Here is a 72,089-nt window from a genome sequence, read left to right on the forward strand (position 1 = left end):
CAATTAATAATGTGGGTTCCTTTTTTGTGAACACATTTTTCTACCGTTTTTACCCCTTATAAATACAACCAACTTTGTTGAATCTTAAAAGAAAGTACAATTTAAACTTAGCTCAATTTCAGAAAACCAACTATAATTTGACATTACCTAGTTGATGTGAGATTTGCATCACTTACATACTATAATTTGGTCATATCTCTAATTAATATGGGATCTCCAACTGAATCTATGATATGTAAGAAACTACCAACAATAATTACAAGTGCTCCTATCACTACAAGAAAAAATGCTTTTAAACATCAAATTTTGGTTTCTAAAATAATAAAATTAGTCACTAACTTAATTAGAGACTAATTTAGAAACTAATAGTCTTAAGTAGCTAAAATCATGGTCGCTAATTTTAGATACCAATTTAGATTCCAATTTAGAAACCAATTTAGTTACCATTAAATAAAAACCAATTTAGTGACCAAATATATAAAAACTAATTAGTGACCAATTATTTAAAAATCAAATTAACGACCAATTTCATTGAAACCAATTTAGTAATCAAAATATATAGAAACTTATTTAGTGACCAAATATATAAATATAAAAAATGTCACTATATTGGTCTCTAAATAATATAATTTATTATAAAATATTATTTTATTTATCTACATTTTTTTTTATTTGTTTTTACCTACTCACTCTTTCATATTTTATATTTATTTGTAAATTTAAGTTCACTAGTTTTAAAATAAATTTATATAGTTCGCCAACTCAAAACAATTATGTTCAAAATCCAAATATAGTTATAAGTGAGCATTTTTTTCAAATTTTACAAAAAAAAAACTTTTTAATGAATTATGAATGTGAACTAAGATTGTGGTAGAAACTAAAAGATAATCACATAAACTCAAGTTGAAATTATTATATTGTTGTAGTTGTTTGAAATCTACTTTCAACTTCTGTTAATATCCATGAGTTATATGTACAAGAAAGTTTAGTCTATTCCTCTCTATCCATCAAACTGTCTACAAGCTTGTGAGCTGGAACAAATCAAAGACGGTCGTGGAAGCCAGAACTGAAAGATTGTTACAAATCAGTAAGAAACAAACACATAACAATGGATAAAGGAATGAAAGAATGAAAATTAAAACACAAGATGAATGCAAAATTGCAAATCATTGATTGATTATTAACTTACCTTCTCAAACAATACTACCTCAACCTCATAATACAAAGTGGAGTTAGAAGGAACTGTAGCAAATTCCTGTTGAGACTCTGATGAGCAAAAACCATACTCAAGCACAATAGTTAACAATGCCACCTCACCCTTCTTCATAGTCAAAACAACTCTGTCAAGCCCATCAATTACTTGTTCAGCTCAATCCATAAAACACTCATATTAGCTAGCTTAACAAATAATTTAGTGGGAATCGGGAGAAACATTGAGACATTTTTCAAGTTACCCTCATCAGTTTTGAATTCAAACAACTCCCCTTCATCATCATGACCCTTCTTCAAAAAAACAAAGTACCATCTTGCAACCTACTAATTACTTTCACTATAAGAATGCAAAAACAAGAAGGAAACATCAGAACCATGTTTTAAATCCATAAACAATGGCAAGGTTATCATCTACATTAAGAATTACAAGCATTTACATTTCACAATTTCCCCCTCATTTGGACGCTCATACCCTTCCCCTTCCTTGGGGATCTTCTTAATGACCTTCTTGTCATAAGTTACATCTGACAGTCTTCCAAGAAACTAACTCAAGGGTAATCTCCAATGATGCATTTGGTTTTAGGCTAAATATAAATAACGAAATATTAGACATTGTTCCAAAATGGTTTTAAATTGCCAAACTGGATCAATATCAATATTTCATACAACAATCTACAAGGCATGATTCCAGATTTGTCACTACATAATAATTTATATTACCTTAATCTTAGATCAAATCAATTTCAAGGTCATATTCCATCATTTTTACGAGGTTCAATGTATCTTGATCTGTCTAACAATAAATTCACATATTATTTTGTTGCTACACTATTCAGGCCTCTTAAGTTTATACTTGTAGTTCATACCTTAAGTTCCTCAATGGTTTTCTCGTAGTTGGAATTTTCATTCAGGGAGTTTTGCAACTTTTGGCTCATCAAGGAGTATGCATCAACCATCTTTTCATGTTCCTATGCAATCACACCATTATATCCATTTCAGTGAAAAACTACAGCATCAATGATAAACAGATATAAACAATGACATGCTGGCATACATAGCTCTTCACCCACAGTGAAATCAGGCACAAATGATTCCTGCTAAATAGCCATTATGAAACATGAAAATTCACCAGCCAGTTAAAACTTAAAATGAATAATCAAATCCTTGTGTACTAAACCCTAAAATTCAAAATGAATAATCAAATCCTTGTGTATTTTCCCAAGCAGTGTACAATGAAATCTTTATGAAACAAACAAGACCACCACCACCGTCAAAATGTAAATAAGAGGAAGCACAAAATTAGAAACCACTGAATTTTATTAGTACATTCATAATTTCATATTAGACATCTAATCAGAGAAAGAATACAGTAAAATTGAGATGCAGGTCTACATTTTTCTGTTTTCTAGTTTTACTATTAATGAGGATTAACAAGGAGAGCAATGTAGGATTGGGATTTTACACATTTAATCCAACCGAAAAACATTCTCTTTCATCTATAATTGTTTTTGCTTTCTCCTCTAACTCATATAGAACCTGAAAAGGCTAATAAAATAGCTTTGCATCATATTTAACATAATAGACACAGAAAACACGGATGAGTATTGAAAATGTTGTAGTTAGTGATATGCAATAGTATAAACAAATGCCTTGAAAAAACTTCTTATTAAAATGAATATAATTTATCATTTATAAAACATAACCTTTGAACTTGGACATACAAGAACATAGTTGTGTTGTAAAGTAGAGTTATAGTAAATCAATTTTCCAATTCAAATCATATTGCATCTAGAAGCATAACTTAACCAAAATACACCTCAAAGCAGATAAATGCCGAGAAAAAAATTATACTCATGGTATCTCAAATATTCATCAAAAGAAATAATAGTTAGTTGACACCATCTCAGTCTTCCAATTCAAATCAATTATAGTAAATCAATTTTCCAATTCAAATCATATTGCATCTAGAAGCATAACTTAACCAAAATACACCTCAAAGCAGATAAATGCCGAGAAAAAAATTATACTCTAGGTATCTCAAACATTCATCAAAAGAAATAATAGTTAGTTGACACCATCTCAGTCTTCCAAAAACTTAAGTATCATTACTTAAAAGAGTCACCACTTCAATCATACTCGTTAGAGTACTACCTCTGATTCCTTCCTTCCCAATTTTTCATGCCTCAATGCATCAACCACCTCTTGGTATTTTGAATACATTTTGGCCAACTTTAGGAAATAGATGTATATGGTAAGAAGGTGTATAATTGTGTAATTCAAATGAAAATGGGACCAGCATTAAAGGTAAAATATTAATAACTTACACTCCACCCATCTCAAACAAGTGAAGCAGCTAATGCAGTTCCAAAAACTCCAACAGCAATTTTTGGGACTAGTAAACTATTTTCCTCCACCATGTTATCGGGTTCAATTGATTCAATCCACCTTTAAGAACAAAACAACTAACTAAAAAATAATTATGGGAGCAAATAATGGGCTTTATGTTATCTATTCTTATAATTGTCATGTGCAGGTATGTTTTCATAACTAATGCATGAAAAGGATTGGAATAAAATTCAATTATATATGCTGATTTTGCACAAAAGTGACAATAATAATCATCTATCTACTACTGCTTCCAATATTAATAAATTTAGAAATAAAACTGATTACACATTACAATTATTAGTGCCACCGTTTAGTGAACTTGAGCTTGTATTAGTAAAGTAGCTAAGACCATATAATAACTACTAGTATAAAAGGAGATTATTTTAAGATTTCATGACAAAATTGAACTATCATATTTTTAGTTTACATTTCAGGCCACCTTTCTTTCATTTTCTTCCTCCTTACATTGATTAGACCTTTCAAATCAATGGTTTATTTAAACATCAGTCAGAACAAATTTTCGGGAAAAAATCCTACGTCAATGGGATCACTCCTTGAACTTCAAGTATTATTGAGAAACAATAAATTAACAGGTTCTAATTTGGTCCATTTTTATTGCAAAATTATTTGTTGAGTAATATGTGGAACCATGGTAATTGTAGGTGCAAATTTTTGGGGCAGAAACTCTCCACCAAGAGTATTTTCTAAGCAAGTATGTCTCGTAGATTCCTATAGATTGTAAATAAGGAATACAACATGAAAACGGTTTTAAGATGGGAAAGATACACCGTGAGTAAAGTTGTGCGGAGCTTTGATGAGCAAACACAAAAATTAAAGGCAAAGAACGAGAATGGAGAACGAATCGAAACTTACGATGATAAGCTTGAAGAGGTTGGTCTCCTTCGGATCAGAGAAGCGCCATTGGCCGCGTAGAGTGTGTTACCGTCACGAAGTGCGTTGCCGTCGCAGAGTGAGTAGCCGTCGCGGAGTAAGAAGCCATGGCGGAGTGCATTGCCATCGCGGCGTTGTCGTGGCGCCGTGGCGGAGTGCGTTCCGTTTGCAGTGTCTTGCCTCCGAGAATGAGAGATAGAAAAGGTTAAAGAGATAAAAGGTTTAAGATACTTAGAAATTCAAACCTCCAGAGTATATTCAGATTTAAAAAATTAAATAAGTTTTTATAAATATGAATATTTATTTAAATTAATTCATACATTTTTTAATTTAAATAATATTTTGAATTATTAATTTAATTTTATGTTTAAATAAAATACAAAGATTAAAATACTATTTTAAATATAATTTTTAAATTAATATTAATTATTTTAATATTATACTATTAATAAATTTAAAATATTAATTTAAAATATTTTATGAATTAAAAATTAATTACTCCAAAATTAATATCTAAATTTAAATAATAGTGACTAAAAATTTAAGTATCTAATAATATGATGATTATTAGTTTCTAATTTTTATTTTTAGAAACCAAAAATTAGTCTCTAAAATAGATTAGAAGTGATTAAGAAAATGGTTTTCAATTACATCTCAAGAGACTTAAAAAAATGGTCTCTAAAAAAACTTTCATTTTTATTTTTATTATTAGTTACCAAAAATATAGTATCTAATTATATTATAATTTTTATTAATAATAGATATTATTTTAAAACCAATAATTTTTAGTTTATAAAATAGTATCTAAATTAGTTACTATAGAAACTATTTTTTTATGATTTCTAAATTAGTTCCTATTCAAACATTTTCTAGTAGTGTATTGAGTAATTAAAATGTTATAAAAATTAATAAAAAAATATTTATTTTTATGACTAATTTTATGCACACGTTTTTTCTAACTTCAATATAAATTTAAATTATTTAATCATTTTAATAATTATTATAATAATTAATTCTTAATTATATTTTCACTTTTTATCATCGTAAAAAAAATTGGACACACAGGTTCATATGCCTGTGTCTTCCCACTAGACAGTATGAATGCCTTGAGCCTTCTTCCAAAAGGAACAAGTTTTAAAGGTTCTAATGGTTCCTAAGATGTTGGGGTCTATAGATTTCCATGGCAGGGCACATAGCTTCTTAAGTCAACTCTTTGGTGATCCTTCAACTTCTTCCTTCTCCATATGATCACGGTAACCTTGACCTAAGAACCGAAGTTCCACATAGCCAGTCCATTAATAGATGATTTTTTCCATTTATTTTCTCAATTATAACCTTAGAAATCCTATAAATAGCAAAAATATGACATGTGAAAGTCATGACAAGAAAGAAAGCACCTCGTCCCTTCCTTTTTCAAAGGAAAATACTAGACACAGTCTAGAGTAGTAGAATGAGGGAAGTGAGGTTAGATACAGGAAGAGAAGACGATAACATTTCTAGGCAAGCACGACAATGATCAGCCAAGTGGACAGTGAAAGACCAAACTATATTTTCGTAGTAAACCAAATATCCTTCAAATTTAGAGTACTAATACTTGAACCACCAAAACAAACCAGGAACACAGAGAGATAGGGAGAGAGGCAAGTCAACAAACTCACTGCACTTTTATCCAAAAAGAGTAAATTATTGAAACCAGGTTATCTTAAATGAATAGGAACAATGTAGAACAGCCTGGTATAATTGCAACCTGAGGTTGGACTGAGTTATAGAACAAGATGTTGAACTGAGTCAATTTCCTGCTGCACCCCCGCGTCACTACCAAAAAACCTAGAATTCAAACAAATATACACAGATAGAAAGTTAAAAACCAAACCTGTATACAGAAAAAGGTTCCAGGGATTGCAGCAACAATATGGGACTTTGTAAACTCAATCTCCAAAGCTATGTAAGAAAGGTGTAGGAAAAATATCATTCTGCATGATAGAAGCAACTAAAAGTCAACCAGATCAAGTGCAAACAGGATAAAAGCAACTAAAAGTAAAACTTAATGCTTTGACACAATTCAATCATTGTATCACGTGTTACACACTCATTAAGAAACCAATAAGTAGCTAATCAAACTTCACATATTTAGATAGGAAAGGAAGAAAAAGAGACAATGATCACAGTAATGTAAAAACTGCATCTTTAAAATAGAAGTTAGGCAATATGGGGCATCATTGTAGATTTATCTCCTCCCAATCAAAGAATAGCATGCTTTAATAGAATGAAAAGTTCATGCAACTCCAATCTGATTATACTAGTCCTAAAGAATTGAAAACATAGAAAATAACCAACTAGCCTAATATCAAAATAGTCAGAAAATGATTTTGGACTAAATTATAATAACAAGACCATCACTCTGATTTCTTATCCCATTTAGAGAACAGATTCAAATTCATTTATGGACATAGAATATTTAATTTCCACAATTAATAACACAAAGGCAAGAATTCAATCCAAAGACATACTATGACAAGAGAGTACCAGAACATGGAAATTTTACCAATTAAAAGTAAAAGCATAGTTTTTGTCTATGAAGCACAAATGCAACGATATTGATGCACTAAAAGATATTGATAAACATTAACTGGTATAAAAAAAACTCACTTAAATCACTATACACATTGTCTTAAAACAAAGAACAAGAGAGGGAAAAAGATCTATATAGAGAGAAATACAATGAAGAAGGAGGCATAATAAAATAAATTTAAAATTTCAGAATATCAATATTATTGGCTATTAGCTAATTGTGAGGTGAAAATATCAATATCTCATGACCATTCAACCAGCAACAGGTTAGCAGTACGTCAGTATCTTACAAAGGGGAAGAAATATTTAACATCTGAACCAACAGTTAAGAGATAAATTATTCAAAGCAAATGTACAGGGAAATAAAGAAGGCAAGCAAATAACTTACAACGAAAGTAGGGAAAACGCCAGACTATGAGGTCCTCGTTCCAATGCTTCAGCAAAAAACGTTTGATAGATGGTAACAATGTTGCCCTGTACAAAGAGGAAAAATATACCTGTAATAAAAAGCAAACATGATTTAAATACACACACATATAATATGCATGTGTGTATACTGTTTACTTCATAAAGGAGGCCAATTGCCCAAAGAAAATAACATACGATAGAGCTACAATCCCAAGTAAAAAAAAGTAGCCTGTCAGCACAGCATTGACTAAGTCATTAGATAGAAATTTGAAGAGCAAGAAAAGTGATAATAACATTGCACTCCGAACAAAAAGGAATCAGATGGCATGTTCATTGTTCATTGTCTCCTGTATAATTATATGACACAATTCAGATAAGTCAGAACATGACAACACTTGATTTGAGACTTAAAAGGAGAAACACAGAGAAGACAATGTGGATAAAAACCGCTACTTACAGTAGGTGGAGTTGGTTTGACAGAACGATAACATCCCACATACACAGTGAGACAAGCAGTCAAGATAACATTTACATTTGAATCTACTTTCACAACAAGAGGTGCTAAGGTTAAAACTGCCACAAGAGATAACAAGACATTGGTTAACAATGAAAAAATTAAATAAACCAAAAAAATGGATTGCATTTTCCCATTAGCAGATACATTAAAATTAAACAATAAAGAACTCAAAAGGTATATTACACTTAATTCCCTCTAATTCACTCATGAAAACCCCAAACACTCGATAGCACAACCATCTAAACCCCATAGGCCCTTACCTTATTAAATCCTGCAGCACCATCATCACTTTCCACTCATTCATGCCCATAGCTTATAACATTTGCATGCACTAAAATACCCAAAGCCTAATTTCACCAACCTTGCATGTGACAAACGCATTCCATCCACATTAAGCATACATTACACCCCAAAATTTACATTCACACAAGTTTACTTCTACCTTAAAAAAAATCATAGGACCCATCACTGAAACAGTAAAACAAGAGAAAAATTACCAACAACATTAAGCAAGAAGACTAACCTGCTAAAGTCAAATTCGCAATCCCCTGTGATCAGAAACAGCGCCAAATTAACGAACAGAAACACTTCACTGACCAAGTAGAAATCAATTTCACAAAAAGCAAAATGATAATTTATGATTTTGGTAGGAAACGAATGGATTAGGGTTTTAAGTTTTCTAACATATCCCGTTTTTGTTTTATTATCTGAATGTTTTTCTTTTACTACAATTTAATCGATGATGATGATGATGAATATAGATAGAGGCAGGGCAAGCGGTTAGTCGATCACAGTAGCATCCTAGTAACTGACCCACGTAAGTTGAGGCGTTTGGACAAACCTGAAAGTTACCATTTGCCACGTCGGATTTAGAAAAAAATTTATAGCAAAATATTCTTTCAATTTCTATTTTCTTACAAAACTAGTTTGATGGTGTATATAAAAAGTAATTAAATATGTAATGGTCCCAAGTACCCAATATTGATTGAAAGACATGAATTTGAATATATTAGTTAAATATGTATTAACACTAACTAAATCTTACGGATAATATAAATCTTAACTGTGACACGCATTCTAATTTAGCTCCAAAATATAAAGCATCATCAGATACTATAAATAGGTAAAATGATACTATAAATAGGTACAATAATTAAAATAAATATATGTAATTATTACAACATTAATTGTATATCGAATATTCACTTGAGTGTCACACAAGCTTCTACATATGCATCTCCAAACACTAACAAGGTGTTTGTTTCAATGAGGAGCAGTGGAGAAAGTGTTTTCTGTGTGTTTGTTTCAATGATTTTGAGCATAGAAGTCATTTTTCATTCTTCACACAAATGAAGGAGTTTGGATTCTTACATTTTACTTAAATACCTTGCATGCAGTTTATTACAATACAAAATATACAAAATTAAATATTACATAAATTTTTATTTAAAAATTTCAAAAATATTAAATATACTATTAATAACAACATATAATTATAAATAATGAAAATAAAAAAAAATTATAATATCAACAAAAGATATATAGTTATATAATACAACAAAATGTATACAAAAATAAATATTATTTTCATAAATTTTAATATATTTAATAAATTTATTCAATTTAACACAAAAATATTTGTTATTATATTTTTTAATTTTTTATTAAAAATACAAGTAATTAGGATATTATATATTATAAAAAAATAATTAACTGAAACTACACACCAAAAAAAACTATCATAATTCATTATTCAAATATTTTTAATAAAAGAATAAATTTGTAAATTTACATTTTATACCTTTAAAATAATTTCTAAATTCTTTTTCAACTATCGTTTTTCACTCACAAATTTCAATAAATCATTCTCACAAATCAATTTTATCATTTCTTAATCCAAACAACCTCACATATCCACTCATTTTCTTCTCCTCAAATCTCCTACTCAATACAAATACAGCAGAGAAGGAGAGGAAGAAAAGAGAACGGAGATAAAAAAGAATAAATCAATTAACTATATTGTGTTTATTCCCTTTTATAAAACAAAATAAATAAAAATAAAAAGGATGATACTGATTATAAAATAAGTAATAAGAATAATATTTAAAAATGTAATGAATAAAATATTTAAAATGTGATATAATTATAAATAATTCAATCCTATAAATTGTATTTCATATGTAAATTTTTAATATCCTATTATAAATAGCATTAGTAATATATAGTTGTGATTATGAAGAGGTACGTGAATGTGAAGTATGTGAATGTAAGATATAATTTATCGTGTAAGATTTGATAAATGAATTTTGACCTGAAATAAAGTTATTAAGATATTAGAATCAAAGTTGATTTAAAAAAAGTAAAAAAAATTAGAATAATCTTTAGCAAGTATATCAATTTTAGAATTTGGTTCAGTTTAGTTATTTTTAGTGTCTTAAAATTTAAAATAATAACTAAATAATAAATTAAAATTTTAAAAAATAACAAGAGAGAAAAGAAGATATAAACAGTAGTTTTATATTGGTTAACTATTATACAAGAGCTACATCCACTTGTTTAAAAAAAAAACTTGGATGAAGAGGAGTTAATAGGAAATGAGATGAGAAAATAGAAAGGAAAAGTTTGAGAAGCTACAACCACTTTAGACACTGCAACAATGAACAAAATTCAACATACATAAGTGATAAGTGATAAGGGTCAAATTATAGTAAAAATCATGGATCAATAGGTATGTAATTTATGTAGAAAATATGTAAAAACAAGTGAAAAGCAAGTCAAAAGCTCTCAAACTCCAAACTCCAGTTGAATCTAGAGACAAGGAATAAAAGAGGGGATCTTCAAAAATCTTGCAAAAAAACAAGAAAACAAATATGGAGCAAAAAGAGTCAATTTGCCCACCACATGAAGAATGGCTCAACAGATAGTGAAGATAACAAGCTTCAAGAAATCACTCAAAATGTTGAGCGCTTCTACATATGTTAAGCGAATTGAGACCAAAGTAATTGAAATCAAGAGAATCCTTAATCATAAAGAAAGCTCAATTTCGCTCAGAAAGGGCTTGAGTCACCCGCACCAAGTTTGAGAACAAAAGGATTTCGCTTGACGTCTAAATCAAGCCAAATTTACTTCATGGTTAAGAAAGGTCAATGCGGGGCTTAGCTTGGAGTGAATCCTAGCAAATTTTTGACTTTGGAGATCCCAAGAAGTCCAAAGATTGTTTTAGCTTGAAGAAAGTCAATCCCCTGAGTGAATTGGCCTACGTTGAGCAGATGTTAAATCTTCACGAATCCCTTTGAATCCCATTCAAAAATCCTATAAATAGGGACCTTGGGGCAACATTCCAAATCGTCGAGAGGCAAAGCCAATAAGAATAAGAGAGGCATTGAGACGCATAAGAGAGAAATCATAAGAAAACCTTATGGCTGAAGCTTAGAGAAATCTCAAGAGGAAAGGATCTTGAAGCCTAAGTTGGCCTACAACATTTAAAGGATCCATGTTTGTTGTTTTTTAACTTCTCATACTTGAACTCTCACTGTAAGATCTTATTATGAATTGTTAAATATACCATGTTGGGATTGAATGACAATGTGATATTCCTTAAGTTATTGTTGTTTATGTTTGCTTTTGTTTCTCTTTAAAATCCAATTTCCTTGGATTTGGTAGTGTTCTTAATACTTAATGGTGAGGAACGACCATTGATTGTCCATAGAACCTGAATTAGGTTGAAAGGCAATTTCATGTATCTGAATCATACTCAACCAACCATAAAATTCAATGGTCGCAGAGCGAGGAGTTGAGACTATAGTGAATTGTTCCATCTTAATGCAAAAATAAGTCATAACATTGACTAATTGTCCTAGATAACCTTGCGCAAGGAATCAATATGGTTTAGTCATAAAGAACATGGAGTTTGAATAAACAAGGCATTCATAAATAACAATAATAAGGGAGATTCACAAAGCTCTTTCAATCCCAACACATGTGTTATATTGTTATACATATTGTAATTTTTTTGAATAGCTAACTTCTAATTGTAGATCTAGCTTTATATTAGACTAACATCTCTAACCCATTAACTACTTTTAGTTTTTTCTTTATTTTTCATTTTTGAAAAAGAAATCTCTTTGTGACTGGACTTGCATGCTAACAAGAGGCAAGTCCTCTTCAGAAGATCTTTTGATTGAGTAGGACATTGAAAAACTCTTAAGATCTAAAAGAATAAAGCTCAAACAAAACACAAGGAGGTTCAGAAAAAGGATCAAATCCAACCTCACCTAACTCTCAATCTCACACAACCAAAGAAAAAAAGATTACTGATAATAGAAAAAATGAAGGAGAACAAGTTGTTACTCATTCAAAACTTTAGGAGCCTATGCTGCTCAACAAGGACTAAGATATTTTTCAAGCATAATCATGCTTGCTAAAACCAGATCATTAGAATGAAGTCGACATTTTTTAGCTTAAACAGTAGCCATCAGTTCACATGAAAGGATCATAAGGACCCATATACTCATTTATTAATTGATAAGAACATGGGATTTGAAGAAAGGAATATGGAATCAGTTTACTTAAGATTATTCTCTTTTTCATTAGTTGCCAAAGCAAAAGAATGACTTCAATCCTACCCCAACCACAACTTGAACAGCTAGAATGACATTGAAGAAAAATATTTAAACAGTTTTTTCCACTCTCTCGCTTGATAAAATCTAAATTTGATATCTCCACGTTCAAGCAAGGACCGGGTGAGCCTTTATGTGAAGCTTGGGAGCACTTCAAAACACTTTTGAGAAGATGCCTTAACCACGGATTTAAAGACATAACCCAACTAATTATCTTTCACAACAGTTTGAGGTCTAACATAAATATGATCTTAGATGCAGCAGTTGGAGGAACCATGATGGTTATTGATGCAGCGCAAGCAACAAGAATTATAGATACTTTGGCTTCAAGGGATTATCAAGTACAACATGACATACATCCTGGACAAAAAAAGGGAGTGCAGTAACTAAATACAACTAATGCACTCCTCGCATAAAACAAGATCTTAACCCAGCATATTCGAGCATTAACAAAGAAAATGTCAAAACTATTTCAACAACTGCATACCATCAATCCTCCTCAACCTCCCAATCAGCCAAGGACATGTTAAAACTTTAGGGAAATCATTTCCCAAGTAAAATTCCTAGAACCCCACAACATCAGAAGAAGTTCAGTATCCGAACATTCAAGGAAGGTAAGACTAGGGAATAATCCAAATTAGAACTTTGGTTGGAAACAAAATAATGTTTCCTCCAGCAATAACCAATCCTACAAGTCACATCAACAACACATTATCCTTCACTCCAAGAAAGAACATCAAAACTAGAGGATACATTGGAAAAATTGATGCATACCTCCTTGATGAACCAAAAAACACACTAAGGCTTTTATAAAAAATTTGGAAACAAATATGGGGCAGTTGACCAAGCAACTAGTAGTACATCAGAACAAATTATTCACGACCAACACGTAGGTAAACCCTAAAGAATAGTACAATTTTCTGAAACCCAAAGATATGAAGATTGAGATACTTAACTTTATCCCAATAACTCTAGGAAGTCTTCAGGTACATAACACACCATTAAACTTAAGGGCCAATATAGATTGTATACCCCTTTCTCTTTAAAAAAGGGGGGGGGGGGGGGGGGGGGGGGGGGGGGAGGGGGGGAGTGACCTTAAAGTCAATTAGCATGACATTAAGAATGGCTAATGGAAGTGTACAACAACCAGTTGAAATCATTAAAGATATGATAGTAACAACTGACAAGTTTACATTCCCTACTAACTTTGTCGTCATGGAGATGGAAGAATGCAATGAGGTCCCTTTAATCTTAGGAAGGTCTTTTATGAAAATAGGAAGGATGGTCATTAATATGGATAAAGGAAGGGTCAAGCTGCAAATGCAAAATGAGGTCTTGTTAATGGCTCTTTGGAATAACCTTAATCAACCACAACCTCAAGGGACCTTCTTTAAGATAACAGATAGGGAGAAAGGAGAGTCTAGTCTCGCCTTTCCCATGACAATTAAGAAAAAATATGTCAAGCTAATGGCGTAAAAATAGCGCTTCTAGGGAGGAAACCCAATATTTTCTTATATGTTCTATTGTTTTGTGTGTTATTTTGTTTGTGTAAAAAAATTTCGGAAGACAAGAAGAAGACCAAAAAGGAAAAGCTTGAAAACAACAAAGAACAAAGTGTTAAGAAGCCATGACATCAGCAAGGGAAAATGAACTAAAATGGGCATATAAAAGCAATTATGCATTCAAATTCTTGGAACAAAGTGATTTTTTTTAGAATGCATGATTCACTCAGCCTACCCAAAATCGCTCAGCAAAATAAACCAAAAGTCTTTATTTCAATAAAAGTCAACACTTTGAGCATGAAAGAAAACGCTTGAAGCCGATTCTCTCGTCAAAAAGAGAGAATTATGTTGAAGAGTAAATCCATTCATCGAAACCCAATATGCTCAAGCTAAATCAACACTTGAAGAAAGGTTGCTCCCTGGACTTAATTCACTCAAGCCAATGGAAAAGAACTATGATTTTTGTTGTCTAAAGAAATAGATCCATAAATGGGCTTAATTTGGACCAATTTGGGCTTGAATAGGCCTTGATTTGGAGAGTCTAAGGCCCAGGTGGAAGTCAAGGTGCAACCCTCTCCATTAAGGAAGTCAAAAACCCTAATTAGAGAGGTAAGAAGAGAGTCTACATGTTCATTTATGAGGCCACGTGACCAAAAACCAAGTGGAGGAGCATTGAAGCTTATAAACACTTGAAAAATAAAAGAATTGAATAATGTGCGACTTGTTTTGCATGGAGTAATGAAAATACAAGTGCATATGCACTTTGCACAATTAGTCCCACATTCCCTAGTGCATGGAGTGTTTTGAGCCTCTCCTTTTATAAACAGAGGCATACCCCCTTCTTGTACTCACTTTGGAAATGAATAAGAATTGCATAAAAGCTTGTCTTCTTATTTTTGAAAGTCACTTAAAAATGGGAGTATTCTTTTCTTAGGTTCTCCACCAAGAAACCTTCCTTGGAAGTGGGTACCTCTTAAGTTTCTCTTTTAAAGCTTGAGAAAAAGTTTGAACTTCTTTTGATTCTTCTGTAGATGCTTAAAGTGTACTTCCATCAAATTTCTTCTAAGGCTTATGGTTATTGAATTACCAAACAAGTCCACGTGTAGCAATAATTTAAGGGGTCTACTTGTATAAAAAAAAATATGTTTAAAATAAATTTTAGTTTGTTTTCCCTTTTGACAAGCTTCACATACCTTGTCCTTTTCAAACTTAAGCTTTGGAAGACCATGTACTAAATTCTTATAAATAAGCTTATTAAAATGATGCATATGAATGTGAGGAAACCTTTTATGCCATAGCTAGGAATAATCATTTTTTTGTTAATAGAAATTCAATTTTAGATGTTGCAAGACTAATATCTAGCATGTAAATATTGTTTACTTGCTTACCAACCAACAATAACTTATCATTTTTTGATTCACATAAGATTGAACTTTGGTTCAAAAGCCACCTTGTCACACAATTGACTAATGCCCAACAAACTATGTTTTAAACCTTCAACATACAACACATTTTGAATGATGACAGTAGAATCATCTCCTATATCTCCATAACCAAGGATCTTTCCTTTATTGTTGTCATCGTAGGTGACATAACCTCCAAATTTCAACACCAAATTCATGAATTTTTCACCATCCTTAATCATGTGCCTTGAAAAGCCATTGTATAAGTACCATAACTATTTTTATTTATTTTTTACTTTCAAGAGCACTTACAAAACAAATTCATTATTACTTTGGGTTTAGTAGTGTTAATTTCCTTTTTGGCATATTTTGGTATCAATTTCACTTTGCCATAAGGAACATTATTGTCTGATTTTACAATTTCTTATAAAGTGACCTTTTCTCATGCATTATAAATAAGTGATAAAAGGTGAATCACTCAATTCTTCATATGAAAAGAAAATTTTGTACTACTTTTGTTTATTTTGAACAACATGTTTATATCCAAATTTAGTTCAATGATTTTTATATTCTTTTCACTAGTCTCTTGCTCATTTAGTTTGTTCATCTGCCACTCGTTCTCCCTCAATTTTCCAAATAGAGTTGCAATTGTCATATTAGATAGGTCTTTAAATTGTTGTCACCTTTTGCTACCACCTCTTGTCAAGTCATTTTAGAACTTAAATGTTCCACTCTTCCTTGTTAAACACTTTACCTAGACCAATTACGTGATTTACAATATGTGTAAATCATTTCTACATATTTATAACAGTTTCTCCTTGTGCATCTTGAAAAATTCATATTCTTGGATCAAAGCATGTTTCCTAGCTCTCTTTACATCAGTGGTTCCCTCATGTGTGACTTCACAAACATCCCACACTCTTTTGCAAAATTGAGTTAAGAAACTAAAAAAATCATCAAGATTTGATGTATAAGTGATTATATTTTTAGCCGTACAAACATATTAAGCTTTCTTGTCTTCAACTTCAGACCAATTACACCAAGGTTTTTCTACAAATTCATTATTAGCCACGTGGTTTACAATAAAATGTTTATTAATAATCGAAATCTAAATCCCTCTATCAATAGACTTAATAAATATTTTAATTCTAACCTTCCAAAACTAATAGTTAACACCTCCAAACATAAGTGATTTATTAATAGATGCACCTTTAGGAAAAAGGCAACTTGTTCTTAGTCATTCTTCAGAACTTTTAGACAACAAGATCAATTCTTGAGTATCTTACAAGAATCAACTCAAGATACCAATTGTTAGAATTAAAGGGCGAGTTCAAGAAAGAGTTAATTGAACTATGAAAAATCTTTAGAATGAATTTTTAAAGAGTTTATCAATTTCAGAATTTGAATGTTATTCTTTTAATGTGTTAAAATTGCAAGACAAGAACCGAAGAATAGATTAAAAATTCATAAATTAACAAGAGTGTGGAAAGAAGAAATGCAAAACAATTTATACTTGTTCACTTTTTTCATAAGCTACTTCCAGTTGCTTGAATACACTAGTCAAATTCACATTATAACAAAACGTTTACAATAAATCAATACAAAGACACATAAAGAATACCACTCTTGAATCCTACAAGAGAAAAACACCAAACCAGTATTTTAGATTCTAAACTAGTCTTTATAGCGACTATAGAGACCAATTTAGAATCTAAAGTAGTTGGTAGCTAAAACCTTAGTAGCTAATATTAGATACCAATTTAGAAATTAGTTTATAAATTTTTATTAATAATAGAAACTACTTTAGATACCAACAATTTTTTAGTTTACAATGTAGTATCTTAATTAGTCAATATAATGACTAACTATTTTGGTATCCAAAATCAATTTCTATTTAATGATTTTCTTGTAGTGTAACTGTTATTTTGTTTTTGTAATTCTTTTAGTAAGAAAAGGTGGAATGATGAACATAATTTTATTCACACTTAATAACTTTAATCATAGATTATTGGATTGTAATAATAAATAAATACATTATTTTAATTAAGATTCATATAATTGGCTTTATTTGTGCCTTAACTATTATTTTTGTTAATTTTTTATTTTTAGAGTAAACCGTCTGAAGGAAACGATTACCTTTGCGAATGAGCCAAATATCCAAAAGTCCAAGTTGCTTCTTTGAATCAAAATAGAAACAAATATTTGAGAGGATTTTATTCAAAGTATGAGAGGTTTTTCCCTCCTAAGTAGTGAAGATTTTCTCCACCTAAGTAGGAGCTAGATCTTCTCCAATATTTTCTCCACGATCTTCTCCACCAAAAGTGGTGCCTCCACCATGGAATTTGGATATGGTTGGTGGGTTGTGTCCTATTTAAGGAAAGTTAGGGAAATGCACAAAAGACACTAATATCTCTAAGTGCATAACCGCTTCCTCTGATTATTTTTCTGCATTTTTTCTTTGTATTTTTTTCTTCGCATGGAAGACTAAACCTTTTTGGTTGATTGCTTTGTAATTCCCCATTGAGTTATAGGGTTTTGATCAATAAAAGTTTCATTTTTCAATTCTCTATAGTAGTTGTTTTAATATTCTAATCTCCTGGAAAACTGATTTTTGTGAGGGGTCTTGAACACATAATTGAGAGTCTTCCTTATCTTATACTTTGATTTCTTAGTTAGTTCGCATTGTTCTAATTAATTTCTTATAGAGGAGATAAACATTTTCATGGAGTATATGCATGAAACAAAATGGGTATTGTGCATGAAGTGGGTACTGATTAAATCAGTAGACCCATGCTTTACTGGTGAGCTTCGGTTGAATCAGATTGACGCATGTTCAATTTGGTTTAACATTGTTTGAGGATTGAAAAAAGACTAATATTTAGAGAACCGGTAAAGAATTCAATGGTGGAAGAACTTGAGGATTAACTGCTTTTTAATTGATACTTTAATAATTTATTTTATGTTTATTGTTAAACAAATTAAAACCCCGTTTTTATATCTTTATTGTTATAGCTTTTTTGCTTGCAAATAGATTATGAACACTGATTTTCTTATTTTATTATTGGATTCGTTGAAAGACAATTAAGGGTCATATAATCACAATTATACTATCATTTCCTAACATTAGATGGTTTAACACTAGTTAAACTATTTACGCTAGAATTTAATTTAACAGAAAAAAAAACAAAAACTATTATGCACATATATATATATATATACCTATGTTTTCCTAGTTTTATTAAGGTTAATTAACCATTGGACCTTTTTTTTTTTGGAAATCATTTGGTGGGTAAAAGTCCATTTCATGTAATTTTATCCGAATTTTGCATATATGGGGTAATTTACTAAGAAAATTATGTAAATTTATAAATCTTGTAGGACGACTTCAAAAAATGAAGTTGCACTCTTATTTATTTTCAATTGAAGTTTCACTTTTATTTATTTTCATGTTGAAGTCTTCGAGATTCTTTTTTTTTAAATTTATTTAGAACTGATACTTAAAAACTCAATTTTATTTTTTATTTTAGGATGAAGTTGTACTTGTAAGAGTGACTAAATTTAGAAGTGATTTTTTAGTTAGATTTGAAATTTATTTTATTTTATTCTAGGATAAGCGTAAATGACATCATTCTTTTTATGTAAATTAAAAGTATAAAAAATTAAAATAAATTTTGGTTACATTAAAAGAAACTATTACAATGTGTTCATTAGAGTTATATTAGGGTGATTATCAAATCCATAAGAAAGAAATAGAACCAATTCCAAATCAGAAAAAAAAAATTAGTAGTAATTAGATTTGTTGATTATTATGTCAGATATCTGGCTCCATAATGAAATTTCATCTTATACATGAAAATCATTAATCTTAATTTGAAACTAAATGAAACTGAAATTAAAAATCTATATTTTAATTATAATGTGATAGAAGGTTCTCGGCAGTTTTAATTTTTTTTTTCATTGGTGCAGTGAACGCATGTTTCTAAGAATTAAGGCATGCTTCTAAAATCCCAAATAACAAAATGTTTGAGACCCTAACAAACTCTAAGACACTGGTGTATATAAATTGAAATTGAGAGCACGAGTAAACCATCACTCGAGGGAAAACCAAAAATGGCGCAACTTGGTTTCCCAGTCAAATTACAATCAATGTCATGCAAACTCTCTCACAATCACATTCACATTCACACTCGTAAATCCTCTTTCTTTTCTCACTCTCTCCCTCCCTTTCCCACTTTCACCACCAAACCCTCTCTCCATCTCCGACCTAACCACCACCCTTTATCCGCCTTTCGCCACCGTACTATCGCACCCTGCAACTGCAACAAATTAGGTACTTTCTCCGGTTAACTTGGATTCGGCGTTTTCTCAAACACCTTATCGTTTACTACGACTTCCAACTTCACGCCTCCTCAGTTGCTCTTCTCACCTCCTTCACTGCTTCTCTGTTAGATATCATCTCGCAATTGGAAGGGAAACCGAAGAAACGAGTCAACGGTATATTCTGGATCATTCTCCTCAACATTGGCGTTTTCGTCGCAGACCACTTTTTTCATGTAATTTTCTTGTTATCTTTATTTACTATTATCTCTTCTTTATTTCTCTTTTTTTTATCTGTATATTTTTTTAATTAAAGAAATACAATAAATTTCCATAGTTTTAGTGAATTAATTGTTATCTATTTTTTATCTTTCCATCCCACCGATCAGAAGACTTGCAAGAATCCAATTAACATGTTTTTTTTTTTTAACTTTACACATTGGAACAAGATTTTTTTCAAAAAATCATATACTTCAAGAAAACAAAATCTAAAACAAATGAGAAAGTAATTTGGCTTAAATAAAATACATGTTGACTCTTTCTTCTCCCTTAAATTTAAGAAGATGTACTATGGTGCTTTAAAGTGTTTTTATTATTCTATTATTATTTTGCACACTAATAGTGATAATTTAGCTGTTGTAGCAAAGGCGTCGTTTATAGATTAGCACATGTCAAATAAATTGACCAAGGTAGTGTGTTAAAGTGACGAAGTACTATCTTTGTCTGACAAATGCAGTTTTATAAACCAAAAAAAATAAAAAACTTAAAAGATCAAACTGGGCAATAAAATATATCGAGGAATCATATTTGTGTTTTGACTTTGCCAATATGAAATTACTTCACAATCTCTCTTTCTTTTTTCCGTTTTGGTCCCATTTCTTTGATCGCATTGAAAGAATGGGAGGAAGGAAAAATAAAAGTAATTGTGTTTCTGCACATTCTTGGGGTGTCAAATGGATGGAAATGAGAGGTAGAACAAGAAGAGAAAAGAGAGACAAGGAAGGTTAATAGATGATAGATGGAAGGTAGAATGGAAAAAGAAGACAGATTAAAAAAACTACGAATGTTAGAATCTATAAAAGGAAAATAGGAGATTTTTTAACAGGGTGTGAAACAAGTGACATTGCATAAACAGGGTTGTTTCAGTGTTTGTTGCATGATGTATGGTTTTATATCATTTCTGCAAGGTTAATGGGGCAAAGACTTTGTACTTGTACCACCCTCGGCCAGCTTGGTACCAGTTTGTCACAGCTACATTTTGTCATGCTAATTGGTGAGTGCCTTCCTCTCTCATTTCAGTTTTTCCCTGTTGTTATTTTTTTTTTTTTGGAAGAACATAATCTGGATCGAGTTTCTCAGATGCTTTTAATCAGAATTGGAGTTTTGCCTTAATATGTTTTGTAATAAAGGTTTCAATATAGGTTGATATAAGTTATCTAGGTGAAATTTTAATTATAAAATTAGACAACTACACTAAAAGCACTTAATGAACTGTATCTAAGTGTTTTTCCATTCTAAATTTGCGTTGTTCCAAATAAGGAAGCGTAAACACCTCAAAATAGTCTAATCATGTCTTATATGTCGGACACTTTGAGTACTCTTGGCTGCATTTTATGAATATATTATACTGTTATACTTTAAGCTTTAAGCTTTGATATGAATAAAGATGAGAGTATCACAATAGTTAGATGACTAGCAACATTTTTTATTTAAGCAATCATCACTTTTTTAAATTTGTTCTTGTTTGATCTATGACTGTGTTTTATATTCAATTTATTTTTCTATTTTTGTGTACTACTTTCTCACTATCTCATTTTACAATTGTTCAGGAAGCATCTTTCTAGCAACCTTTTCTTCTTGTACATTTTTGGTAAGGCTGTAGCATGATCACTTGTCTTTCTCGTAAGTGAGTTGTTATGGGATAGATGCTTGAGATGTTTTTATTTTGTTGTTTCCACAATAGGAAAGCTTGTTGAAGAAGAGGAAGGGAACCTTGCTTTGTGGCTTTCTTACATTCTTACTGGTGTAGGAGCAAACCTCGTTTCATGGTTGGTTTTACCTAGAAATACAGTTTCTGTTGGAGCTTCTGGTGCTGTTTTTGGGTTATTTACTATCAGTGTCCTTGTAAAGGTACCTGGAATTGGATTCTAGAGTTCATCTGTTTGCGGTATTTCTTCCAAGTTTTAACGGTCTAGCTTTTAATTAATACAGATGTCCTGGGACTGGAGGAAGATCCTTGAAGTGCTTATACTGGGTCAGTTTGTTATAGAGAAGGTGATTAGAGATATTGGAACTTAAGGTCTTGATGTTACTTTTTCAACATGCATCCACAATCATGTGCCATGCTACATAAATGGTTGAGTGATGATATATCATCGCTCTCCACTATAAACACCTAACTGACATTTTTCATTTCCGTCTGTTTCTTTTTTTTTATTGCATCATAATACCTATTATAGCCACTCCACTTTCTCTTTCTAGGTGTCAAATAGATAAAAGGTATCAATAATTCATGTTTGCATATGGTTTCCTATGCATGTGATGTTTTTTGGGGTTTTATCGCACTTCTCATTAATATTTGTCATTTCCTTTTGTCTCTTTTTTCATATTACATTATTACTTATTGATTATTTGGGTTCAAGTATAAGTTAAAATCCCGTATTGTACAGAAATGAACAAGTTTAGCAACGTATAAGTGAATAAAGCCCAAAATAGTTTAGCACAAGTTTTTAAGTTGAAAGTGATATTATGTTCTCTTATGAGGTTTGCTGTGGTCTATTGGTGAATATCACTTCGGTATTTCTCCCTTTAATTTTACACAAGTGGTATTAGAGTTGATGGTAAGTGATAATGTTGAGCATAGATATTACAGTGTGGTCATTTTCTGTTATATGTTTGCTCGTGGTCTGTTGGTGAAGATCTCCTTAATGTTTCTCCCCTCAAATTATCCAACAAGCGTTACACCCCCTTAAAGTGTGATGTCTTTTCTCACTAGGTGTCAAATAGATAAAAGGTGTCCTTCAATCATATTTGTAAATGGTTTCCTATTTGGACTCATTTGTTTTTTGGTTTATGCCAATCATTATTATCTATCAGTGCTCTGTATGATTGATCTGTTCTTTGTGTGTGCCTAGGTTATGGAAGCAGCCCAAGCTTCAACATCTTTATCAGGATTTAAAGGAGGCTATGCATTGCAAAGTGTAAATCACATTGCACATCTTTCTGGTGCTCTTGTTGGTGTGCTTTTGGTTTGGCTTCTTAGCAGAGTTCCTTCTGATGATTCTTCATACCAATAATCTACGCAGTTCAATAAAACAGGCCAAACTATACCTTAGCTAGACCAATATTTCAAAATCACAAATGTGACGTTTTGCTTCTTCTGCTACCGTTGATGCTGGGCGTTCAAATAACAGCAGTATCAATAGTAGGGGTGTCTTAAGAAGAACGCTTCACTATATAGGCTTTGTTGTTGCAGAAACCTTGGTATTGAGTTATGTTTAAACAAAAAGGTGATTGAATGTCTATGGAATTGTATATAGCGAGGAATAACGTTACTCGCATATGTTTTATGCTCATAATTTTTGCCATTTTATATTTTTAAGTAATCTCCACTAAAGTTCAGTACTCATTGTATATAATTGTGAATATGTAATATGAAATTAGGCATTTAGAAATATACTTAACCATAGTGTGGGGTTGTACTAATGTGTGTAATGATTTGGATAAATTGCTCTCTTAAGGTTTACACAAATCTCCCCCTAAATACTTTACATCACATTATTCCTTTTAATTATCTAAAAAATATGAACATTTTTAGTTTAAATCAAGTTTCTTGATTTAAAAAAATGCAACAAATTTCAAAGTTCATTTAAGTTAATCAATTTTTAAAAGTGCAACAATGTGACTTTTTCATACATTGATATTAATGTCATTGGCTTTATAAGTTATCACTGTGTTGTTTTTACTCCTAATTAGATAAAAGTAGAAAGCTTCACATTATTGTGTTTTAAAAAACTGAAGGAATTCATTGTACATTTCATTAATAAGATGAAATTGAATAAAATAAATAAATAAAAACTAAAAAAACCTAAGCCTTATGTTTTATATTTTACACTAATCCCTTCGTTATCTGTGAAACATTACTTCCTGATTTTATACTAATCTTAAATTATCCTTGTTAAAATATTGCAAAGATAGTAACGATGGGTATTAGAATTATTCTATATTTACCCTGTAAAAAAACTTACACCCATTATTAGCGAACGTCAAACCTACCAACCATAATTGCTCTTCGAGTTGAATATCAGTCAACAAAATTCTATTCAAGGCATTGCTGCTGAAAGTTCTTTTAGTGTGTTTTTGAAAATCAACCAAGAGAATTAGAATCCGCTCAACAAATTTCCACTTGCATGTATAAGTAGCTCACAACAAATTTCATTTCTCTTAAAAGGACAAAAAAACTAGATAAAGAAGTTGAGTGATTGCCTTAAACCTCAAGACCCACAAAGTCGATAAGTTTTGCCTTACGCCTTCATTTATGTCTTAGGGTTTTGTCTTTTCATTCTCATCACCTTTTCCCTTTCTTCTTGTTTTCCCTAGCAAGTTGTTTGGTCCATTGAATTAAGTACACTACCAAACTTAAGAAATTTGAATACAAAAGAGAAATGTGCATTTATAAACAACAATAACTCCAAAAATATCACAATACATTCGATCTCAAAAAAATAAATTTAGTAACTCTAACCCTAAGAAGATTCTCACGGAACACGAACTTAACCAAGTGGTTAAGTAAGTGTGAAGGTTCACTTCGTAAGGGCAAAGAGAAAAGGACAATTAAGATGGTGTGGATGATGCAAAGACGGAAATTAAAGAGCATAAAATGAAGCAAGTAATGAAGAAGATGACCGAATGGAAAAAGACACAAACAAGAACATAATAATGAAGAAAGTAAAAGGCGAAATGGAAAGGAATGGAAAAGATGTGATGAAGAAAGCTTATGGAGATTGGGAAAGATGAACACGCCACTTGGAGAGTGGGAAACTCCAAGATAAGTGAGGAAGAGCCGTCATTTGAAATGCTCACACACTCAAGATAAGACCCAAAACATTTAGGAGACAACACCCACTAATCACTCAAGCAGAGTTTCTTAACTATATTCAAAATCTAGGTTCAAAATACATGAGGCAAGACACCATATTTATAGGAAGGGGTGTCTTGGTGGGCAAGATGGGTGAAGGGTAGAAATGGCAAGGGAGAGGAGCTGCCTAGGGTGTTCAGCATGGTCAAAACCGCACCTTTGGGCATAGCTTTAGAAGGTAGGTTAAAAACCCTAATTCTAGGTGCCTTGTCTTGAAAAAGTGGGTTTGGTACAAGCCCATTTCGCTAAGTACACTCCCTTTTATGCTATGTGAACCTACTCTAGCCTATTTTGTTATTTGGACCCCAAAGTGAGTCCAAATTATTATACAAACATGTTTTTGTCTTTTAAGAAGACCAAAAGAAAGAACAGTTGATGTTCTGGTGTATGCCAAGTTCTTTTTCTAGTGAGGTTCGTCTGATATTTGGTGGGGCCTTGACTTGATTGCTGAGATGACTGCTTACGGTGTGAATTGTCTCTTGAGTCCTTGGTCATCTTCTTAGCTACTTGGATTGTATCATAACTAAAAGTTCAAACTCGCCCAAACAAGTAATAACTTGCCTAGGTGAGAAGTAACTTAGCCCAAGTCAACTAGGTTAAATATGAGGCGTGATGCATAACCCTAGACATCATTGGGAATAGAAAGATATAGAAAACCCTAGAGGAGGCAGCCGTCAAGGAGAAACATCATGGATGTTCTTTTATTGCTTTCCATGCTTGTAATGGCCAACATGAGTGGCTAATTCTTCCCTCAAATCCTTAGATATGATTGGAAAGTATTTCTAATAATCTAACCTAAAAGATAATACTTAACATATTTAAAATGTCAATTGTTTTATAACATTTGTTCGTAATGATAAGGAATTTTATAAATATGTGAGAAATCGATATTTATGAGACTCTCTTAAAAATTTTGTATGTGAGGAGTCGATATAAATGAATTTTATATGTGCATCAATATCAATCAATACTGAATATTATAATCTGTTGTAAAAATACAGATGAGTGAGAAGGATGAACCGCAATCCCAATTTTTCCAATTAAATCAAACAATCTCTTACTTTGCCTTATTTACATTCTTGCAAATTCAAACAACAAATTCCCAACAAACTTTTACATATTGTTTTCTATTTAGTGAATATTATATTTGAGAATTTAATTGTTTCTTGTGAGTTAGATATCCGTCCTTATGGACAAATTTATTACTTTTGACACGATACACTTGCCATAAAATAGTCGTCATCTACTATTACACAAATTGAATGGGATTTTTCCAAAGGCCTTTTCCCAAACAACAAAGAAGTAAAATTAACACAAATACACAAAGGTTCCATGACACAATGAAAAGAAATTACATGAGCTATGTAGCTCAAAATTGTTCTTCTTTTTTGTTTGTCAACTCCTCTCCAAAGTGTTTAGTCTTCTTTCTTCAATCTTCACTTGTTTATCCCCTCTACGTGAGCACTTATTTTTTGATCTTTTCCATAATTCAACAATAAAAATTTAGTTTCAGCTCAACAAGACCAAAACTCCACAATTGAATTCACCTTAAGATGCCAACAAGTAAAATCAACAAGTTCAATTTAATTTTATAAACTCAAATGGATTAAAATTGACAAACCGCAAAGAGTAATTTTAAGGACTCAATGCAAGAAATTAAAGCCACAAAAATAGTAGGCACTCAAATTTGGAAACCTAAAAAAAGCACTAGAGTAGATTGCAAACAACAAAAACAAGACTAGAGAAGTTCTTGCAGTTATACTTCCAGGAATTATGTAAATTTTTCTAAATCAAATTTTATTCCCAAATTTTAGCCACAAATTTCTAACAAAGTAGGTATTCCACTCACAAAATTTCAGCTAAAAATATGCACTGAGTTAATTGCAAAAAATAAAAAACCGAGAGTAATTTCAGAGTATCGCTCGAGCTTTTTCAACACTCAACATCTAGGCTTTTACAATTTATCATTTATTTTCCACTTTGTTTTTGGATGTGCCTTTTTAGTAGAAGATCATTAACACATTGAAGCTCTCAAATATAAAATTTCATGTAATTTGGATGTTATTTAGCTCACAATAATGTTTTCAATTCAGTGTAAAATTCTAACAAGAAGCAAAAAGAAGGAAACCTATGGAATTGAAAGAATAGTATGATATACTCAAGACATAATGGAAACCTAACTTTAAAGAACTTGTCAATGATCTAATAATAAGCTAAGAAACTCAAATTCAGAAATGGAAAAGCATACAAAGGCAAGACTAAACAATCAAATTATTGAATACTTTGTGCAGACTAAACAATCAAGAAACTAAAATAAAAGAAAGTACTACTAGAAGTTTGCAACATATATGCAATGAACATGACTTGGAAACATGGATTAGATTTAAAACTCAAATTAAAAACGCCGAAACAGATATTGAAATGAATAAAAAAGAATCAAAGACTCAATAAAAACAAAAGCACATATAGCATAAGTATGAAACCTAAAACACATGTTTGGATGGTTCAAGATATAATAGATGATTTTAACCTGTTAGCAACACTATGAATACATAATATTTGGTGAAATGAACTCAAAAAAAATTCAAGACATGTAAAACAATATGAAGACAACACAAAAAAACTAAGAAGGAAACAAAGGTGAAGAACATTTAGCTTGAACCAAAACCTTGTTTTAGATACAAAATGATGCAAACTCGATCTTGAATCCTTGCTTGTTTTGAAGTTTATAATTTTGAATGGATTCTATAGAGGCGATGTGAAAGCTTTATGGAGGTATATGTCAAATTAGAAAGGTGAATTTGAGTTGTGGAAATAGGGGTTTAAAAGAGGTCATACCAACTTCTAAAGAGTCCTAGGCTAGACACAAATTGATGTTAGCATAGAGTGAACTTGAGTCAAGTGAGACAAAATTTTGGCATAAATTTCTTACTCAATTCAAGTTGAATTTACAAGAGACCTAACACATTTAGTTATAGTGCCAATGACAGCCAAGGTACATATTTTAACTCTAAAAACTTTCCACTCCTGTTCTCGTTAGTTGACCTTGGTTGGATTGGATGGAGAGCTCTGTTTCTGGTCTGTCTCCTCTTGGTGCACTGGAACAACGCTACGCTGGGACAGAGGGGGCTCTACCTATTGATCACACTCCGACGATCAAGTCAGTGAGAGCATACAAAATAATAATCAGTTTCAGTCTCAAGTATTCAGAAACAACATACCTTTCCCGGGGGTCTCAAGCCCCTTTTATAGTTATCCCTTTAACAACTTTCACTCACGAGAATATAATCTCAACTAAAAGCATATATAACAGAAAAATATTTTGTCTACGAACACCTTTACTTACAGTGCTAACAACAAAAGAGAATCTCGTGCACCTTTATTTACGGGTGCTTGCTACTTAATTAACAATTTTATTAGCATATATATTCAATTAACAACTTATATATTTATTAATATATATTCAACTAACAACTTTATATTCACATATATATATTTAACTAACGTATGCATTATAATAACTTATGACCAAACTTAATATTTTTTGTTCTTTAATTATTCTTTACCGAGCTTACCATTAAAACTAGGTCGAGCCTATAACCTGCCTTTTGGATCCAAAGCCGAGCTGACCATAGCAAAATGCTTGGACCAAGGTCCCGAGCATTCTTGCCCAACTCCCATCTGACAAATGACTTCTTCTCATTGGAGCAAATCCTCTCAAATTAGAGGTTGACAAATGACCATTCTTCATTGATAGAAAATCCTTTCTAGTAAGGAGATGACATGTGGATCTTCGTGTCTTTATTGCCTATACTTAGGTGGATTCCTCTTGCTTCCTATACCATGCTTACTATTTACACTCTCTCTTCCTATTTACACTCTACTCTACTTAGACCAAATACATGATCCATGAAAATTAATTAAAAAATAAGTTTAAATAAAACCTACATTACTCTGTACATATTTTCAATACTAGAAAAATAAAAAGACTTTCCAAAATGGGAGAACAATTTATATATATAGTAATATAGAGAACAAAACTCAAGTGATTTTAAAATAATAATTAAAAAAATCTATAATAATATATGATAGGAATTTTCTAAATTAATGTGCACAAATAATTTGTTTATTTAACTCTAAATAATATTTTAAAGTCACAATATAAAATTCAAATGATGAATATCAATGTAAAAATAATAAAAAAGAAATTAAAAATAATGGAGAAAAGAATAAAAACAAAAATTAACATATATAGTAAAAAGAAACCTCGCCTAGATTTAATAAAAAAAATAAATACTCGCATTCTGTACACAACAAGACTTTAATTTTTTTTTTAATTTTATGTAGTTAAAATAATTTATTTATCATAATATAATTTTAATACAATATATAATAAAAATATCTAATTATCTCATTTTTATATATATTTATGAAAACTCACAAGAACGAATAATAAAGAAAAGATGAAATTTAAAGAGCAGCCAGCCAGAGGCGCTAGGCCCATGAATAGTAAAAGTTAAAGTACAGTTTTACCCTTTTTCTGCACCGAATTCCCATCATTGATAACTACGGATGTCAAACCCAACCTACAAATTCATTCTTATATCTTCGCCGCAGACCGAAGTTCATTCCTTTCTTTTTTGTTCCTCCCATTCCTCAACAAACACGAGTCCTAGGTTTTACAGAGAAATACAAAACGATAGAAGCCAAAGAAGTGCCACTCTTCTTCCACCGCCAAAAAATCATCTTCTGTTCGCTAAATGCTAGGCCCATTTAGATAAATCCCCAAATAAAGAAAAAAGGGGGTTCCGATCATTTTCATGATCACTAAATAGCGATTGTTTTCGGGAAGCGTTGTTGTTTGGATATGCTCAAGTTGTGGAAATGGTACCAGAATTGCTTGGCGGTTCACCCTGTTAAGACGCAGGTCATCAGCTCTGGCTTGATTTGGGGTGCTGGTGACGTAGCTGCTCAGGCAGTTACGCACTACACTGCCAAGGCCCATGCCACAATGGATGAGGTATTGTGGTTTTGGAATTTCTATTCTTCCCTTCTAAGATTTTGATTTTTTGGGGAAAATGGGTGTGTGCGTGTGTTTTGCTTGGTTTTGGGGGAATGGTCATGGCTTGGTGGAGTGTGGCCTTCTGGTCAAAATAATTAGAAGGATTTGCGATTGTTTGAGCATGTTTCTGACAATGGGAGGTGGAATGCATGGAGGAACGAGGGAAGGAGGGGATTTGTGGTTGTTTATTGGAGGGGTTTTCCTTGTAGCATGTGATCTTGGTCTCTAGTTCAGGCAAATGGGTGTGTTTGTTTTGTGGGTTTTGTATGGATGGTCATTCCTTGACGGGCTGCTATGTGGGTTTTGGTTGCTTTTTGTAATGAGGTTTTGGGGGCATGCAAATTGACTATAAATAATTGCATGCCAAGGTTGGGTGTATTTGAGAGAATAGCTGGGAGTTTGGTTTTAAATTGTGGCTGTGGTTGAGGTTGTGTTGTGATTACAGATACATCTGAATTGTTGGTTTGGTTGTTTAATGAAGGTAATGAGGGAACTCTCACGGAAAGACGTGGATTTTTTTCCTTGACTCCCCAAGTTGAAGGGACAAAATTTGGTGTTGTGAATGGCAGGAAGAGGTGTCATTCCATTCCTTTTGGAAAACTCCCCCAAACACATTTTGTTCATTCCGTTGTTTCCATTTTCCATCCATTAATTCAAAATCATACCTTTAGTTTTGCACTTGAACCGTAGAAGGTAGTTGAAAACTATGTTACTGCTGGTTGAAATTTTTTTCAATTTTAAAATCACATGGCAACATCTGGTTTGTTTGGTAACTATAGATGGGAAATTTCAGTTCATTTAGCTAAAATAGTGAAACGGGAAATAACTTGTCATGGTCACTGTTTTCTGGATAGGGTGAATCTGAAAATGACATGCATTTTAGAGTTTTATACTAGAAGAATTGTGGATAAACCATGTGTAATTTGGCTCTTTCCTTTTGACTTTGGTAACACGGTGTACCTATTCAAGGACAAATACTTTGGTGGTATTTTAAAATTGTCTAGTTCACATAGTGTATGATGTGACACTTAATTATTTGTAGACTAACTATCTAATTAGCTCATTTCTCTTGTTTAATGGCAATTTTTCTCAGGGTGACAATAAAGAATTAAAGATCAACTGGAAACGGGTGTCTACAACCAGCTTGTTTGGGTTAGGATTTGTTGGCCCGGTTGGCCACTACTGGTAAAAGAACATGACCTTTTTATGAATTTTATTCCCCAGTTGTTTATGGTCATTGGTATTATCCATGGGTTTCTTTGTTGATTCTTAGATTCCAAATCAACTTAGTTTACTAGATAGATTTGAAAGTTCTTTTAGTTCCTTAAAAATTACAATTGTCAGTTTTGTTCCTTTTAATATTAAATACAGTTCTATCCAGTGTTACCGAAAATCGGTTATGGTGGTGCCATGGTAGAAACCAGTGGCGAATTTATAGCTTGCTGCTAAAACATAGCGGTGGCGGTGTTGGTTTCTCATGGTGGCCGCTTTTTGCATCAAGAGATGCTAGTGTTGAGTGAAGATGACGAAAAATGAAGGAGGTTGTGCGGCTGCGTGAGATCCATAAAAAAAACGGAGGTTGTGTGGTGGCACGAGACCTACTCGAAAACAAAGGAGGTTGTGTGACAACGCGAAACCCATCTGAAAACGAAGGAGGCTGTGCAGGAGCCCGAGGCCCATCCAAAAACGAAAGAGGTTGTGTGGTGTGAGAAACCCTACTGTTCTATTATCTTCCTTTTTGGGTTATCTGGCCAAATATTCATTTTGTTAAAAGGAGTTGAGCCATACCTGACCCAATTCAAACATTATAATTTAAGTAACCTAATACCCTACCTATATACAAGAGCCTCTCCTTCTTTCTTTTCTTGTTCACTCTAGCTGCTCTTTCCACTCGTCGCTACTCACTGCCACTCACCGCCGCCAATGCCCACTGTTGTCGACGCCATTGATTGCTAGTGTTTTTCTTTTTTCAAAATATTTTTGTTCACTTGAAACTTTGTTCCTATTTTTTCTTTTCTTTTCTACTTCCACTATAATTATCTTTTGAAAATATACCTATTTTCCCACAACAATATTGACCAATGACTAGGACACTTCAAGAACATCCCTCGGAAATAACCTGGGTTGGAAACATTGTCATCCAATGGATGAAACAAACTTAAATACAATTGAATGTAATTAATGTGGTAAAAGTTATGAAAGAAGGAATTACTAGAGCTAAAGAACATTTGATGGCAAAGAAGAGCAATGTTGTTGCTTTCACCATGACTTCTAAAACTGTGACAAAAGTTTGGAAATTATTTAAAGGAAAAGCAGTCACCACTTCCATCTATCTTGTATATAGTGCAACCTATGATAACAATGAGAGGGTAGATGAAGTTGAAATTTCCACACCTAGTAATGATAAAGGTTGAAATAGTGGTGGGAAATAAGGACGATATGCTTTGTAAAGATCCAAGCACTACAATAGAGAAGACAAAAAAGGAAAAGTTGAGGCAAGCTAATATCAAAGAAGCATGTGACAAATTTAAAGGCATGAGTTCATCATTATATTGCTTGATTTTGGTACCAAGCAAGACTTGTCATTCAACCTTGTAAGATTGAAGAGTTTTCAAGATATGATTGATGCTATAGGTGCTTATGGACATAATTTGCGAGCTCCTACTTATCTTGAAATTAGACTTCAACTTCTCAACAAGGAGGTTGACTACATTGGGAAGTTGTTGAAAGATCATACATTGTAGTGAAGCAAACATGGTGTTCTATTAGGTCAAATGCATGGACTGAATGAAAGCAACAATGTTTGATAACATTTTGGTGAGCTCCCCAGTAGGGACAATGTTTGTCAAGTCCATTAATGGTTATAAATTTGTGAAGACAGGGGAAAAAACTTGCAGATGCTTGATACCCTTGTGGAGGAGATTGGAGAAGAAAATGTTGTTCAAGTTATCATAGATAATGGAAGCAATTATGTTTTAGTTGATAAATTATTGGAAGAAAAAAGACCTAATCTCTTTTGGACTCCTTGTGCTACCTACTGTATAGATTTTATACTTGAAGACATTTGAAAGCTCCTTTGATAAAGAAGACAATTCAAAGAGGAGTTAATTTGGTTGGCTTTATCTATAACCATTATACTTCCTTGAGTTTGTTGAGATAATTTACAAATAAGAGGGAATTGGTAAGACATGCAGTTACAAGATTTGCTACCTCTTATTAATCAATACAAATGTTGCATCAAGAGAAGGGAAATTTGAGAATGATGTTCACTTCAAATGAATGGAGCAAGAACAAGTTGTCTAAGAAAGCTAAGGCGAGAGAAGCTACAAAAATTGTTCTTATGCCTTCATTTTTTAGAATCATGTCGTATTTACTCTCAAAGTCATGACTCCTCTTGTTCATGTACTTTGCCTGGTGGATGGGGAAAGAAAAGAAGGGGCTATATATATGAAGTAATGGAAAAATCTTAGGAAACAATAGTGAAGTCATTCAATAACCATGAAAGTAAATACAAGAATGTCTTTGCAATCATTGATAATAGATGGATATGCCAAGTTCATCGCCCCTTGCATGTGGTTGGTCACTTTGTGAATTCAGAGTTCTATTTTTCCAACCTAGAAATGGAATATGATTTGAAGGTTACAAATGGATTGTATGCTTGCATCAAGAGGTTGGTGCCAAGTAAAGATGTGCAACAATTTTTTTTAATTGAGTTGACTCTTTATAAGAGTGGAAGTGGACTCTTTGGTAATGACTTTGCCAAAGAATCAAGGAAGACCACAACCCTAGGTTAGACACTTAAATGCTTTCTAAATTGCGTTAAGATATAAATTATATCTTATAATGGTTACATCCAAAGTTACTTTCTTTGTTTTTATAGCTTAATGGTGGAAGAATTATGGGCATGCGACTCCCAACTTACAAAAGCTAGTAATCAAGATTTTAAGTTTGACATGTAACTCATTGAGATGTGAGCGCAATTGGAGTGGAGCAAGTAATAATTATTGTTTAAGACACGACTCATTTTATTATTATTTTTTTAGAATGTAAAAAGAAATTAATTCACATTTTACTTATGCATAATGCATATTCATTAAAAAAAGGAATAGGTTGGGCCACAAAAGGTTGCATGATTTGGTTTACATAAAGTATAACTAACAACTTGCTCAAAGATACAAAATTAGGGATAAAATAGACCATATTGTACTAAATGACATTGATGAGTGTAATGAGTGGTTAATGGGACAAGTAGATAATGATGATGATAATGAAGAGGGGAAATGAGTTGGTATTTTATGATGATCCCACTCTTCACGACGGGCAACTTATTATGAAGCTTAGGTGTTGGAGAACCCATAATTTATACAAGGAGACAAACAACCAATAAAAGAAAGCAACTATCAAGTGGTGGTATTGTTATTGGATCTTCCCATGCTTCTTAGAAAGGTCTAGTGCAACTTCAACCCCAACAAGGAAGGGCAAAATGAAGATTCAAATTGGGGTTGAGAATGAATTGCATGATAACTCTAATTTCAAGTTTGAAAAATTACTTAATTTTGATAAGAGTTTCTATAAGGGGAAGAGGAGGAGGGATATCTCCCGTTGTATAATTTTGAAGACAATTATGCTGGGATTGAAGAAGTGTCAAATAATTAGAAATTTAAGACTTTTATTTTATGTTTTGTTGTTATTTTAAGTTTTGAACTTGAAATTTATGGTGTTTTGATTTGATGTTATTGTTATTTGAATTTCTAGACATAATATTATTATTAGTTATGATTGTCTCTTTCATTATTTTTGCATTACAATTATATTTTTTTTTTTTTTTAAAAAAAATTATCTATATGTATATATTGTATTTCTTTTGATCGCAATGTTTTTGTCATAACCCATTGCCTTATAATTTCATAAAGGATTTTTGGGGTCCCCAATATTTTCTGTTATCTGATATCGATAACACTGGATTTATCCAAAGAAAGTCATTATGCTTTTGCAGTCTCATTAGTATAAGTTATGTAGTTCACATGAAACAGCATTTGCATGCTACAGTTGTGGCTGTCTGCCATGTCAGATGATGATGGTTACTATTGTTGCTAATCAATTTAAAGGACTGACTCTTATTGACTTGCAATCATTTTTCTTTTATCATATAGATTCTAACCATGTACTTAAGATGAAAATTTAGTTATTGATGGACTGATGGGTCTATAGTAACTTCCTGATAAATTGGGAAGAAAATTGTCCTCTCAAATTCAGGGCCAAGAGCTCTGTTTTGGTTTCTGGATGCTTGAGATCTCCAACTGACTAAAAAGGAAGGATTTCAAACTGTGTATTTACTTGTGTAGCATTTTGTCTGATTGGTGGCACTTTGTAGTGGTATGACCTTCTCCTCGGCTAAGGGCTTTTTTTATCTTTAAGGGGGAGCATTCCAAATTCTTGCAAAAAGCTACTAAAATCATATTTCTAGCTGATGGAGAACATCCAATACTGTTTGGTTTGAGAAAACGTTTTATGTTTTTGTTTGTACTAATGAAAATGTTACCTTGTTTTCACAATTTTTTGCCTTTAAAATTATTTGCAGGAAACAAAGTGAAAATAAGTCGGCATTTTTGTAATTAAAAGTGAGAACAGAAAACATTTTTGCAGACCAAATGATTCCTTCATTTGAAAACAGGAAACAAAATGAGAAGCTTGTCATTATTTGTAATTTAAAGTACAGACAGAAAATGAAAACAATAAACTCTCAAGCCAAATGGTGCCTTAAAAGTGTTAAATCAGAAAAGGAAAGACTTGTACACGTGATATCTGCTAGTTTTTTGTTTGTTCTTATGGGGAAAGAGGGGCACTGGCAAATGCTATATATTTTCTAATAAACTTATCAATTCTCCTTGTTCTTTTGCATTAATTATTGTAGGTACGAAGGTTTGGATCGGTTTATAAGATTGAAACTCATGCTTAAACCGAATTCCTTCCGTTTTGTTGCCACTAAAGTTGCTGTTGATGGGTTTATCTTTGGACCATTGGATTTACTTGTGTTTTTTACGTACATGGGTTTTTCTGCTGGAAAGACTGTTCCTCAAATAAAAGAAGATGTTAAGAGAGATTTCCTCCCAGCCTTTGTTTTAGAAGGAGGCATATGGCCAATTGTTCAGGTTGCAAATTTTCGGTTTATACCTGTGAGGTATCAACTCCTTTATGTCAACTTCTTCTGTTTATTGGATAGCTGTTTCTTGTCTTGGGTTGAGCAACAGCAGGATGCACCTTGGAAACAATGGTTGAAATCACTTCTACCTTTGAAGTAACAGAGTTTGATTTCAGAATCTCTCAATTTATTCTTGGAGTTGCCAGATGTTGGAAGTTCATGTTGGAAATGACTAATTCATTTTGCTTGTAAACACCATCCAGACTTTCAGAATTTAATTTCTGAAATTGATGAAATTGCTTTCACATGATTTACATGATTAATGATTTTCATCTTGAATACAAGTTCACACATTTTTTCCATTGAATAAATTGAAAGCTTTGTTAGCTTATCACTTTCTAGTCTTTGTTCACACTTCTAAGGAGATGGAAGTTATAACTTCTCAACAAACATGTCATTCAGTACATAACTCGGAATGACGATGAAATGGACTTTTTTGGTAGAGTGTAGTATATGCAAATGTATAGAAAAATAAGAATCGAAAGTCTTCTGTATATAGGAATTTGATGTAACTTTTTAAGCATGAAAAAAATATTAAGTACTCATTTTATAAAAGCATAAAATGGGAATAACAAAAGGGAACAACAATACTTATGTTCTTGTTTGCTAATTTCATGTATTCCATGTACAAATGTTCGATATTTCCTTGGCAAATTGTTTTTAGTTCTACATGTTTTGTGTAAGTTAAACTTTCAACTAGTTGATGTACATTTATTCAAGTCTTTCTCGAAGCACAACCCATGGTGCTGGTTTCACTTGATTCAAAGAAGATAACAAAAATAAGTATCAAAGTAAAAGTGAAAATGGATTAAGGAAAGGGATAAAAATAACTCACTACCTTTGAAATAGAGTCCCAAAGATAAGTGCAAGTAGGATTCCTAACTTGATTTTTTTAAGATAAAAATGAGTAAAACATTCTTAAGATACTCAAATTAAGATACTCAAACTGGTCTTACAAAATCAATTTGCATTTAATCATTCAAGTGTGTTTACAAGATAAATTTGAGATGAGATGTGCGACTAAGATCGAAGATAGTTGATTACAAGTAACGTGAACACAAAAAACAAATTATAAGTGTGAACACAAGTAATGGTACACCTAGTATGGACACAAGTCTTAGGTAATAATTACACTTATATCTTACTAATCCTATGTTCAAAATAAATTAATTCTTTAATTTCAACCATCAGAATAGGAGAAGACACGTTCAAAATAAATTAATTCTTTAATTTCAACCATCAGATAGGAGAAGACACGTGGAAGATTACGATGATAATGATGATGATGAAGAAGAATATGAGAAAACTTGTAAAAAAAGAGGAAAAGTAGAAAACAAACAAAATGATCAAAAAATGACAAAGGGCTAAGCAGGTTGACTCCAGAGAACAAGTATTTAGTCACTTGTAGTAAAGTTGACGAAATTGAGTGTTGACAAAGGGTAATCCACAGGGAATTAATGTTATCATAGTAGAGTTATATTTCAAGATGAAATGATACTAAGATTTGAGATGGTTTGCATATAGATTTATAAACAACTAACTATTATTAATAATAAAATTACTAAATATCTCTTGTAATTTCACAATGAATTCTAAGGTTCTATGTAACTCAAGTTTTGTTCTTCAATATCTTACTGTGTTAAATATTTGGTTTTTTCTAAGTTTAATTATGGTTTTGGAAATTCTTTTTGAACGCATGTTGATAATTCAATTCTTTCTTTAATTAAACTCTGGTTTAGTTTTCTGATTAAAGAGGTAGAAGATTAAAGATTAAAAACCTTATGACTAGACACATGGAGACGAGTAAGGTACTGAATAAACTAGTAGATGCATCTAAGATTCAATTGTCTTTGGTTTATGCATGTTTGGACAATTCAATTATGTTTAGATGATTGAAGGAATGGTGTATTTATCAACTGATGAAGAATTTATTGTTGGAAAAACTTGAGAGTCAACCTACTTTTTTATGTTTTTGACCGTTTACTTTATTGCTACTTCTAACCATTTTGATTGCAAATAAGTTTTGAATATTTTTTTAATTGGATTTACTATTAGATTCGTTAGGAGATAACTTGGAGTCATCTGACCACAAAAATACTATCATCTTTTTAGTGTTAGATGGTTTAGCATTGCGTTAGGCAATCTATGTTGAAATAATTTTAATTTGACTACTAAACAAAAATTGTCATTACCATATAAGCATAAACTACTGATGCAGGACCATCTAAGCCACCACAACTTGGGCTAAGAAGATTAGATAAGATGGAACATTATTAAGGGAAACACTCATTCTTTGAGTTTTCCTTCTTTTAAGCCTTGTAAATAATTTATATAGAATAGTGTAGGACATCTTTTTGGACCTTGTATTTTGGGCCAATTAGTATAGGAATTCATGTACAAAGTCTTGTATTCAAAGCAGAACAAAGCCCTAACCCTAAAAAGAACCTTGTGTGCCAAGCTAGGATAAATAGGAAGCTTGGACCACAAGGTAACGAATGGAGATGCTTTGCACAGAAAGTAGGTTTCTTACCTTACCTTCTCATGCAAGCTAGGGTTTGAGAAGCTTTCCATGTAAGTTTCCCAACCTATAAATAGGGTTATTGTCTCTTATAATTGCATACTTGATTTGAGTAATGAAACTCTAGTGAAATTCAAAATCATTTACTCTCTAGTCTCTCTTATAGGTTAGTTCTTTCAAGTTAAGCTACCTTGGGCACCTTTAGGAGTTGACCAAACCTCTCCTAAGCTCATATAATCAGTCCACTTCCTCCATTGCACTCCAACAATTCCTACTCCCACTACAACCATCATCTCTTCCACATCCAAGATTCCACGAAGTGCATTGAAGACTAATAAAGTCTCCATCATCTACACTCTATTTCTTAGCAGTTATACACTCTTCCAAAATCCCATTGGAGAAATCAAAATGATTCAATATTGAAATGAATAGAAAAAATGTTTGATAAATGAAAAATATACAAGATATTATCATCTTTAACAACGAAAAACAGAAATATTAATTCTAAATTTAATAAGGTTACATTCAATTTTAGGAGATTAAATGATAAAGTTTATTAGAGAGGAAGAAAATGGGACTGGAGTAAATTTTAAAATTTCCAATGATGGAATTTAGTAAAGTTGATTTTTTGTATTTTTAAATACTAATTAGAGGTAATTTTACTCTCAAAAGCAATAAAATCTTTCTTCCTCATTTTTTTTTGTCAAAATTGAAATGTGTAGTGGAATTTTCAAAAGCTCATTTTGTTGTTTTTTGTTTGGATAAATGTTATGAAGTGTTTTTTAAGTGCTAAACATATTTTTGTACAAAATCAATTTTATCCTTTATTTTAAATGTACTTTAGAAACAAAACCAACGAATTCAAAGGTACCAATACTTTTTGTGTAAATTTCCTGAGATAAGTCATTGTCAACAATGTCATAAATTTGTTGGATATATTATCAGAAACTTCATTGTCACAAAATTATTGCAGAATGAAACAATATATGCTTCTTACATCTCCATGATTTCATTCTACAACTTAGTGGACTATGAGAAATATCAAAATATTCCTCAATTTGGTTTCTTTAGAAAGACTTTTGGATTGAATGATTCAGAGAGTTTCTAGCATCTGCTTCGTATATCTCCATGATTTCATTCTACATCTTTATGGTATGAGAAATGTCAAAATATTTCTCAATGTGATTTCATTGAAAAGACCTTTTGGATTGAATAATTAAGAAAGTTTTCAAATTACACAATTTGAAAGTTAAAAAATTGGGTGTTTGAGATTGCACAATCCAAAATTATTTATTTATAATGTTGTTTAACAATATAGATTGTGCAAACCTGAATATGAGTGTGGATTACACAATCTAAAAATATATTCCAAATTGTATAATCCAAAATTTGTTTTTTCACTTTCAAATTGACTAATCTAAAATTAATTTTTTCCACTCTCGAATTGACCAATTCAAATTATTTTTTTTATCAAAATTGTTGTGCAATCTAAAAGTTGTATTATTCAAAATTCATCATTCATATATGTGTGAAAAATAGGCAGAATACACATAAGTGAGGGTTAATTGTGTATTGAGATTTGTTAAATATTTTCGTAATATCAACGTTTGATAAAAACAATCATATGTAATTTTAACTTGACAAACACATTATCAAAAAGCTTTTGCAAGATCAAGATCATATTAAGGAAGACACTTTTTTAACTTGACTAACTACTGTTAAGATATTTTAGTAAATCTTAAAAAAAACTCTCATTTAGTTAGTTTACGATAATATGAAATTTAAATATATTAGAATGAAGAAAGATTTACGCCTGATGTTTTTGTACTAATTTGTTTGTAAACCAAGATTACATCTAATTCTTGATCAACTCTATCAAGTTTCACTACGCAAATTATCTTCACAAAGTACAAGGTAAGTATTCTTTGGACTTCACCCACTCCTGGTTAAAATTAAGTACTATTTGGGTTGTAGTCACTTCTAGTTAGAACTAAGTACTGTTTGGAACACAGACAAGGCTATAACTGATTATTATTTGGATCGTAGTCACTCCGGCCTATGATTGAATATTTTTTGTAACACATCTACTCCTAACTAAAACTAAGTATTGTTTAGAACACGACTACTCCTACCTAAGACTGGTTATTATTTAGAACATAGCTACTCCTAGTTAGGACTGAGTATTCTTTGAAATACTGTCACTCTTGGCTAAAACAACTACTTACACAAAAAGTGATATAAAATCACAAGTTTGCTTATTAAAAGAGGCGTTGTGTCTTACAACATATATAAGATGAAGTTCACTCTTCTAAATATTTAAAGAACACAAATAGTGTTCCATTGATGATCTAAGATTTGAAGCTTAATATTTCACTTTATACAGATTGTAAGTATGTTGATTCATAGATTCATCACCTTTCTTCTACGAAAGCATCTTCTATATATATAGATGTTTTTGAAAGAGTCGTTGAAAACATTGTAAAGATGCATTAAACGCTCTTTATGCAACATTAATTGCATGTTACTTCTTCAAGCAACAACCTGATACTTGGCATAACTTATCAAACCTAGATTAGATGGTTTTTATCCAAACAGGGGTAAAGGGCAAGAGCGTACAAGGTTGAGGGTCTATGCCTGACTAACATGCAGTCCTTTTTCATAAGGATGGTTGGCGTGGAGCTGTATTAGCACATTTTTCAAGCAATCTTGGATGTAAACAAATCTTTGTATAATCCTCTCTTAAGGTCGATTATGTAAGTTTTAATACAACATATCTTATAATTTGTATCAAGCATAAGATTATCATATGTAGATATGTAAGGAAGATACTTTATGTTTGTTATTGTGAAACATTGTGTCTATTATTATAAAACGAAACATTGCATAAGTTATAATCTGATGCTAAGATAAAGTTTATCTTTATGTATTATGTTTTGTTGTGAAAGCACTTAATTAAAATTTTATGGAGTTTAATGAACTTTTCTCTAACAACATTATCATATGCAATGTCAAATTCTAGCATTTTATTCAAGGAAGATCATGATTTGATTTTGTGAAATTTAATTGGTGATAATTGATTATTGCATTGAAATTAAAGCTCGGTAACATTTTTGCATGTGAGTGAATAAACAAATGATCACCTTTTTATGCTTAGAAGAAAGTATAAATATTCACAAAATAAACTACTGTAATGAATCAATAAGTAAAAACAAACTTAAGGATTATATAACAAACTTAGATTGGTTAAGTCAAAAGTTAAAAAATTAATTCCAGATTAATAATCCGAAAGTTGAAAAAAAAACCAGATTGTTTAATCTAGGATGCATTTATGGATTGTTCAATTGCATTTCCAAATTTTACAATCCGGAAATACATTATGGATTAGACAGTTCAAATTGTTGAGCAGCATTGCAAAAAATAATAATTTTGAACATCCTATTTTTTTAACCTTTGAATTAGGCAATCAAGAACTTTTCAGATCACTCAATTTGAAATCCTTCGGACAACTACATGGAGAAATATTGTACTTTTCGTACGATACATAGATGTTGGAAAAGAACATAAAGATGGAGGAAGCAAATGCCAATGAAAAGTTTGTTAACTTCGACATCTATGATCTACTTATAATGAGCACAAGATACAACTACCACCCAATAATAGGAGAACATAAGAGCTATACACCCCCAATAACAGAATCGGAGAAAATGCATTGAAGCAAAAATGCTTTTTATTACTTGTACACTCTAATAGAGGATCAGAAACTTGGACTTTCTAGGTAATTTCATTGATACATCCCATCGGAGTATAAAGTTGTGCAAGGATCACTTGTAGAAAATATAATATTTGAGAAGAAGCATCTGTAATATCCTAATATGACATGATATATGGAATTTCTTTCCATCGTTATTCTAGTTTTGCCACAATGTGACAGCACTACCCCCAAAATAAATATAAAGAAAAAGAATACAAGAGGTTGTTGAAGACACATTACCAGACAAAATTGCAAGCCCTGCGTCAATTTTACTCTTAATATGACACAATAAACCCTTCCACAATCCCTTAGTTAGCTTGATAGAGGGAGCAGTGGTAAAATGGCCCTGAACTTTAGAAATTAATTTGACAGTAATAGTACACTCACTGCCTGCTAACAACACTAGTTTGTTGCTTATGTAAAATTCAAGGAGCTGAGTGAAGCTCGTCTGTAATCATGACACAGAGGGTGTTTAAAACAGCATGATGCAGAAGCTTCAACTGGTAGTTACATTTAATGCCTCGTTTCTTCCTCGCCTGAGGTGGTTCCAGAGACCCACATAACCATCATGTTAAACCAGCTGATTTCAGGTCTTTCATCACTCTATCTACTTTTTCAAGCAAGTGTGCTCGTTTATAGCCAGATATTAACAAGCTATAAGTTGATTTCTTAAGCACATAGCCACTCTTTAAACATTCCAAGAATATGTCTAGTCTATCATAAGCTTCCCTTCTAAAGTATGAACAGATGACCTTTTCAACATCATCTGCACTTGTGAATGACAGCCCCTGTTTAAGCATTCTACCGACAGCAAACTCTACATCATCCAACCTATCTAACATGGCATAACTCTTCACAATCCCACAATGAAGTCGCGCAAGAACACTGGTAGTAATTATACAGGGATTTGTCACAGTTTCAAGTAGCGCCTCCATCTCTTCCACTTTCCCTTGTTGGTGATACAATGCTATTAGCTGATCAGCCATGTTCTCGTTTACTTCCCATCCAGAATCAATCGCTAACTTGAAAAACTCCTCTGCTCGATCCAATCTCTTCTGCTTGCAAATCCCATTAAGCATACTTTCCAGTATTGATGCACTAGGTACAATTCCAGAAGTTATCATTTCCTCAAAAATTGCATCAGCAATCTCAAATGTTCTAGAATTAACACAGCCAGATATAAGGGATTCAAACATTTGAAGATCGGGATCAAATCCAGCAGCAGCCTTCTTTGCCGAGTACCAAGCTAACATGGCATCAACATTCCCTGACTTGGAAAATGCTGAAATAAACATATTATAAGTATGAAAATCAGGTTTATAGCTCTCTGAACTCTCCATGATCTCAAATAAACTAAGTGCTGTGACAACATTATAGGAAGACAAACAGACACTTATAAGGGAATTGAAAACCATGGAATTGGGTTTAACTCCAATAGCCTCCATAGAACTAAACACACGCATTCCTAGCACTACGTCTTTCACCTTTCCACATAGAAAGATGAGTTTGGAGAAAATATCACAGTCTTTCGCATTTTCTTTCAGCATCTTCTCCAAAATCCATTCCAAAACCTGACACATTCAATAATACTACAAGTGAGAATATTGATCATGACAGCCTGTATAGTCAATCCACCAAGCATAATTGGTCGTATAATTGAGAAACTGAAACCACATTACACAAATGCACGGGCGTGCAAGAATTTCTGACACTAACCTGGTTTTTCAAATAAACATTTTAACCAGGTATACTTTGACTATACTTCAAACAAATCACAGTAAAATCATGCTAAGCACTTCTTTTAGAAACAAAGTGTGAATAAACTTACAAATTCCTATCAAACTTGCTAATTAGAAGGCACATTTAGCAAGCTATACGTTTGGTATATTAGTAAAATCAAAGTTATAACTTGCTACAATACTTTTCTAAAAGAAAATGGATATACGTTATCCAATGCTTGCATAAAATTCATCTAAAAAATTCTTAAACCAACCAATTTGCCATTACTGCAGCATTATAAATTAGAATACACAGTTCAAAGACTACCAATAATTTCTCTTTTCTCTACTTCAAATGTGCATTTTAGGCTTAACTAGTGAAACAAATTTCTCTCAAACAATCTTGTTTTTTTCTTCATCTACTTCTACTTAAGTTTCTTAACCATTTATCACTTTCAATCTTCTGTTTTCTCTTATCAATAACTAAAAAAAATCTTATATAACATTTAACTGTTCAATGAAAATTAAAAATATAATTCATATATAAAAAAGTATTTATATAGTGTGAATTTAATAATCTTATACTACGATGCATATGTGATACGACAGTACGTTTATTTTAAAATAATAGGATACAATACGTGATATATACATATTGAAAAATGTATAAAAATTCTTAAAAATATGATAGATATATGTATGTAACATTGTCAAAATAAAAAATTATAAATTATTGTCATCTTAAAAGTATTAGTATTTTATAGATTAGATACATCATTGACAAATATAGGTAAAGTATCATACAATATATAAGGAAACCAGACACAAATTACACAAATTAAAGTATCGGTGCATCATAGATAATATATAACAATTTCAATCGTCCAACGTATATTCAAAGTATAATTTATATATAAAAAGTATTTATTTATTTATTATAAATTTTAATTTTAATTATAAACAAAATAAAGATTTGTCTTGTGAAATGCAACTAAAAATGATAAACGTGTTAGCTTGATTTTTCTCCATATGAAATAAAAAGCAACGCAGTTAAAAAATTGATGAAACGGAAAAGAGGAATAGAAGATTAGTATTAATACCAATCGAGCTTTGTCTGAAGAAGAAGGGAAGAGAGAGGTAACAAGGAAGTCCCAGGAAGGGTGTGAGCTTTGAAGAGAAGGCATTTCTTGATCCAGCGTCGTTTTGATGCGTGAGGTGGGAACCTGAAGCAATTTGAAAAGAAGGGGATTTGAATTTGAATTTGAATGTGCATGCTTGCAGAAACAGGAACGGTGAGGCATTCCTCTGCAGTTCTTTCTCACTGCCCTTAAAGCCCTAACTGCAAACGCCATGTTTTCATTTCAATTCAGTTGCTATTAGGAATGCACTTTGCCTTATTACTACTTTTTATGTATTGAATTTTTTCTATTACAATTAATGAGTCCAAATTTATTTGTAAACTTTATTTATAAGTGTTAATATTTTTAAATATATTATTATTATTATTATTAGATATTTATATTTTTTTAAATAGTTTAATATAAAAAATGATATTTTACATATTTTAATTTTAATTAGAAAAAATTATTGGTAGACGAGTTTGTCCTACTAAGTTAATGGCTTACGATTAAGACTAAACTTACTTTACCATCTACTTAAATTTAAACAAAAACAACATAAAAATAAATAAATTACATAAATAAATATATATTAAAAATATATTAAATTTCATATATACACATTAATATATTAAATATAAAACTTATTACAATAATAAAATTTTAACTTTATAAACAATATATAAAAATACAAACAGTGTCTTTACTAATATATATATATATATATATATATATATATATATATATATTAATTTTGTGGTTTTTGGTAGACATTTTTTATCTCAAGGAAGAATGATATAAATAACTACTCATGATGTAAACTCCTCAACAATCTGATACTTTTGGGTGTATTAGAGTATGCTCCTAACCAAATAATTTAGGGCAAGTAAGCATGATATAAAATCTTTTTTTTTTACAATATCTTTAATAAAAATTTAGAATTAAAAATAAAAGTTGTCAACTCGAAAATATAAATCAACTTTTATAAATTCTTTTTTTATTTAGACTAAGCAATCAATCATAAATTTTAATATAAATGTGTTAAATAATGTTTCGTTACGTTCAATAATTTCATATCGCTTAAAAGTTGAGGTCAATGACACTTTCAATACACATTTATCTCTTAACTCTCTTAAGTGTTTTGTAAGGATAAAACCGTAACGAAGTTCCGAGCTTCAAAGCGAATAATACCTCAGATACGGTTATTGACTCTAGCGATGTTATCTCAACGAATTTGAGATCGAAACAAATAAACTTTTTATATCAAAGATAAAAAAGGTAGATAACAAAAAATAAATTACAATAGGTAGAAAATAAATTTAGATAAAATGAAATGATATAAGTGGAATAAGACAATTGCACCGAGTATAATACACACCGACCAAATAATGCAAGATGACCCAAGAGACAAATTAAACAAGATGGACAACTTTATAAGATAAACAAGATGCGGGAATGAGGGGTTTATTGTAATAAAATAAAAAGGGGCAAAATGGTAGTATAAGAAAATATACCTTGTAAGGCCAATTAGGCCCATATGATGTCTATTTACGTGACTCTTTGAACAAAAATGAGTATGAAGTTTTGTGTCCTAATTCTTTAGTGAGTTCTCTCTTCTTCTTAGTGTATTTGTAGCAAAGTCTAGCAAATTGGTGTTTTTATTGCCCTTACCAATTGTTAGAAAAGATGACTTTAAACTAGAGGGGGGTGAATTGTTTAAAGGGGTTTTCGCAAACTTTTCAAAACTTAGAATGAATTTATTTCAGAAACCAATTGATTCAGCAATTCAGTTAGCCAAAACAGCAAGCAAAAGCTGTAGTACCAAAAAAACAATCGGTTGTTTCGTAGAAACAATCGGTTGTTTATACCAGCAAACAACAAATAAACTGAATTTAAAGAGTTAGAGATAGAGAGATTGTACACAGTTGTTTATACTGGTTCACTCCAAACTAGAGCTACATCCAATCTTCTCAGAAACCCTGAGGATATCCACTAAGCAACCACCACTTGATAACTTACACAACAACCAAGAGAATGACCTTGAACACCTCAAGAAACACACTCTCCTTGGCCAACACTAAGATTGCTGATCTTGAACACCTCAAGAACACACAGCCAATCTCAGCAAACACAGAAACGAATTGTTTAGCAGATTACAAAGATTACACTTGTTACAGATGAATATATGAAATCAATACAAGTAGAATCCTATTCCAACACCTTGATCAATCACAAAACTCTTAAGCAATCTCAGCACTTTGAAAAACTCTTAGAAAAACTTTGTCAAAAGATTCATAATTCTTAAATCTGTTTTTCTGAATATATTCAAAGATATAGTTTGTTATCAAATCTTAACAAACTCTTAAATTGCATTAAAAGATTGGTCAAAGCATTTAATGACTGGAGTGTATACAGTTAAAGCATTTAAAGCTCAGTCAAAGAAAACAGTTTTTCTGTTATGGTCCCAAAACAAACAATCGGTTGTTTCCTCGAATCAATCGGTTGTTTTGGTACTTAACAGTTTCAACCATTCAAAAACAGTTTTCAATATTTCTCAAAACACCTAAGTATAAACAATCGGTTGTTTCGACAAAACAATCGGTTGTTTCAACTTAGTTTGAAAAACATTTTACTTTGATAAGAATTGAGATGCTAATTGCTTGAGATTTAATACAAGGGTGGATTACAACATATAACCTACCCAGAACAAAGCTTAAACCAGCACAACAGCATCAAGCAAAGCAGAGGCTTCAACATCTTTCAAAGGATTTGGATTCTTCAAAACATTGAACATCACTTGGTTCAACACCAATGCCTCCCAAACCTCAAATAAAAGACCTAGAGGAAATACTACACTCCATCCAAGAACACCTTTCTACATTTCAAGAGCAATTGGAGGACAATCTGATGGAGATCAAGATCAAGAAGAGGTAGAAGCCGAAGTTGAAGGTGCTCAAGAAGATATTAGCTTACCTCAAAGAATTACAAGGAGCAAATTTAAAGAATTAGGAAGTAGTGGTAGAATGTTTTCTCTTTTTGTAGTATCTTTTGTATAAAATGTAGAATGTTTAAATATATAGTTTGTAGGAAAGGTGCTTAGAGGGAAACCTAAAGATACCTCTTTTTGTAAAGCATCTTTAGACATTAGTTAGAACTTTCTAGAAGTTGACTCTTCATGTCTCACTATAGGCGCTAGAAGTGGGTAGCATGCAAGGGACATTTGGTTAACTTGTTGTGTAAGCTTTGTAAACTTCATGACCGGTCCTTCTCCTATATAAGGAGGGCTTGGGTCCTTCTAAATGCAGAATTAATATTGTTAGTACCGAAACTCTTCCAAAATTGGTGAGCATTTGAGAGACTTGTGTCTTCTCTTCTCTAGTCTTATCTTGAGAGCAAACTTGGAGCCTCAAGTGGCGGCATCTCGCTCATCTTGGAGCTTTGCATCCTCCAAGTGGCGTGTTCTCTTCCAAGGACTCCAACCACATAAGTTTCCTTCTCTTTTCCATCTTATTCATCCATTTTCCATGTCCATATAAACTCTTAAAACATGTCTTAGGTCTTTTTCTTGCACTTCTATTCGGTTCTTTAGCTTTCTTTCTTGATTTGTTCGGTTCATCTTCTTCTTTACTGTTTTTAATCGGTTCATCTTCATTCTTTCATGCTTTTGTTCGGTTCAATCCATTTGTTAGACATTTTAATCGGTTCATCTTCATTCTTTCATGCTTTTGTTCGGTTCAATCCACTTGTTAGACATTTTAAAAGTGCCTATTCACTTTCCAACCAAGTTGATTCCATATAATGTCTATGAAACATCTATATCTTGCTATTGGAATCATATCATGTGGTATCATGAGTCTTAGGTTTGTTCTTGTTTGTGTTTGAGTTGTTTTGGCACTTTAATTCAAGAACTTTACATTCTTGTTGTTTCCTTTTTGTTTTAGGTTATTTTTGAGTATTTCTTGCTGTTTTCTTGTTGTTATTACATTGTGTTTGTGTCATTTTAATTTTTGAATCCTTATAAGTTTTGTCACAGTCATGTTTCTCCAAAAATGTTATCAATTCTTTGTGGTCCTTTTGTTGTAACTTTTGTTTCTTGATTTTGTGTTAAGAACAATTTTATGTGTTTGTTTCTTGATCCTTTGGTGCACTTTCTTTTTAGTATTGAGTTCATACTTGTGTATTAGACCTATACAAGTTCTTAAACATCATTTCTATTATGTCTTTGCTAGTTCTTAATTTTGTTTTTCATTCCTGTTAGGTTTCCTCTGTTTTCTGAAAATGTGCTGACTGTTTCGATTAATTGCAATTGATTTGCTTACTGGAAATTTCTGAAATTCTGGATTTGAGTTCTTCAAAGTTTTATAAAAGAATAGAAAAATGAAGTACTTCAAAATTCAAAGTAAAAAAAATATGATAAATAAAATACGAACAATGTGTAATTCTGCCGAAAAAAATATGGTAATCTGGCAGTGATTTTACAAAATTTATCACAATTAATTGGCTTACTGTTTTTGAGTAATTCCAGTGCCATTATTGAGATAAGATCTTGAACTTTCTGTGGTTACAATTTCATAATCCATTTCGCTTTATATCATTCCAGATAAATCTGTAAACATCACGCACAGTTTGCACAAAAATATTTTCCAGTAGTTTTGTTTTTGTTTTCTTCATCTAGTCTAGTGCTTTTCTCTAGGTCTCTTTTGTGTGTCTTCTTTTTCATTGAGTACCTTATTTTCTTGCTTGTCTTTTCCTCATTACTCTTTGAGTTTGTCATATATCTTGTTTTCCTTTTGATTTAGCCTTTTATTGTTTACACCTTTTCTTGTTTGTCTTTCATTGTTCTTTGGTTTTGTGGTTCTTAGCTTTGAGATTGAGTGTTGTTGCTTTGACATCTTTCATTTGAGGTTACTAAGGCCTCAAGATCAGATTGGTTAAGGGAAGTATTCTTTCTTGGAGTGATTTGAGTGACCCTTCCCTTCGGCACTTTGTTATATTTGTTGTTGCTAACCTTGCTTTCTTAACTTTGGTTGCTCTTGTGTTTGCTGTTTTCTTTTATCATGGATACATATTCAAGTGCTGAATCTTCCAAGCCACGCTCTACTCATAGAGCTTATGTTCTTAATGAATTGAAAGAAGTAAGGAAGACTCTTGCTCAAAAGGATGAAGCATTGCAAAGATTGGAAGAACGTATGGCCAAGATTGAATTAAAGCAAGAAGGAGTTGTCCATTCTTTGCATGAGAGACAACCTTCTCCAAGACATTCTTCAAAGGGTTCTGCATCTGCTCACGACCATAGAGATGAGCCTAGACGAAGGAGACATCATCATCATTCCCATGGGGGAAGCCATTACCGTGACCAAAGACCTCACCAAGAGTCAAAGCCTCAAGTTCCTTTTGTTAAAGTTCATAATTTTAATGGTGGCATAGCTATGTAACGGACATTTGTTATAACAAGAGACCTCCCGTGGTCTCTTGGAATGATTTGATTGAGTGTATGCGCTTTAGGTTTGTACCACCACACTTTAGGAAAGACCTCATGTTGAAGCTCCAACGGTTTCAACAAGGCACGCTAAGTGTGGATGCATATTTCAAGGAGTTGGAAACGCTTTTACTTCAAGTTAATTTGAGAGAGAGTGAGGAAGCCTTGATAGCTAGGTTTGTAAGTGGTCTAAGGAGGGACATTCAAGATGTTGTTGAGCTTCAAGAGTATTCATCTTTGGGATCTTTGGTTCATCTTGCAATGAAGGTTGAGTCCCAAATTGCTAAACGAAATGCTTTTAAAAATTCTCCCAATGATGGTTACTACAACAACTCTTGGAAAAATAAAAAATCTTTTTCCAAACTTCCTTCTAAGGATTCTTCTTTCAAACCCAAGGAATCTAGGCCTTCAACTTGTAATACTAAATCTCCAATCAAATAGTCTAGTAAGAAATGCTTTAAGTGTATGGGTTATGGTCACATTGCGGCTAATTGTCCTTCTAAAAGGAATATGTTTGTGCATAATGGCATTGTAGTTAGTGAGCATGATTCGGATTCACCTAAGCATTCTTCACATTCTAGATCATCTAGTGAGCATGAGAGTGAGAGACCACTTGAAGGAGATTTGTTGGTTGTGAGAAGACTTCTTGGACAAGTTTTACAACCTTTTGATGAAAGTCAAAGGGAAAATATTTTTCATACAAGATGTCTTATTCAAAACAACATTTGTTCTTTAATAGTGGATGGAGGTAGTTGTGCTAATGTGGCTAGTACAAGAGTAGTAGATAAGCTTGGATTGCCTACTATCTCTCATACAAAGCCCTACAAATTGCAATGGTTAAGTGAAGTAGGCGAAATCATTGTGAATAAACAAGTCCTCATTAATTTCTCTATTGGAAAATACAAAGATGAGGTCTTGTGTGATGTTGTGCCCATGGAAGCTACACATGTTCTTTTGGGAAGGCCTTGGCAATTTGATAGAAAAGTTTTTCATGATGGCTTTACCAATAAAATCTCTTTTGATTTCCATGGACACAAGGTCATTTTAAAATCTCTCTCTCCAAGAGAAGTCCATGAGGACCAAATTCTTATGAAGAAAAAGAGGGAGAATGAAAAAGAAGAGAGTCATAAGAATTCGCTTCTTATTTCTAGACATGAGGTCCAAAGGGATTTAGTTGCTCACAATCCTATCTTCTTAGCTATTCCTAGACCTCTTAAGTTAGAATCACTTGTGGATAGTCCCCATTGTTTGGATAATTTGGTAAAGGAGTTTCAAGATGTGTTTGAAGATCCTCCTAAAGGCCTTCCACCTTTGAGAGGGATTGAGCACCAAATTGATTTAATTCCGGGCTCTTCTTTACCCAATCATCCGGCCTACAGGACCAATCCAAGTGAGACTAAGGAAATTCGCCAACAAATTGAGGAATTGATTGCTAAAGGGTGGGTTCAAGATAGTATGAGCCCTTGTGCTATGCCTATTATACTTGTCCCTAAAAAAGATGGAACATGGAGGATGTGTTCGGATTGTAGGGCTATAAACAACTTTACAATTAAGTATAGGCATCCCATACCTAGGCTTGATGATTTGTTGGATGAATTGCATGGTTCACAAATTTTTACAAAGATTGATCTTAAAAGCGGCTACAATCAAATCCGTATAAAACCGGGTGATGAATGGAAGACGGCTTTTAAGACCAACTTTGGCTTATATGAGTGGTTAGTTATGCCATTTGGTTTAACTAATGCTCCAAGTACTTTCATGCGTCTCATGCATCATGTTTTAAGACCATTCATTGGCAAGTTTGTTGTTGTTTATTTTGATGATATCCTCATTTATAGCTTGTCTTTGTATGACCATAGGATGCATGTTAGACAAGTCTTAGAAACCCTTAGGAAAGAACATTTGTATGCTAACCTTGCTAAATGTATGTTTGCACTTGATCATATAGAATTCCTAGGGTTTGTTGTGAGTGTTAAAGGGGTTCATGTCGACCAATCTAAGGTCATAGCCATTCAAAATTGGCCAACCCCTACCAATGTGAATGATGTCCGAAGTTTTCATGGTCTTGCTTCTTTTTATAGAAGGTTTGTGCCCAACTTCGGTATCATAGCTGCACCTCTCAATGATATAGTGAAAAAGGATGTGGTTTTTAAATGGGGAGAAGCACAACAACATGCTTTTGATGTTTTAAAAGAAAAATTGACTAAAGCTCCCATTTTAGAACTTCCTAATTTTGCTAAAACATTTGAGATTGATTGTGATGCTTCAAGTATAGGCATTAGGGATGTTCTCCTTCAAGAGGGCCACCCCATAGCTTACTTTAGTGAGAAATTAAAAGGGAGTCATCTCAACTATTCCACTTATGATAAGGAATTATATGCACTTGTTAGAGCTTTGTTTACTTGGCAACATTATCTTTTTCCTAAAGAGTTTGGGATTCATAGTGATCATGAATCTCTTAAATATTTGAAAAGTCAAAACAAACTCAACAAGCGACATGCTAAGTGGGTGGAATTTCTTGAGCAATTTCCTTATGTGATCAAACATAAGCAAGGCAAAAATAATGTTGTTGCCGATGCACTTTCTAGACGCTATGCCTTGCTCAATCTTTTGGGTTCTCAATTTCTTGGCTTTGATCACATTAAGGATCTTTATCATGATGACTTTGATTTCTCTCTTATCTATCAAGAGTGTCTTAAAGGTGGACACAAATATTTTTTTATACAAGATGACTTTCTTTTTAAAGGAAAACATCTTTGTGTTCCCCAAAGCTCCATTAGATTATCTCTTGTTAGAGAAGTTCATGAGGGAGGATTAATGGGCCATTTTGGGATTGCAAAAACTTTGGATGTGTTACATGAGCATTTCTTTTGGCCTCATATGCATAAACATGTTCATAGTTTGTGTGACAAATGCATAGCTTGCCGTAAAGCTAAATCTAGAATGCATCCCCATGGTTTATATACTCCTCTACCTATCCCTTCCATGCCTCGGGGTTGATATTTCTATGGATTTCATCCTAGGATTACCCAAGACATCAAAGGGTAAGGATTCCATTTTTGTGGTAGTGGATCGTTTTTCAAAGATGGCTCACTTTATTCCTTGCCACAAGGTGGATGATGCATGTCATATTGCAAACCTCTTCTTTAGAGAAGTGGTTCGCCTACATGGAATTCCTAGAACTATAGTTTCCGATAGAGATTCCAAGTTCTTGAGTCACTTTTGGAAGACCTTGTGGGGTAAAATTGATACTAAACTTTTATTTTCTACTACTTGTCACCCACAAACCGATGGTCAAACCGAAGTGGTAAATAGAACTTTGGGACAAATATTGAGATGCTTTATTTCCGGGAATCCTAGAGTTTGGGAGGATTTACTACCACATGTTGAATTTGCTTATAATCGTGTAGTAAATTCTACCACTTCACATTCTCCTTTTGAGGTTGTTTATGGGTTTAATCCCTTAACACCTCTTGATCTTCTTCCTATTACCATACTTGAGGATGTCTTGTGCAAAGAAGGTGATGACAAAGCTTCTTTAATTAAAAATTTGCATAAAGACATCAAGTTGAGAATTGAGAAGAAAGTTGGCAAGTATGCTGAACTTGCCAACAAAAGGAGAAAAGCATTATTATTTGATGTAGGTGATTGGGTTTGGCTTCATTTGAGGAAAGATCGTTTTCCTACTCAAAGGAAGTCAAAACTTATGCCTCGTGGAGATGTACCTTTTCAAGTCCTAAAGAGGATTAATGATAATGCTTATTAGTTAGATATGCCTGATACATTTCTTGGTAGTCATACATTTAATATCAGTGATCTAACTCCTTTTTCTGTAGGTCTCCAGAATTCGTGGTCGAATTCTCTCCAACTCGAGGAGTATGATGGAGATCAAGATCAAGAAGAGGTAGAAGACGAAGTTGAAGGTGCTCAAGAAGATATTAGCTTACCTCAAAGAATTACAAAGAGCAAATTTAAAGAATTAGGAAGTAGTGGTAGAATGTTTTCTCTTTTTGTAGTATCTTTTGTATAAAATGTAGAATGTTTAAATATATAGTTTGTAGGAAAGGTGCTTAGAGGGAAACCTAAAGATACCTCTTTTTGTAAAGCATCTTTAGACATTAGTTTAGAACTTTCTAGAAGTTGACTCTTCATGTCTCACTATAGGCGCTAGAAGTGGGTAGCATGCAAGGGACATTTGGTTAGCTTGTTGTGTAAGCTTTGTAAACTTCATGACCGGTCCTTCTCCTATATAAGGAGGGCTTGGGTCCTTCTAAATGCAGAATTAATATTGTTAGTACCGAAACTCTTCCAAAATTGGTGAGCATTTGAGAGACTTGTGTCTTCTCTTCTCTAGTCTTATCTTGAGAGCAAACTTGGAGCCTCAAGTGGCGGCATCTCGCTCATCTTGGAGCTTTGCATCCTCCAAGTGGCGTGTTCTCTTCCAAGGACTCCAACCACATAAGTTTCCTTCTCTTTTCCATCTTATTCATCCATTTTCCATGTCCATATAAACTCTTAAAACATGTCTTAGGTCTTTTTCTTGCACTTCTATTCGGTTCTTTAGCTTTCTTTCTTGATTTGTTCGGTTCATCTTCTTCTTTACTGTTTTTAATCGGTTCATCTTCATTCTTTCATGCTTTTGTTCGGTTCAATCCATTTGTTAGACATTTTAATCGGTTCATCTTCATTCTTTCATGCTTTTGTTAGGTTCAATCCACTTGTTAGACATTTTAAACGGTTCATTTGATTTCTTGTGCCTTTTAATCGGTTCAATTGACTAGAAATGGATTTCTGCATGAGTTTTGGTGTGATGGCTCAAGTTTTGGTGAGTTGTTGAATGAAACAACATTGATCCAATTCTAGAAAAGTGCCTATTCACTTTCCAACTCAAGTTGATTCCATATAATGTCTATGAAACATCTATATCTTGCTATTGGAATCATATCACAATCACACCTGACAGCCAGCCATGGAGGCACGTAATGATTCTTTTCAATCCACCCTCACCTTTCTCATGGATCAAGTTCCCGCCACAACCCAGGAAAAGCACATGGTTCTCCCACCTGGTGGGGCCCAGTACTTTCAAACCACTACAACATCATCCCCACTTAACAGTGGCAACCAACAAGTTATCCTTAACACTAACCAAAACCACGTTAACCACATTGTTCATGTACAACTCATTTTAGAACTCTTTGAAACAAAAACAGTTATGTTAAGCTATCTAAGTGTACTTTTTTGGCAAATGAAGTAAATCTTGGGCATATTATTTCTTTCAAAGGCACAAAGAAGGTCTTGACCATACACAATTGGCCTCAACCATGATCACTCATGGAATTACGAGGATTTTTAATTCTGACTGGCTTTTATAGAAAATTCGTTCATCATTATGCATGCCACTCCTCTCATCAATTTTTGCGTGAACAAAAAGGCAATTGGCCTACCTCAGCTCAACATAATTTTACATAATTAAAATTACAGTTATCCAAAATACCTAAACTACACCTCCCAGATTTCTCCAAGTCGTCTGTAGGGGAAACTAATGCATCTTAGGTGACAATAGGGGTTATGCTCAATCAAGATGGTCATCTGCTTTCATTTTTCAACAAGAAGATGTGTCGATGGCTCCAAGCACCATCAATATACGTGAGGGAGATTTATGCAATAACAGAAGCAGTAAATGACATCAGTATTTGTTGGGTTAACACTTCAAAATATACACAAATCATAAAATTTTGAATACTCTTATATCTCAAACCATCCATACCCCAAAACAACTAAAAAGGATTGTGAAATTGCAAGGGTATGATTTTGAAATTTTATACAAACCTGGAAAATAAAACATGGTTGCAAATGCTCTCTCCAGGTAAGGAGAAGTTATTTCAGTACTCTTGTTCGCCATATCGTCTTCGGTCCCACTATTGTTCCAAGAAGTGCAACACTTCTTCATAACAATCGAGGGAAAAAAGTTGATCCAATCTTGCACATAGAGTCAACTACATCCAACCCTCTTCTCCGTTCATCAAGGTCTTCTATTTTTTGCCATCATATAATTCCTCTTTTTTGTAACAATTTTCGCCAAAAGATATTGAAGGAGCTACAGATACACCAATAGTAGGACACTCCAGCCTTAAACCCACGCTCGCACGAGCAATATCTTCCTTTTATTGGCCAGGATGGACTAAGGACGTCAAGGCTTTTCTTAGGCAGTGCACGACTTATCAGCAAAACAAATACTTGCCCATAAAAACAACAGGGTTTACTCCAACCCATACCATTACCAAATCAAGTGTAGAGGATCTATCCATAGGTTACATAACACACTTGTAAGAATTGATGGCTTAAACAAGAGGGGGTGAATTGTTTTATCAAAGATTTCCGCAAATGCTTGGTCTAGAATGAATCTTTAACAAACAACTCAGATAAGCACTTAAGGAAGGCAATCAAACAATCCAAAAGAAACATATATCAGAATTTTAATCGGTTGTTTATAGCAGCAAAAATATCAAACAATTAGAGAGTTTGAGAGAAAGAAAGATTTACACACAAGGTTTATACTAGTTCACTCAATCCCTGAGCTACATCCAGTTCTTAGACAAACCTCTGAGTTTCCATTAGTAATCAACACATATTACAAACACACACCACAAAGATGTGACTTTGAATCCCATAAAGCCTACTCACCCCCTTTTCAAAACTTCACACCTCAAGACAGAACAACCTCTGTCTTTACAGGATTTCAAACACAAATAGTATGTGAAATAAGTACAATTACAAGTCATTAAGTAAGGATAGAAAACACCTGAAATTACAGAACCAGAGATCCTATGATCAGCACTTGTCGCCACAGCAAAGCTTGAAAGCACTCTAGCTCTTTTTGAAAATACTTTCAAAAACCAAATCTCTTTCTCAAATCTGAATCAATACTTGTTGTATATGTTGTATCTTTTTATTTGAATGAAAACCTTATTTATAGCCTTTGAAAAATAGTCGTTTAAGGCAGATTTGAATAACTGAATAAGTTAAAATAAGTTTTCAAAAAACTGTTATGAAAACACACATTTAATTGGTTGAAACCACGATTTAATCAGTAGAATAAGTCAAACAGTTACACAACTGATTCAAAAAGCAGTTTCAAAACTTCCAGCCAGCTAAGTGACAAACAACCGATTATTTCGACAAATCAACCGATTGTTTCCCTTTGCTTAGAAAAACACTTAGTTTCTTAAAACAAATTTAATCAAGATTTGTGTAGGCTTCAAGGACTGATCTTAACAAATATTCTAAACAGCTTAAACTAAACCCAAACCCAAACCCAGAAAGCAGCACAACTTCAGGCTTCATGTGGATTTGATACATCAAAGCTCCCATCTTCAATAATCTCCCCCTATTTGATGGAGACAAATCCTTGGGATGCTTTTAGGAATGTTCTTTGTTTAGAATCTGTTGAATCCTGTATTCATTGAGCAAACACAGGGTAATCTAATCCAAAACAGATAAGCACCAGAAACTAGTTCTCACTACAAAAGGCACATCAGCCAAATCAGATGAGAAATCAGCACACATACACAGGTGCAAAACAGATAAACAATCGGTTATTTCACAGGAATAACCAGTTGAAATTTTGTAAACCAGAAATAACATTTTAACATACTTCAAATTTAAAGCAGTTTATAATAGCAATGATCAAACCAGAATAAGTGCTAAACATTACAGACCAATACTTTTCCCCCTATTTGTCTCATCAAATAGACAAATGGTAGGATATAAAAAAAAAGTTTTAAGATAAGGCATGCATATCAACTATTCCCAATTCCTTTCTTAGAGAATAGAACCTGTCCTTTGATAAGGGCTTAGTGAAGATGTTAGCAAGATGACTTTCTGTTGAGACAAACTTGATTTCACAATCTCCATTGTTGATATGATCACGGATGAAGTGATGCCTTATTTCAATATGCTTTGTCCTCGACTGTTGAACTTGATTTTTTGTCAGATTTATGGCACTTGTGTTGTCACATAGCAATGAAACTTTGTTTACCTTTAGTCCAAAGTCTTCAAACTGTTGCTTGATCCATAAGATTTGAGCACAGCAGCTTCCGGTAGCGATATATTCAGCTTCAGTTGTTGATAAAGCTACACATGCTTGCTTTTTACTATGCCACGAAATGAGACTAGATCCAAGTAGGTGACATGTTCCACTCGTACTTTTTCTGCCTAGTTTGCAACCTGCAAAATCAGAATCAGAATATCCTACTAAATGAATAGGAGAATGAGAGGGGATACCATAAACCCATGGATATTATGCCTTTTAGATACTTTAGGATCTTCTTAGCAGCTTTGAGATGTGATTCCTTAGGACAAGATTGGAATCTCGCACAGGGGCAGACAACAAACATTATATCTGGTCTGCTTGCAGTTAGATATAGAAGAGAACCTATTAATCCCTTGTATTTGGTTTGATCAACCTCTGCTCCAGCTTCATCAGCATCTAAGTAGCAATTTGTTACATAGGCGTTGTTGCAGCTTTACAGGCTTCTATCTCGAACTTCTTGAGTATGTAATTGCAGTACTTGGATTGACATACAAAGATACCCTTTTTAGCTTGCTTATCTTGCAGTCTAAGGAAGAAAGAAAGTTCTCCCATCATTGACATTTCGAACTCTCCCTGCATAGCTTGGACAAAATCCTCACAAAGTTTTGCATTAGAAGAGCCAAATATAATATCATCCACATATATTTGTACTAGAATAACATCTGAATCAACTTTCTTAATGAACAAAGTTTTATCAACCTTTCATCTTTCATATTGATGAGATAGAAGAAAGTGACTTAGCCTCTCATACCATTGTCGTGGAGCTTGCTAGAGGCCATACAAGGCTTTCTTTAGCTTGTATACATGATTAGGGTGTTTGTGATCTTCAAACCCAGGTGGTTGTGAAACATAGATCTTTTCATTCACGATTCCATTGAGAAATTCACTTTTTACGTCCATCTGAAATAATTTGAAACCACTCATGCAAGCAAAAACTAATAAAAGTCTTACCGCTTCTAACCTTGCTACTGGTGCGAAGGTTTCATCATAGTCAATTCCTTCAGCTTGGTTGTACCCTTTGGCTTCGAGCCTGACTTTGTTCCTTGTGATGATGCCTGAGTCATCTGATTTGTTCCTGAAAATCTATTTTGTACCTATTACATTCATCTAGGTTGTTTTAGGGACAAGGGACCACACATCATTTCTCACAAACTGATTTAGCTCCCCATGCATTGCTGTTGTCCAATGTTCATCCTTGAGTGCATTAAGGATTGATTTTGGTTCAACCTTGGAAACAAAAGTTGTATGATTGCAGTAGTTTGCCATACTCCTTCTTGTGGACAATGATGTTATCAACAGATAGGTCTCTTGGGATCTTCCACTCCTTTGGCAGATTATCCTACAATAGATTTTCAATCGATTATTTCGCAGAATCAACCGGTTGAATTTCTGTGTTATTGTCAAGATTCTTTAGGAAGATGTTCTGTTCATCTTCTTCTGTGTTGCTCTTTGCTAAACCTTGTTCACTTTTGTTGGTTTCATCAAAGACAACATGTATAAATTCCTCAACAGTCATAAGCTTTTTATTATAGATCCTATTAGCATGGCTAGATAAAGAGTAACCAAGAAATATACCTTTGTCTGATTTAGCATCAAACTTACCCGAGCTTTCTTTGCCATTATTCAGGATGTAGCACATACAACCAAAGACCTTCAGATGACTTATGTTTGGCTTCCTTTCATTCAGTAGCTCATACGGGGTTTTCTTTAAGATAGGTCTGATTAGCACACGGTTCATCACGTAGCAAACAGTACTCACAACATCATCCCAGAAGCATTTAGGTAGGGCATAATCATTCAAAATAGTTCTTGCAAGCTCTTCTAGAGATCTATTCTTCCTCTCCACCACTCCATTTTGTTAAGGTGTTCTTGGTGCGGAGAAGTTGTGGAAGATTCCTAGCTAGTTGCAAAAGCTTATGAACTTCTCATTTTAAAATTCCCCTCCATGATCACTTCTGATAGCTCCTATGTTGTTGCAACATGTGTTCTGTAGTCCCTTTGCTAGCTTTTTGATTTCTGGATATGCTTCTTTCTTTGAGTGTAGGAAAAGAGTCCAAGTAAACCTAGAAAAGTCATCTACAACCACAAGAGCATACAAATTTCCTCCAAGGCTCATAGTCCTAGAAGGACCAAAAAGATCCATGTGCAAAAGCTCAAGGAGTTTTGAAGTTGAAACACAATTTTTCAAATTAAAAGATTTTCTAGTTTGTTTCCCCTTTTGACATGCTTCACACGCATGTTCATTCTCGAACTTGAGTTTGGGTAAGCCATGAACAAGTTCATTTGAAACAAGTTTATTTTAATGATTCATATGAATGTGTGCAATTCTTCTATGTCATAGCCATGATTCCTCATGTTTTGATAGAAGACAACCTATTGATGTAGAGCTAGATATGTCAAGTAAATAGATGTTGTTAGACCTCTTACCAATGAACAAAACATCCTTTGAATTTGGTAATCGAATCTCACACGAATTTTTCTTGAAGGTGACTTGATAACCCTTGTCACAGAGTTGATTGATACTCAGCAAACTATGCTTCAAACCTTCAACATAAAGCACATCATGAATGAGCAAGCTACTTCCATTGCTTATGGTCCCTTTTCCAAGTATCTTTCCCTTGTTATTGTCACCATAGGTCACATGTGTATCTTGTTTGAGAGAAATACTGATGAACTTGGATGCAGCTCTAGTCATATGCTTGGAACAACCACTATTAAGATACCATAGGTGCGTTTTCTCTTCAAGAATCCCTACAAAATTCAAAATCAGGTTGCTAAATCTCCCATTACAAATTTGGGTCCATGAGTGTTAATGTGTTTCCAAGGAGCCTTAGGATCCTTAGGAACCCATTTCAGAATACCTTTAGGAACATAAAACTTCTTGATTTTACAGAAAACAGAGTGGCCCTTTTTCATGCAGTAGAAACAACAAACAACCGGTTGTTTCAACTTTTTAACCGATTGATTTTTAGTGAAAGTTGAAAAAGGTTTTGAACATCCACTTTGTTTGCTTTGAGGGTTAAAGCCCAAACCAGATTTCCCAAAAACACATGTTTGAGATGCTAATACATATTCAAGATTTGATTTTCCTTTTGAAATTTTATCAACCGTTTTCACAAGATACAAAACTTTCTTTTGTAAGGACTCATAATTTTCACAAAAACTTGAATCACATTTGCAAGATGAGTTTTGATAAATCAATTTAAGATTTTTGAAATCAGCATTTTAATGATTTAAATCATTTTCCAAAACTGTGATTTTCTCTTTCAACTTGTTGTTTTCACTTTTCAATCGATTATTTAAAAGGGCTAACTTTTTAGCTTCTTCATGAGTTTCTTGAAAAGCATTAAGAAGTTGAAAATAATTTTCACAATTGTTGGAAGAAGATGTATTTACTTGGTTTGATCCAGATTCTTCTTTGCCCATTAGGCAGACTTCCATCTTGATTCCTGAAGAGAATGAATCAGCAGAAGATTCCTCTTTGTCCATCAAGGCACTCCTTGGATTCTTGTGATATTTCTCAAGTGTATCCCACATTTCCTTAGCTGAGATACATTCTGAAATCTTGAGCAATTCATTAGAATCTAGAGCAGAGATAATTATATTCTTTGTTATACAATCAAGATGTTCTTTAGATGATGCATAATTTATTTCAGACATATGTATGTAGGCAATATTTGAAATAACATTCCAAATGTCCTTATCTAATGATTGAATAAAGAACTTCATTCTTATGCACCAAATTGGGTAATTTTGACAACAAAATAGAGGTGGTTTATGTTGAACCAAGTGGTGTTCAAGCTTTGAAGAGTCCAAACCCTTTGAAGGATGTTGAAGGCTAGGCTGTGCTTGCTGTTGCTGAGCTGTCTTAGATAGGATCTGGGGTAGATTGAGTATTGTAATCCACTCTTGATTGAATCCAAAGCATAGGCATTCTCAATCTTTTTAAAAGAAAAGTGTTTTTCAAACTAAGTGAAAAACAACCGATTGTTTTGTCGAAACAACCGATTGTTTTATACTTAGAAGTTTTTATAAAAGGTTGAAAACTGTTTTTCAAATGGTTGAGCTGTTAAAACCAAAACAATCGATTGATTCGAGGAAACAACCGATTATTTGTTTTGGTATCATAACAGAAAAATGGTTTGTGCTTTGACTGAGCATTAAATGTTTTTCTAACTATTTACGCTCCAGTTTTTAATGCTTTGACCAATCTTTAAAGGCATTTAATAGTTTGTTAAGATTTTATAACAAACAACAGCTTTGATATAAAACAGTAAAACAGATTTGGGTTTTAAAAAGAATACAGATTTTGAGTTTTTGAAAAGTTGAGATTGCTAAGAGATTGAGATTGATCAAAGAGTGTGAGCTAGAATTTTCTCTTGTATTAATTTCAGATTTGCTTCTGTAACAAGTGTAATCCTTGTATCTATTGAAAGAAACCTTTTGTGTTTGCTGAGAAGTGATGTGTGTTCTTGAGGGGATCAAGATCAGCATTCTTAGTGTTGGTGTGTTGACCAAGAGAAGTGTGTGTCTTGAAGGGATCAAGGTCACTATCTTAGTTGTGTTGTAAGTGATCTAGGTTTGATTGCTTAGTGGAATTCCTCAGTGGTTTCTGAGAAGACTGGATGTAGCTCTGGGTTTAGAGTGAACCAGTATAAACATCTGTGTGCATTCTCTCTCTCCTTAATCTCTTTAAATTCAGTTTTAATATTTGCAAACTGGTATAAACAACCGATTGTTTCTGCGAAACAACCAATTGTTTTTCTGGTGCTGTTGTTTTTGCTTTGTGTTTTGGCAAACTGAATTTCTTATCGTTTGTTTCTTGAAGAAATTTCATTCTTGGCTTAAAAGTTTGCGAAAACCCTCTTTAAACAATTCACCCCCTCTAGTTTAAAGCCATCCATTCTAACAATTGGTATCAGAGCTTGGTTCTTGAAATTTATTCAAGTGTGATCCTAAAACTATTTTTTTTATGACTGATAGACTACCTTTTGGGGAAGGTGCTTCAATCAACAGACCACCTCTGTTTTGTGGTTTGAACTACCAATTTTGGAAAGTGAGAATGAAAATCTTTGTAGAATCACTTGACAAAGGAATTTGGGATGCAATTGAAAATGGTCCTTTTGTTCCAAAGTTTGAAAAAGATGGATCTTCCATTGAAAAGCCTTGGTCTCAATGGACTGATTCAGAAAGCAAGAAGACCAAATTTGATTGCATTGCTAAAAAACATAATAACCTCTGCTTTGAATTCAGATGAGTTTTTCAGGGTCTCTCAATGCAAATCTGCAAAAGAAATGTGGGATACCTTGGAGGTAACTCATGAAGGTACAAATGAGGTAAAGAGAGCTAGGAAGCATACTCTAATCCAAGAGTATGAGATGTTCAGAATGCTCAAAGGGGAAACAATTGTTGAAGTGCAGAAAAGATTCACGCACATCATCAATCATCTCACGAGCCTTGACAAGACCTTTGAAAAGGAAGAGCTTAACATCAAGATTTTAAAATTGTTGAACCTAGTGGTGTTCACGCTTTGAAGAATCCAAACCCTTTGAAGGATGTTGAAGCCTTTGCTGTGCTTGGTGTTGCTGTGCTGGTTTAGCTTAGTTTTGGGGTAGTTCATATGTTGTAATCCACCCTTTGATTAAATCTAAAGCATAGGCAATCTCAATCTTTGTGAAAGTAAAATGTTTTCAAACTAAGTTAAAACAACCGATTGTTTTGTCGAAACAACCGATTGTTTATACTTAGGTGTTTTAAGAAAAAGATTGAAAACTGTTTTTAAAATGGTTGAACTGTTAAGAACCGAAACAACCGATTGATTTGAGGAAACAACCGATTGTTTGTTTTGGGACCATAACAGAAAAACTGTTTTCTCTTTGACTAAGCTTTAAATGTTTTAACTGCTTACGCTCCCGTCATTAAATGCTTTGACCAATCTTTTAATGCAATTTAAGAGTTTGTTAAGATTTGATAACAAACTACATCTTTGAATATATTCAGAAAAAACAGATTTGACAATTAATCTTTGACAAGTTTTTGCTAAGAGTTTTTGAGTTTTTCAAAGAGCTAAGATTGCTAAGAGAGTGTGATTGATCAAAGTTGTGGAATAGGACTATGCTTGTATTGATTTCAGATTATCTTCTGTAACAAGTGTAATCCTTGTATTCTCTGTAAAAACAAGTTTCGTTTCTGTGTTTGCTAAGATTGGCTGTGTGTTCTTGAGGGGATCAAGATCAGCAATCTTGGTGTAGGTGTGTTGACCAAGGAGAGTGTGTTTCTTGAGGTGTTCAAGGTTATTCTCTTGGTTGTTTTGTAAGTGATCAAGGTGTGATTGCTTAGTGGATTTCCTTAGGGTTCTGAGAAGACTGGATGTAGCTCTGGATTTGGAGTGAACCAGTATAAACAACTGTGTACAATCTCTCTAACCCTATCTCTTTAAATTCAGTTTTGTCATTTGATAACTGGTATAAACAATCGATTGTTTCGGTAAAACAACCGATTGTTTTTCCAGTATTGTGCATTTGCTTTATGTTTTGAAAAACTGATTTCTTAATCAAGGTTTTATTGAAGTATTTTCATTCTAGGATTAAAAGTTTACGAAAATCTTTCTTAAACAATTCACCCCCCCTCTCGTCTAAGGCCATATATTCTAATAATTGGCATCAAGAGCTTGGTTCTTGAAAGTTATTCAAGTTGATCTAAAAATCTTTTTTCTATGGCTGGAAAACTATCTTTTGAGGAAGGTGCTTCAATCTACAAACCACCTTTATTCAGTGGATTGAATTATAAGTTTTGGGAAGCAAGAATGAAAATATTTATTGAATCTATTGATCAAAGAATTTGGGATTCAATTGAGAATGGTCCTTACATTCCAAAGTTCAAAAAGGATAATTCTTTTATTGCAAAACCTTTGTCTAAATGGACAAATGATAAATGTAAGATGACCCAGCTTGATCGGTCTGCTCAAAACATTATAGCTTCTGCACTAGATACTAATGAATTTTTCAGGATATCAAAGTGCAAAACTGCTAAGGATATGTGGGTTACACTCAAGGCTGCTCATGAACCAAAGGAAGCAATGACAAGGAGTCAAGCAAGAAGGAAAAGAAGGCAAAATAAGAAAAGCATCAATCTTTGCTTCATGGCCAGAAGGGAGGATGACTCAAGTAGTGTAAGTTCATCAAACTCCTCAAACTCTGAAAATTATGGTCAATTACTTCAAGCCTTTCAAGAAACACATGAAGAAGCCAACTGATTGGCTCTCTTGAACAATCAGTTAAAAGAAAAGAACAGCTGGCTTGAAAACAGAGTAAAGGCACTGGAAGAGGATTTAAAACAATCAAAAACAGATTTTGAAAATCTGGAAATCATTTACAAAAACTCCTCTTGCAAGTGTGATACTCTAGTTTGTGAAAATTGTGAAGATCTTGAAAAGAAGGTTCACTATCTTGTTAAAACAGTGGATAAGCTTTCTAAAGGCCAATCCAACTTTGAGAGTGTTCTAGCATCTCAAAACTGTGTTTTTGGAAAATCTGGATTGGGTTTTAATCCACAAAACAAACAAGATAAATTTTCAAAATCATTTTCGAAAATGCCAGAAAAACAATCGATTGGACCATCGAAACAACCGATTGTTACATGCTTCTATTGCATGAAAAGAGGTCATTCTGTGAGGTTCTGTAAAATCAGAAAACATGTTGTTCCTAAAGGTCTTATGAAGTGGATTCCTAGGGGAAATAAAGCTTTAATTGATGAGTATAAACCAGATGGACCCACATTCATAAGGGGACCAAATCTTTGTACTTGAAAATCTCTTTTGTAGGAAATCTTGGAGGAGAGCAAGCAACTATGGTACTTGGATAGTGGATGCTCCAAGCACATGACAGGGGACAAATCAAAGTTCCTGAGTATCTCCTTTAAGCAAGAATGTCATGTCACCTATGGAGACAACAACAAAGGAAGGATTCTTGGGAGAGGATCCATAGGAGACAAAGACATCTTGGTAATCCATGATGTGCTTTATGTAGAAGGCCTAAAGCATAATCTGCTGAGCATTAGCCAACTTTGTGACAAGGGATATCAAGTGATGTTCAAGGCAAATACATGTGAAATCTGTCTACCCAACACCAAAGAGGTAATGTAGGTAAATAAGAGAGTTAATAATGTGTATCTTCTAGATATCTCTTTACCATGTTCAATTGGATGTCTTCTATCCAAGCAAGATGAATCTTGGCTTTGGCATAGAAGAATTGCTCATATCCACATGAATCATTTGAACAAGCTAATTTCAAAAGATCTTGTGATTGGGTTGCCAAAACTCAAGTTTGAGAGTGATCACATTTCTGAAGCATGCCAAAATGGGAAACAAGTGAAAAGTTCTTTCAAAATAAAAAAATGTTGTTTCATCTTTGAGACCTCTTGAACTTCTTCACATGGATCTCTTTGGACCCTCAAGAATTATGAGTCTTGGTGGAAATTATTATGCTCTTGTTATTGTTGATGACTTTTCTAGGTACACTTGGACTCTTTTCTTGGAATCAAAGAGTGATGCCTTTGCCGCATTCAAAAAGCTAGCAAGAAGACTACAAAACACAAAGAACAACAACATAGGTTCTATTAGGAGTGATCCTGGAGGAGAATTTCAAAATGAGAAGTTTAGAAAATTCTGTGAGAAATTGGGAATTCTGCACAATTTCTCTGCTCCAAGAACACCACAGCAGAATGGAGTGGTAGAAAGGAAGAACAGGTCTCTTGAAGAGCTTGCAAGGACAATGCTTAGTGAATCATCACTTCCTAAGTACTTTTGGGCAGATGCAGTGAGCACCTCATGCTATGTGATGAATAGGGTGCTTATAAGGCCTATTTTGAAGAAAACTCCATATGAACTTTTCAATGGAAGGAAGCCCAACATCAGTCACCTCAAAGTCTTTGGCTGCAGCTGTTTCGTTCTCAACAATAGAAAAGAAAACTTGGGAAAGTTTGATGAGAAAGCGGACCTTGGTATCTTCATAGGTTATTCACTCACAAGTCATGCATATAGAGTATACAACAAGAGGTTGATGACTGTAGAAGAATCAGTTCACGTTGTCTTTGATGAGGTAGATCGCAGAATCAATCAAATCCCAAAGACCAGTGCTGAAGAAGATGAACAGAGCATCAGTTTGGAGAAGCTGGAAATCTATGCAGAAAAACAACCGGTTGATTCGCAGAAACAACCGATTGAAATTCTGCAACAGAGTGAGCTGCCCAAGGAGTGGAGGATTCCTAGAGATCTGTCAGTGGATAACATCATAGGGCAGATAAAGGAAGGTGTCTCCACACGTAGCTCCATCTCAAACTTCTGCAGGCACACAACTTTTGTCTCTCAAATTGAACCAAAGTCAATTGAGGAAGCTCTCAAGGATGAGAAGTGGGTTGAAGCTATGCATGAAGAGCTAAATCAGTTTGCAAGGAATGAGGTATGGTTTATTGTCCCTAAAACTAATGAAATGAATATTATTGGTTCAAAATGGGTTTTCAGGAACAAGCTAGATGAGGATGGTGTGATCACAAGGAACAAAGCAAGGCTAGTTGCCAAAGGCTACAATCAAGAAGAGGGCATAGATTATGGTGAGACCTTTGCTCCTGTTGCTAGATTGAAGGCTATGAGGCTGCTGTTGGCCTTTGCATGTATGAGTGGTTTCAAACTCTTCCAAATGGATGTCAAGAGTGTCTTCTTGAATGGCTACATCAATGAGGAAGTCTATGTAGATCAACCACCGGGCTTTGAAGATCATAAGTATCCCAACCATGTCTTCAAGTTGAAGAAAGCTTTGTATGGACTGAAACAAGCTCCAAGGCAATGGTATGAAAGGCTTAGCAGCTTTCTGCTATCTTATGGATATGAAAGAGGAATGGTAGACAAGACTTTCTTCATCAAGAAGTCAAATGTAGAAATAATTCTTGTACAAATCTATGTTGATGATATCATCTTTGGTGCTACACAAGATAGATTGTGTGAAGAATTTGTGGTTGCAATGAAAGGTGAGTTTGAAATGTCTATGATGGGAGAACTATCTTTCTTTCTTGGATTGCAGGTTAAGCAAACAAAGGATGGGATCTTCTTAAGTCAATAAAAGTATTGCAAGGAGATTCTTAAGAAATTTGAAATGGAGGGTTGCAAAGAAGCTAGCACTTCAATGCCATCAAGCTGTTACATGGATGTGGATGCTGCTGGAAAATGTGTAGATCAAACAAAATACAGGGGATTGATTGGATCTTTGCTTTATCTAACAGCTAGTAGGCCGAACATTATGTTTGCGGTGTGTCTATGTGTAAGATATCAAGCAAATCCTAAAGAGTCACACTTCAAAGCTGCAAAAAGAATTCTGAAATATCTCAAAGGAACATCATCTGTAGGATTATGGTATCCTTCTCACTCTCCAATACATTTAATTGGTTATTCAGATTCTGACTTTGCAGGTTGCAAGTTAGATAGAAAGAGCACAAGTGGCACTTGTCACCTTCTTGGCTCAAGCCTAATCTCATGGCATAGCAAGAAGTAAGCATGTGTTGCTCTCTCTACTGCTGAGGCTGAGTATATTGCTGCTGGAAGCTGTTGTGCACAGATTCTATGGCTCAAGCAACAACTTGCAGATTTTGGTTTACAAATCAGCAAGGTTCCCTTAATGTGTGATAACACAAGTGCTATCAATCTTACCAAAAATCAGATTCACCACTCAAGGACCAAACATATTGAGATAAGGCATCATTTCATCAGAGATCATGTACAAAATGGGAACTGTGAAGTGAAGTTTGTGGAGACCAAACTGCAGTTAGCTGACATCTTCACAAAGCCTTTACCAAAAGAGAGGTTTTTCTTCTTAAGAAATGAGTTAGGTATTCTTGATCTTAATAATCTCTCCTAAATCTGTTTTTGATACATGCTAAAGTCTATTTGTGAAGACAAATAGGGGGAGAATTAATTGGTTCTTGTATATCTTTATCTGATATTGTATAATCTATTAAAATCTCTTATATGAAAGTGTTTTCTGCTGCTGCTGATAGAAACAACCGATTGTTTCGTGTAAACAACCGATTGTTTATTATATTTTATGCTTAGAATATGTGAAAATCTAACTTGCTACTGTAAGAAGCATTGGGTAGTATAAATGTTATTTTTGCAGGTACTGCTTCAGATTTAATCAGGTACAACACAAGCACCAGGGATTTGTCTTCATCAAATAGGGGGAGATTGTTGAACCAAGTAGTGTTCAAGCTTTGAAGAATCCAAACCCTTTGAAGGATGTTGAAGCCTTTGCTATGCTTGGTGTTGCTGTGCTGGTTTAGCTTAGTTCTAGGGTAGTTTATATGTTGTAATCCACCCTTTGATTAAATCTAAAGCATAGGCAATCTCAATCTTTGTGAAAGTAAAATGTTTTCAAACTAAGTTAAAACAACCGATTGTTTTGTCGAAACAACCGATTGTTTATACTTAGGTGTTTTAAGAAAAAGATTGAAAACTGTTTTTAAAATGGTTGAACTGTTAAGAACCAAAACAACCGATTGATTCGAGGAAACAACCGATTGTTTGTTTTGGGACCATAACAGAAAAACTGTTTTCTCTTTGACTGAACTTTAAATGTTTTAACTGCTTACGCTCCAGTCATTAAATGTTTTGACCAATCTTTTAAAGCAATTTAAGAGTTTGTTAAGATTTGATAACAAACTACATCTTTGAATATATTCAGAAAAAACAGATTTGACCATTAATCTTTGACAAGTTTTTGCTAAGAGTTTTTGAGTTTTTCAAAGAGCTAAGATTGCTAAGAGAGTGTGATTGATCAAAGTTGTGAAATAGGATTCTGCTTGTATTGATTTCAGATTATCTTCTATAACAAGTGTAATCCTTGTATTCTCTGTAAAAACAAGTTTCGTTTCTGTGTTTGCTAAGATTGGCTGTATGTTCTTGAGCGGATCAAGATCAACAATCTTGGTGTAGGTGTGTTGACCAAGGAGAGTGTGTTTCTTGAGGTGTTCAAGGTCATTCTTTTGGTTGTTGTGTAAGTGATCAAGGTGTGATTGCTTAGTGAATTTCCTCAGGGTTCTGAGAAGACTGGATGTAGCTCTGGATTTGGAGTGAACCAATATAAACAACTGTGTACAATCTCTCTATCCCTATCTCTTTAAATTCAGTTTTGTCATTTGATAACTGGTATAAACAACCGATTGTTTCGGTAAAACAACCGATTGTTTTTCCAGTATTGTGCATTTGCTTTATGTTTTTCCTGTATTGTGCATTTCTTAATCAAGGTTTTATTGAACTATTTTCATTCTAGGCTTAAAAGTTTACGAAAATCTTTCTTAAACAATTCACCCCCCCTCTCGTTTAAGGTCATATATTCTAACAAAAATGTCTTGATAGAGTATGGCAACCTAAGGTAACTGCTATATCCGAATCTAAAGATCTAACATCCTTGAGTATGGCTTCTTTGTTTGGCAAGCTTAGGGAACATGAGTTAGAGATGAATCGACTCAATGTTCAAGAAAACGAAGAGAAGCACGTAAGGAGCATATCCTTAAAAGCTTCCAAGCACAAAGGAAAACAAGAATCCAGTGATGATAGTGATGAGGAAAACCTTAGCTTGCTATCAAGAAAGTTTAGCAAATTCTTGAAGAGGAACCACAACAAGGACAACAACAAAGATAGGTATGGAAACAAGAAATCTAATGATTTTAATTCAAATAACTATACTTGTTTTGGTTGTGGTGAGCAAGGTCACATAAAGGCAGATTGCCCAAACAAAAGCAAGGAGAAGAAGTCTAGCAACAAGGAAAAGAAGAACAAGACAAAGAGAGCCTACATAGCTTGGGATGAAAATGAAGTATCATCATCAAGTTCTTCATCAAGTGAAGATGAGAAAGCAAACATCTGTTTGGTAGCTGAAAATGATGATGAATCTTGCAGCTCAAGTGAGGTAAGTTCATGTGCTTCTTTAAATGAACAAAATTATACTGAATTGCTTGAAGCTTTTCAAGAAACTCACGATGAAGCTAATCGATTGGTGCTTTCAAACAATCGATTGAAAGAACTTAACAGCTGGCTGGAAAAGAGAGTGAAATCAGTTGAAGATGAGATTGAAAAATCTAAAAATGATTTTAAAAATCTGGAAACACATTTCAAAAATTCTTCTTGCAAGTGTGAC

General features: G+C 33.1%; 4 protein-coding genes and 1 pseudogene across 5 annotated transcripts; 3 read left to right on the plus strand and 2 right to left on the minus strand.

The window, feature by feature from the left end:
- Positions 1-885: 885 nt before the first annotated feature.
- On the minus strand, positions 886-8,708 carry LOC137813581 (uncharacterized). Its single transcript, XM_068615921.2, has 8 exons — positions 8,511-8,708; positions 7,928-8,043; positions 7,451-7,559; positions 6,365-6,464; positions 4,474-4,666; positions 2,079-2,180; positions 1,190-1,549; positions 886-1,066 (listed from the first exon to the last, which is right to left on the minus strand). The coding sequence occupies exons 2-5, from the start codon at positions 7,959-7,961 to the stop codon at positions 4,508-4,510; spliced, it is 402 nt and encodes a 133-aa protein (XP_068472022.1). The 5' UTR covers positions 7,962-8,043; positions 8,511-8,708; the 3' UTR covers positions 886-1,066; positions 1,190-1,549; positions 2,079-2,180; positions 4,474-4,507.
- A 10,817-nt stretch (positions 8,709-19,525) lies between these two features.
- Positions 19,526-23,429, plus strand: LOC137813582 (Rhomboid-related intramembrane serine protease family protein). The gene is made up of 7 exons (XM_068615922.1): positions 19,526-19,841; positions 19,961-20,064; positions 21,016-21,101; positions 21,658-21,698; positions 21,792-21,958; positions 22,040-22,102; positions 22,963-23,429. The coding sequence occupies exons 1-7, from the start codon at positions 19,622-19,624 to the stop codon at positions 23,122-23,124; spliced, it is 843 nt and encodes a 280-aa protein (XP_068472023.1). The 5' UTR covers positions 19,526-19,621; the 3' UTR covers positions 23,125-23,429.
- Positions 23,430-29,520: 6,091 nt separating this feature from the next.
- LOC137813583 (uncharacterized) lies at positions 29,521-36,563 on the plus strand. Its single transcript, XM_068615923.1, has 3 exons — positions 29,521-29,985; positions 31,121-31,212; positions 35,942-36,563. The coding sequence occupies exons 1-3, from the start codon at positions 29,833-29,835 to the stop codon at positions 36,327-36,329; spliced, it is 633 nt and encodes a 210-aa protein (XP_068472024.1). The 5' UTR covers positions 29,521-29,832; the 3' UTR covers positions 36,330-36,563.
- Positions 33,119-33,950, plus strand: LOC150029521 (uncharacterized; annotated as a pseudogene).
- Positions 36,564-42,496: 5,933 nt separating the features above from the next.
- On the minus strand, positions 42,497-45,602 carry LOC137813584 (uncharacterized). Of its 2 annotated transcripts, XM_090300527.1 has the most exons (3): positions 45,317-45,600; positions 43,983-44,069; positions 42,497-43,780 (listed from the first exon to the last, which is right to left on the minus strand). In XM_090300527.1, exons 2-3 carry the CDS (start codon positions 43,990-43,992, stop codon positions 43,065-43,067), a joined length of 726 nt encoding a protein of 241 aa, XP_090156653.1. In that variant the 5' UTR covers positions 43,993-44,069; positions 45,317-45,600; the 3' UTR covers positions 42,497-43,064. The 2 variants fall into 2 exon arrangements, with proteins under 2 accessions (XP_090156653.1, XP_068472025.1); XM_068615924.2 differs by having other exon boundaries at positions 42,497-44,069; positions 45,317-45,602.
- Positions 45,603-72,089: the final 26,487 nt, after the last annotated feature.

Source organism: Phaseolus vulgaris, chromosome 1, assembly GCF_051622355.1.
Source record: "Phaseolus vulgaris cultivar YP4 chromosome 1, ASM5162235v1, whole genome shotgun sequence".
NCBI classification, from domain to species: domain Eukaryota; kingdom Viridiplantae; phylum Streptophyta; class Magnoliopsida; order Fabales; family Fabaceae; genus Phaseolus; species Phaseolus vulgaris.

Bases quoted from the DNA above. Each gene is read 5' to 3' on its own strand.
- LOC137813581 (XM_068615921.2), bottom strand. From the start codon at position 7,961: ATGTTATCGTTCTGTCAAACCAACTCCACCTACT. The intron at 6,465-7,450 runs GTAAGTTATTTG...TCTATCATGCAG, and splicing joins GCGTTTTCCCTACTTTCGTT to AATGATATTTTTCCTACACC. The intron at 4,667-6,364 runs GTTTGGTTTTTA...CTCGGAGGCAAG, and splicing joins GAACCTTTTTCTGTATACAG to ACACTGCAAACGGAACGCAC.
- LOC137813582 (XM_068615922.1), top strand. From the start codon at position 19,622: ATGGCGCAACTTGGTTTCCCAGTCAAATTACAATCAATGTCATGCAAA. The intron at 19,842-19,960 runs GTACTTTCTCCG...CTTCTCTGTTAG, and splicing joins CTGCAACTGCAACAAATTAG to ATATCATCTCGCAATTGGAA. The intron at 21,102-21,657 runs GTGAGTGCCTTC...ACAATTGTTCAG, and splicing joins ACATTTTGTCATGCTAATTG to GAAGCATCTTTCTAGCAACC.
- LOC137813583 (XM_068615923.1), top strand. From the start codon at position 29,833: ATGCTCAAGTTGTGGAAATGGTACCAGAATTGCTTGGCGGTTCACCCT. The intron at 29,986-31,120 runs GTATTGTGGTTT...AATTTTTCTCAG, and splicing joins CCCATGCCACAATGGATGAG to GGTGACAATAAAGAATTAAA. The intron at 31,213-35,941 runs GTAAAAGAACAT...TAATTATTGTAG, and splicing joins GGCCCGGTTGGCCACTACTG to GTACGAAGGTTTGGATCGGT.
- LOC137813584 (XM_068615924.2), bottom strand. From the start codon at position 45,568: ATGGCGTTTGCAGTTAGGGCTTTAAGGGCAGTGAGAAAGAACTGCAGA. The intron at 44,070-45,316 runs GTATTAATACTA...TGAATGTGTCAG, and splicing joins CTTCAGACAAAGCTCGATTG to GTTTTGGAATGGATTTTGGA.